The sequence below is a fragment of the Bufo gargarizans genome, chromosome 3 (assembly GCF_014858855.1).
Source record: "Bufo gargarizans isolate SCDJY-AF-19 chromosome 3, ASM1485885v1, whole genome shotgun sequence".
Taxonomy (NCBI): Eukaryota; Metazoa; Chordata; class Amphibia; order Anura; family Bufonidae; genus Bufo; species Bufo gargarizans.
The window spans coordinates 161,829,465-161,898,258 of record NC_058082.1 but is presented as its reverse complement, the minus strand read 5'-3'; the positions used below and the strand labels follow the sequence as shown (position 1 = coordinate 161,898,258).

Sequence of the window (68,794 nt, the reverse complement as noted above, 5' to 3'; positions counted from 1 at the left end):
ATTCTCTTCTTTCTGCAGGACTTGCGATGACGTCACCGCAGGTCCTTCTATCTTCAGTCAGCAGGACCTGTGGTGACATCACCACGCTCACCACGTGGTGAGCGCGGTGACATCATTGCAGGTCCTGCAGAAAGAAGAAAGAGGATGATGCTGTGCGATCAAGTGAATAAGGTGAGTTTTTTATTTATTATTTTTAACCCCTCAATGTCCATTTTATTTAGCATTCTGTCTTAAGAACTTCAGTGAAAAGTCCAGGTTTCAGGTCCGGGTACCTGAACTCGCAAAGTTCGGTACGAACCCAAACTTTGCAGTTCGGGTTCGCTCAACCCTACTGATGACCTATCCAAATGATAGTTCATCAATAAAAAAAGTCTCGGAAAACCCCTTTAAGTACACTGTGATTAATGTGTTCCTTACTCGTGTATTGACCAAAACACTATTAGTGTACGTTCAGCCAGATGAAGCGCACTTAGCGCGAAACAGCCGCCGCTGATCATTGCGTGCTGTGAATCGTCTACCCCCTGCCTGATGTTATTGTGGATTAAAATAAAGCTGCAAATCCTTTTTGACCACACTGGTGAGTGCCGCTACTTCCTTCTGTTCTACATTACCTTTCACTATTAGTGTACTACCTACTCAGCCAATCACTGGCTGGAGGCTGGTCAACGCTGCAGCCAGTGATTGGCTGAGCAAGATGTCCAAGCAATTTGCTATGGGTTGAGCCCAGGAGAAGAAAGTATGGAGCAGCAGGAACCTAAGCAGTGTCAGAAGAGCAGCAACTGGGGATCGGCGAGTGGAGTGATGATTCTTTTTTTTTTTTTTTTTTTCAATAAAATTATTCCTCTGAAAAAACCCTTTCAAAAGTTACCAACAAAGCTAGACAAAAGAAAATAAACAACTCTGTGTCTTGCTTCCAGTGGTTTAATTCTTGTCTTTTTTTAAACACATACAGCTTACATTCCAAAATGTACGAACAAAAAGAGCATAACCAGCTGAAACCATACGTTCCACTATACACCACACAGACCAGAGGTAAAAGAGTAGAGATAGAATATAGTTGAAAAAGTCTACGGCAACAGCATCAACTAAGTTATGAGGAGAAAGGAAACCTGATTACAACCAAACAATATCAATAAATATCAAATCAACCATCACTGGAGAAAACAAAATGGTCCCTCATGTAAAAAGTGCACTACTACAACTCAGATTTATTGATCTCGATTCTTCCCAACACAGATATATAGTCAAAAGCAACTAAAATTCTTAACGGTAGTCTGCCACTAGGCAATGTTAAACCAGACACAATGGGGGAGATTTTATTAAACTGGTTGTTAAGTAGAACTGGCTTAGTTGCCCATAGCAACCAATAAACTTTCATCATTCATTTTTCACAGCTCCTGAAATGAAAGGTGGATTATGATTAGTTGCTATGGGTAACTGAGCCAGTTCTACATTAAACCAGTTTGCTAAAGCTCCCCCAATGTCTTGTAGATGTATCCCAGCTGCATGTAATGATACCTTTCAACATTGTGGCAAAAAAAAAATCACTTTTAATGAACATGCCAATAGGCAGTTAAGTGCACCAAGGGCGGACCCAAGATACACTGTGCACTCTTGTTTCTCCTGCTCCCTCTGCCAGGCCTGCCCTCTTCTTCTTGATTGACAGGGCCAGGTTCATGCAAAGTCATCTTGCCTGGACTGTGAATCAAGGAGATGGAGGCAGAGGAAGTAGGAAGGGCAAGGGAGCACAGATTGGCTAGGGCCTTCCTGAGGGCATATAGATTACAAGTACCTTTTCTTCAGAATGAAGAGACAGATCGCTAAGTGAAAGGTATCATTACATTTAGCAGAGCTAGCCCTGCAAGGCGGTGTGTGTGGTTAAGGCTCCATTCACACGTCCGCAAATGGGTCCGCATCCGTTCTGCAATTTTGCGGAATGGGTGCGGACCTATTCATTCTCTATGGGGCCGGAAGAGATGTGGAGAGCACACTATGTGCTCTCCGCATCCGCATTTCCGGAGCACCCCCCCGATCTTCCGGTCCGCAGCTCCGCAAGAAAATCGAGCATGTCCTATTCTTGTACGGAATTGCAGACAAGAATAGGCATTTCTATGGGGGTTCCGGCCGGGTATATTGTGGATCCGCAATGCACTACGGACGTGTGAATAGACGCTTAACAGTGAATTTCCTGGTAACAGATTCCCATTAAGTACCAGCAGCAACTTAGAGTAATTGATTCATCTTCAGATACAGTCAACAATGGTACTCTCTAAATTCATCTGGATTTTCCTTTTTCATTGCAGCACTTAAAGGGGATAGTCAGCTTCCTATATTGATGACTTATCCTCAGGATAGGTCATAAATATCATATCGGCAGGGGTCAGACATCCGGCACCCCAAATGATCCGCTATTTGAAGAGAACACTCCGTCTGCTCTGTCACATTGAAGTGAATGGGGAGGGAGGAGCTGCAGTTACGCGCTGCATTCTCTTCAAACAGCTGATTGGTGGGGGTGCTGGGAGCAGGACCACCGCCGATCTATTGATGACCTATCCCAGTGATGGCTAGCCTCTGGCACTCCAGCTGTGCTGAAACTATGACTCCCAGCATGCTCCAGTCATTTCTATGGAGTTCTGAGAACAGCCAAGCAAGGGGGCAGCTTGGAAGTCGTAGTTTTACCACTGCTGGAGTTCTGGAGGTTAGCCATCACAGACCTATCCTAAGGATAGGTCAACAATATAGGAAACTGGCCAACCCCTTTAAGGGTTAAAGTAAACAGCACTTGTACAATAAAGCAAAACCTATACAACTACATCTCTTTAATTCAGCAATATGCTTTCTCTCCTTGATGAGTCCACATATCTTTCAGGATCTGCTGTCTCATATTCAAACCATCAGGGTAGAGGTTATTTCACTAAAGCTAAATCACAGTAAATGACTTTAGAATTTCATTTATAATGAAATCCTACCTGTATATGTGGTAGATATGCTGAAATGTAGTCTTTGCCTTTATCTAAAGGACTGTAGAGCATTGTACCACCCATAACATCCACATTAAAGGCAATAGGGCGGCAGCACAGGCCATTCCTTTTTACTGGTCATCTTTGGCTCTACAACATGTCATGCTTTTTATTCATTTCAAAATGAAGAAATAACATAGAAATAAAAAGAAATATCCTTTTATACTGGAGGGTGTGGCTCTTTTACTCTTCTCGTGAAATAATTTCCTGGGGAGCTTGTCATCCTCATCCTGAATACTGAAGCATGGTGTTGTCCCGATCATCTTTGGGACATGCAAACAGCAACCAGTTATTGTCACTCTTTATAATGAAATTGTAAACACTATACAATGGATAGGCACAACTCTATGGAGCGCTTGGTGGTCAATCCGACCAACTGGTGGGGGTGCTGCTCTTCAAAGCCTTGTGGTAGGTATAGGAAACCCTCCAGATCTACAGAAAACCTTGAAGAAATTGATCCAATGAGCACAAAAACAACTTTTAGTGGAGCTGCTCTGGTGTCTCAAAACAAAAGGTCTGCCAGATACCAAGATACGTCAAATTTGGGGATTTTATTTATTTTTTGGATGTATCTTATCACCTGTCACAGTATACCCAAAGAAAATCAATATTATATGCATTTTATTACCGTTTATGTTTTTTTTTCTTCTAAGCCAATGGGAGGTCATCTCCCCTAGACCACTTCTCTTTGTTTTACAGCTACCATTTGTACCTGATGAAGACTCAATCACAGGGCCAAAATGTATTACACAGTGTGGATAATAAAGATATTCAGCACCTTCATCTGGGTATCTGAACACCGTCTAGAAGTTTTTATTTTTCTCTTAGGAATAAGATCTCTACCTAGAAATGGTTCTGACAGAAGTCCTGCTAAGTTCACCACAGCACTATTAGGGGTTTTCCGAGTCTTTTATACTGATGACCTTATACTCTGGATAGGGCATCAGTATCTGATTGGTGGGGTATGACACCCAGGACCCTCTCTGATCAGCAGTTTGAGAAGGCACCAGCGCTCCTGTGAGCACCGCTGCCTTCTCACAGCTCGTGTTCGGGACTGCCCACTACTACGTCCTCCGTCTTCTGTATATAGAAGATAGGAAATGGAGGACACCTAGCAACGCTCTTTTAGCCGCACCACTGAAATGCCTAGGGGAGGAAAGAACACGCTGCAATTACTAGGTAATTCAATACCTATACAAAAGTATTAACTAGGGAACTAAGGTAAACTTAGTCAGACCAATCCAATTACATAAAAATTATAATAATGACAGTTACCCTTTAACCCCTTAAGGACACAGCCCTATTTCACCTTAAGGACCAGGCCATTTTTTGCAAATCTGACCAGAGTCACTTTAAGTGCTGATAACTTTAAAACGCTTTGACTTATCCAGGCCATTCTGAGATTGTTTTTTCGTCACATATTGTACTTCATGACACTGGTAAAATGAAGTCAAAAAAATTATTTTTTTTGCACCAAAAAATACCAAATTTAACAAAAATTTGGAAAAATTAGCAAATTTCAAAGTTCCAGTTTCTCTACTTCTGTAATACATAGTAATACCCCCAAAAATTTGGATGACTTTACATTCCCCATATGTCTACTTCATGTTTGAATTATTTTGGGAATGATATTTTATTTTTTGGGGATGTTATAAGGCTTAGAAGTTTAGAAGCAAATCTTGAAATTTTTCAGAAATTTACAGAAACTCAATTTTTAGGGACCAGTTCAGGTCTCAAGTCACTTTGCGAGGCTTACATAATAGAAACCACCCAAAAATGACCCCATCTAAGAAACTACACCCCTCAAGGTATTCAAAACTGATTTTGAATACGTTGTTAACCCTTTAGGTGTTGCACAAGAGTTATTGGCAAATGGGGAGGAAATTTGAGAATTTTATTTTTTTGTCTAATTTTTCATTTTAACCCATTTTTTCCACTAACAAAGCAAGGGTTAACAGCCAAACAAGACGGTATCTTTATTGCCCTGACTCTGCCGTTTACAGAAACACCCAATATGTGGCCGTAAACTACTGTACGGCCACACAGCGGGGCGTAGAGTGAAAGGTGCGCCGTTTGGTTTTTGGAAGGCTGATTTTTATGGACTGGTTTATTTACACCATGTCCCATTTGAAGCCCCCTGATGCACCCCTAGAGTAGAAACTCCATAAAAGTGACCCCATCTAAGAAACTACACCCCTCAAGGTATTCAAAACTGATTTTACATACGTCGTTAACCCTTTAGGTGTTGCACAAGAGTTATTGGCAAATGGCGATGAAATTTGAGAATTTCATTTTTTTGCCTAATTTTCCATTTTAACCCATTTTTTCCACTAACAAAGCAAGGGTTAACAGCCAAACAAGACTGTATCTTTATTGCCCTGACTCTGCTGTTTACAGAAACACCCCATATGTGGCCGTAAACTACTGTACGGCCACACAGCGGGGCGTAGAGGGAAAGGTGCGCCGTTTGTTTTTTGGAGGGCTGATTTTTATGGACCGGTTTTTTGACACCAAGTCCCATTTGAAGCCCCCCTGATGCACCCCCAGATTATAAACTCCATAAAAGTGACCCCATCTAAGAAACTACACCCATCAAGGTATTCAAAACGGATTTTACAAACTTTGTTAACCCTTTAGGTGTTGCACAAGATTTAATGGAAAATAGAGATACAATTTCAAAATTTCACTTTTTTGGCAGATTTTCCATTTTAATTTTTTTTTTCCAGTTACAAAGCAAGGGTTAACAGCCAAACAAAACTCATTATTTATGGCCCTGATTCTGTAGTTTACAGAAACACCCCATATGTGGTCGTAAACCGCTGTACGGGCACACGGCAGGGCGCAGAAGGAAAGTAATGCCATACGGTTTTTGGAAGGCAGGTTTTGCTGGACTGTTTTTTTTTACACCATGTCCCATTTGAAGCCCCCCTGATGCACCCCTAGAGTAGAAACTCCAAAAAAGTGACCCCATTTTAGAAACTACGGGATAGGGTGGCAGTTTTGTTGGTACTAGTTTAGGGTACATATGATTTTTGGTTGCTCTATATTACACTTTTTGTGCGGCAAGGTAACAAGAAATAGCTTTTTTGGCAGCGTTTTTTATTTTTTTATTTACAACATTCATCTGACAGGTTAGATCATGTGGTAATTTTATAGAGCAGGTTGTCACGGACGCGGCGATACCTAATATGTATACAATTTTTTTTATTTATGTACGTTTTACACAATGATTTCATTTTTAAAACAGAAAAAATGTTTTAGTGTCTCCATAGTCTAAGAGCCATTGTTTTTTCAGTTTTTGGGTGATTATCTTAAGTAGGGTCTCATTTTTTGCGAGATGAGATGACGGTTTGATTGGCACTATTTTGGGGTGCATATGACTTTTTGATCGCTTGCTATTACACTTTTTGTGACGTAAGATGACAAAAAATGGCTTTTTTTACACCGTTTTTATTTTTATTTTTTTACGGTGGTCACCTGAGGGGTTAGGTCATGTGATATTTTTATAGAGCCGGTCGATACGGACGCGGCGATACCTAATATGTATACTTTTTTTTATTTATGTAAGTTTTACACAATGATTTCATTTTTGAAACAAAAAAAATGATGTTTTAGTGTTTCCATAGTCTAAGAGCCATAGTTTTTTCAGTTTTTGGGCGATTATCTTAAGTAGGGTCTCATTTTTTGCGGGATGAGATGACGGTTTGATTGGCACTATTTTGGGGTGCATATGACTTTTTGATCGCTTGCTATTACACTTTTTGTGACGTAAGATGACAAAAAATGGCTTTTTTTACACCGTTTTTATTTTTATTTTTTTACGGTGGTCACCTGAGGGGTTAGGTCATGTGATATTTTTATAGAGCCGGTCGATACGGACGTGGCGATACCAAATATGTATACTTTTTTTTTTATTTATGTAAGTTTTACACAATGATTTCATTTTTGAAACAAAAAAAAAGATGTTTTAGGGTTTCCATAGTCTAAGAGCCATAGTTTTTTCAGTTTTTGGGCGATTATCTTAAGTAGGGTCTCATTTTTTGCGGGATGAGATGACGGTTTGATTGTTACAATTTTGGCGTACATGGGACTTTTTTGATCACTTTTATTACCTTTTTTTGGGAAGTAAGGTGGACAAAATTTCAATTTCATCATAGTTTTTTATTTTTTATTTTTATGGCGTTCACCGTTCGGGTAAAGTAACATGACCGTTTTATAGATCAGGTCGTTACGGACGCGGCGATACCAAACATGTGTAGGGAATTTTATTTTTTTAATTTTTAATCAGTGATAAATGTGTTTTTTGATTTTTACCTTTTTTTCACTTTTTTTTTGACCCAGACCCACTTGGTTCTTGAAGATCCAGTGGGTCTGATGTCTGTATAATACAGTACAGTACAATATATATTGCACTGTACTATATTTTACTTACACTGAACAGATCTATGCTTTCAGCACAGATCTGTTCAGCACCATGGACAGCAGGACGCCTGAGAGGCGTCCTGTTGCCATGGGAACCTTCCCCGTCTGCTCAGTTATGGTCAGAACTGCGCAGACGGGGAAGGGTAAGGACGGGGCTCTGGGGGGGCTGTCTGGGGGCTCTCTCCCTCTCCATTGAGGGGCTGCAAAGGCACTGCAGCCCCCCGATCGGAGAGGGAGGGAGCTCCCTCTTACTGTTAACTTTTTCCATACAGCGGTCCGTACGGACCGCTGTATGGAAAGGGTTAAACGGCTGACATCGCATCACCGATGTCAGCCGTTTATACCAGGGTGCCAGCAATGTGCTGGCACCCTGGTATACCCACTGTACACCAACGATTACGCAATAGGAGGCGGGCGGGGGATCGCGATCCCGCCTGCCGCACCGCCCGCCTCCCGCACCGCCCCCACCGCCCGCAACACCCCCCCTGCACCTCCCACCGGGCTAAAATCATTCAGAGGTGCAGGGGGGGTAATAAATATATATTTTCGCCACACTAAAGTTTATGATCGCCGCGGTCAGGGACCGCAGCGATCAGAAACTGCAGAAAGCGCAACAAACCGCAGGTCTGAATTGACCTGCGGTTTGTTGCGATCGCGGACATGGGGGGGTCACGGGACCCCCCCGCGCATTTAGCCGAGGTGCCTGCTCAATGATTTGAGCAGGCACCTTGTTCCGATCACAGCCGGCCGCACGGCAGTGATCGGAACAACACATGACGTACCGGTACGTCATGTGTCCTTAAGGACTCGGGAAACATGCCGTACCGATACGTCATGTGTCCTTAAGGGGTTAAATGAAATAATCAAGAGGCATGTGTGATGGCCATAGTACAATATTATTAGCTTTACAATTCATTAGCACTTTAGCAAAGAGGGTAATTTTACCAAAATTGACCACAATGTGATAGCTTCATGTTAATTTCCCCAAATCCTGCAGTAGCAGATGTTCTCTCAGAGAAGACATGGGATAGGAACACATGAAATATTTTCCCCAAGAAAAAGAAAAGAACAGCAGCGAGGGAAGACAACAGTCTCCGAATTCCATCTCCCATGATGCTTTCCTAACTGCCAAGGGCTAAAAGTGACCCATTCTGAGTCCACACAAGCCCAATCTCTCTAAATCTCTAATTTCTGCAGGAACAGGAAAATAAAAAAAGATATCAGGAGTGATTTTGGTATCTGACACTCCTGTCATTTCAATCATGGAGATTCTTCCATCTGAAAACATATTGCAGACAGAAAAAGGTCACTTGGAAAATCAGTTTTAAATCTATGACGTAAAGATGAATCACCTTAACACTAAATCCCTGTCATGCTGTTTGCTGAACACGTATTCAGCCTAAATCCAGGAGTGCTGCGGTCCGTTTTCTTTTATTTAGCAGAGTTATCATGATAAAATATATTAAAACCACAGACAAAATGAAATATTTAGCAACGACTAAAAGTTGTAGTAGGAGTTGTCAGTGTCGGTTATAGAAAAATCTAGGTTTTATTGAAACCTCTCAATGCAAATCCGAAGCTATTGGAACTTCATCAGCTGGCCGGCCTCCCAGTGATGTAACTGACAGCAGGAGTGTAGATGGCCACAATGACTTCACTGGGAGCTGCTCCAGTCATTATAAATAAGGGTGGTGAGACGAGAGCACAATGTGCTCAAATAACCTCTTATTTCATTACAGCAGGTGTCTAGAAATTAAAAGCACAACCCACATGCACGGCTCATAGACGCGAAACTTTCCCACTGGCTTAATACAGTTGCAACGGAAATAATACTATGGCTTTTGCGGTCAGTTTTTTACCACCAGAGGACACAGGAGTCATTTTTGCTAGCAACCATTGAATCTTCATTGCACAACACTTCAAACACAGTAAAGAACCAGCTCTTGTGTGTATCGGATATGAATGAAGCATAAGAGCGGAGGAGTCTGATTTCAGCAGCACCCCGTAAGCTCTATGCTGATATATACCACAGTATACGATACTGAATGAGATCCTTATTGAATACAGAATATATATACGACTTGGGAATATATGAAATGTTAATAAATAACAAAAGTAATACGAATCAATCATTTAAAAAGGACCCAAACATGACGTACCCTTCCTCTGAAAAAAACTAAAAGTTCACTCGGTCGGTGTACCAATTTTTCTTGTATGAAGCACTGGAGACAACCTGCCTTAATAACAAACACAAGAAGCCAAATACATCTCTCAATCTTCAGCAGAGGGAGCTTCCACAGAACATACAGACACAAAACAGCACAGCTCCCAAATCCTTTCTTTACCAACCCTGTCTACAGGGGGTAGATTGCTATGGCATATTCTGCCAAATCTCACAAGTCCTCCCCCACCCAAAATCTCCAAAAAGGACAAATAAAGAGCAAGTAACAGCAGCTGGATGAGTCAGAAGAAACACGGCACCCGATAAAAACACCCCAAACCAAAACGGCAAAGTAAGCGAGTGTGGAGCCAGGAGAAGCAGGTGGGGTAGGGTGGTCTGTGTCGGTCGCCAACCCCAAACTGCCCTGGCTAAAGAGGGAATTTTGGATGGAGGGGATGGGGAGGAAGAGTCAGGCGCACGCTGGGGAGGCTGAGGAAGGGCCGGGAATCGTTACTTCTTGTTCTTTAGTTGGTTGGCTAGCCAGTCCAGGCCCTCGTAGAGACCATCTCCACTGGTGGCACAGGTGGACTGGATGTACCAGTTGCGATGACGAAGAGAATGAAGGCCCAGTTTGTCTGTGATTTCTGCAGCGTTCATAGCGTTGGGAAGGTCCTGGAAAGAGATTATTTCGAAAGTGATTTGATTAGGGAAATAAAATGGACACGACAGACTCCACATATAGAGAACAGCACATCAACCAACCTGTTTATTTGCAAAAACAAGCAGTACAGCATCCCGAAGCTCATCTTCTGCTAGCATCCTCATTAACTCTTCCCGTGCCTCATTAACTCGTTCTCTGTCATTACTGTCAACCACAAATATTAACCCTGAAAAAATAGAATGGAAACACATGTATCATGTTCAATTGTCCTAATATAAGTCAGACATTAATTCTTTAATAACCTGGAAATTTTCCATTATTTCGTTTTTTTGTTTTTTACTCCCAGCTCTCCCAAAGCCATAACCTTTTTTTTTTTTTTTTTCATTCACATAGCTATATGGTGCTTGTTTTTTGCAGGACAAGATGCACTTTCTAATGGCCCCATATACGGTTGCATAAAATGTGGTGGGAAGTGAGAAAAAATTCCAAAAGTGGCAGAATTATAAAAAAAAAACACAACAAGCACCATTCCACCAGAAATTTATGTGATGAAACTGACCTGTTACCTTTATTTTTCAGGTCAGTACGATTACAGCTATACCACATATGTATAGTTTTTCTTGCATTTTAATACTGAAGAAAAAAAAAACTTTGAAAAAAAATAACTTTTTTTTTCATCGCCATATTCTGACCCCTGTAACTTTTTTGTAGTTATGTGTACGGAGCTGTGTGAGGGCTCATTTTTTTTGCAGGACGAGCAGTACTTTTCAATGATACAATTTTGTGTAAGACTTTTTGATGAAGCGACCAATAGCAGCAAATTGGGCATCTTGACTGTTTTTCCGCTTTGGAAAAATATTTTAATATTTTGATAGTATGGACGTTTTCACAGGTGGCGATGCCCATTATTTGTACTTTTTATTGTTTACATATTTTTATTTACATTTTGGGGAAAGGGTGTAATTAGAATTTTTTTATTTTAACATTTTTAGCGCCATAGAAGCTAATATGCAGCAGCCTCCTCTTACAGGAGGACAGGGGCTGCCGCATACACGCTCTGGCTCCCCCGATCCCTGCCAGGGGAGCCGGAGTACACATGGAAGGGCGAACTTCTGGGTTTTAGGGCATCCACATGCAGTGGTCACCTTTGACCAAGGCATCTGAAGGGTTAAAAGTCCATTAGTGCCGGGTGTTTGCTGTATGATCAAAAAGTCATACGTGCCCCAAAATGGTATCAATTAAAACTACAGATCTCCCCACATAGAAATACACAAGAGTTATGGGCGTGAGAATAGGGTGATGCACAGAAGTTTTTTTGAAAAGTATTAAAACATACATTTTTGAATTGCTGTAATTGCACTGACCCATAGAAAAAGCTATTGTGTCATTTTACCACGCAGTAAACGCCATATATACGAAACTCGTAAAACAATGGCAGGATTGCATTTTTTTTTCCAATTTGAAAACTTTTAATTGTGTAAAAGAAAACCCCCTAATGCTACAGATTTTCTAAATTAAAGTCATTCCCCAACAATGATCATCGCTTACACCTCGTGAAGTCATGAAAAACTGGACACTATGTATACAGAATATAACAGCTCACCCTGAGTATTCTGGAAATAATGTCTCCACAGTGGCCGGATCTTGTCTTGGCCACCGACGTCCCACACTGTGAAGCTGATATTCTTGTATTCTACCGTTTCTACATTGAAGCCTGTGAAGAAGAAAATATTACAAGTGTTTGAGATTGATGGTGTAAAGGCAAGTATAAACATTAGAAAACATAAAAGCAATATCACATAAGCAAGAACATAACTTAAAGGTGACCACATTCTAAGCTCCAGAATAAAGTTTAGCTCCTAAGAAACGGAACATCTAAATATACATCCTGCCTGGTTCTACCTGGAATGGTTGTGGACATGTGTGATACAGATCTACAATATGGCCTTATTACGGTTCATATTGTATCAGTGTTGCATCTGTTTTATGGATCTCTGATATGAATGGACTGGCTTCTAAGGAGAAACAGGAAACACATAAGATGGGCCCCTTTCACATACGGGTGGGGGCAGTATGTATGATATGTCATTTAAACTCCTTCCATACACTTCAATTGATGTTTTGCATCTGCAAAACGGATAAGAATAGAACATGCTATGTATTTCAAATTGTATATGTTAGAAGACCGTGTGAATAGTTCCATAGACCAACATTGCATTTTATTCACATAAAAATTGTAATTAATAAAAAAGAATACTGAAGTAAACAATATTTAAATGGTATGTACAGTTTTAGTCATAGTTTGACATGTTATTGAGGCACTAGCCATAGTTCTTGAGCTGGGATCGCCTCCTGATTGCTAAAATAAAGGAGCCTCTGCCTGTTCAGCTTAAAATTTCAGGTAGCGCTGTCAGCCTAACCCATGGAAATGTCAGATAAGTTGTTATGGTGCTTAGTAGAGCTCATCCACCTGGATTAAAGGGGTTATCCGATATCTAAAATATCCCTTCCAATGCCCAGGCCCCTTGTATGGATTATACTTACCTGCTCCCCTGCACAGCCGCCGCTGCATCTCCCCATCACTTGGATCAAAACATCCGGCGATGGGGGGGAGCAACCAATAGCAGGCCGCGATGGGGGGGGGGGAGCCCCCTTATGGGTGTTTTGATCCGAGAAACGCGGAGATGCAGCGGCAACCGTGAAGGAATCCGGAGCGACGCGGGTGCCGGGGAGCAGGCAAGTATAATCCATACAAGGGGCCCAGGCATCTGGGGGATATTTTAGATATCGGACAACCCCTTTAAAGTCTAGAGACATTTTGGAGACTTTGTTATTGCATGTATTTTATGAAATAAAATATAATTGCAACTGGTTTTATTATTAAAAAGTTTTGAACCGTTTGTCTTCTACAGTTTGCATGTTCTTTAATACAATACAAGCTGCTGGATTTGCTCTCTGGCAGTTTTTTCTGTAGCTCCTCTATGTAGTCTCCTGAATGCTCATAATGCAGACATACGTTTGTATTTAAAGAAGTTCTCCGGGATTTACAGGCTGATGGCCTAACAGGATAGGTAATCAATATGAGATTGGCAGGAGTCCGACTGCACTGTAGAAAGAGGCCGTAGCACTCTGTGAGACTCTTCCTAGGCCATGTGAAATCACGTTCATCAGTCAAATGGCCAAGGCGCAGCTCAATGAAATGAATGGGGCTGAGCTGCAATACCAAGCACGAACAAGAGGTCGCAGAGCTCATGGGAGCTCCTGAGGATAGGTGGTGAATAGGTAAATCCTGGAGAATCCTTTTAACCTGCTAAGGACCGCCGTACGCAGGAATGCGTCTTTGCGGCGGTCCTGTTTCTCTGGGTGGACGCGCCGGTGCGTCCTCTCGCGAGACGCGAGATTTCGGGCAAAGCCGGCCCGCGCATGCGCATCTTGGGCCGGCAAAATTTAAAAGACAATGATCGTGGCTGGCAGGTTGATGATTTTCAAAAAAACAAATCAGAAGCCAGCTAACACATCATATTTAGTAAATATGATGTGTTAAATGGCTGCTGTGCTCCTCTGCTCCTTCTTTTGGTCGGTTGGTTCCAGCAGAGGAGCACACATCACTGTGAGTACCCACCAACACTACACTTAGCCCCCAGATCACCCCCCCAGCACCCCAATTAACCCCTTGATCACCCCTTCTTGCCCCCTGTCAAACACTAGTGAAAAGGAAAAAAGTGGTCAGTGTAAACTGTCACTTTTTTTTTTTCACTGGTATTGACTGATAGGTTTTAGGATAGTTTAGGTCCCTTGGTTAGGTAGTTTAGCGATCGGTTAGCGCCCAGCCCACCGCACCGCAGTCACTTATTCGCTGATTAGCGTATCGCTAATCAGCATTTGTACTTTTATAGTATCTGTAAGCGATCAGAACTGATTACAGTCAGATCTATAATAGTATCAGGCCTGATCGGTCGCCCACACGTGCGTTCGCCCACGCCCGCCCCGCCGCAGTGACAAAAAAATATATATTTTTTTGATCACTGCACATTCACTTTACACGCGCTGCGGCGATAAAAAAATCAGTTTTGATATTTTTTATCAACCGCAGCGGCCTCCGGTACTTCGCTAGCCTCCCATTTGTAAGACAGGCTTGCTTTTTTTCTTGGGTAGTCTCAGGGAATACCCCTAAATTTAGTTGCCCAAATGTCAAACAGGGGGTATTCTTCTGAAGAGGCCTACAGGCTTCTGACCCAGTCGGATGAGGAATAGGAACCCTCATCTGATAAATCTAGCGGGTCAGAATATGAACCTGTAGAAAGCAGTGGCAGTCTGACCCAAAGTTCGGTCGAGGAGGTTGAGATCCCTGATAGCACCAGGCGTACCCGGCCCCGTGTCGCTAGACCACAGGTTGCGCAGGATCCGTTTCAACGGCAGCAGAGTGGGGCTGGCGCTGTCGGATTACGTGGTGAGGCATACACCAGCAGCGCAGCCCATCCTGGACCTAGTACCAGCACTGCCATACAACATGGTGAAGTGGCGAGCACCAGAAGGGCAGTTGAAGCTGGTACGGTGGCACGTGCATTAGTTACCCCGTCGCAGCCACAGCACAGACGGGCCCGTAGAGCCCCTAGAATCCCTGAGGTGCTGGCAAATCCTGATTGGCAGTCCCCAACTTCAGCCGCACCTGTAGTTCCCCCTTTCACCGCCCAGTCTGGAGTTCGGGTTGAGACAGCTCAGATCGGTTCGGCCCTGGGATTTTTTGAGCTGTTCTTGACTGCAGAGCTCTTGGACTTAGTCGTGGCAGAAACAAATCAGTATGCCACTCAATTTATATCCGCCAACCCGGGAAGCTCTTATGCCCAGTCTTTCCGGTGGAAACCAGTCCAAGTTTCCGAATTTAAAATTTTTCTGGGCCTTCTCCTGAACATGGGTCTAACCAAAAAGCATGAATTGCGGTCATATTGGTCCACGAACCCAATTCATCACATGCCCATGTTCTCTGCTGCTATGTCCAGGACACGATTTGAGACCATCCTGCGTTTCCTGCACTTTAGTGACAATAGCACCTCTCGTCCCAGAGGCCACCCAGCTTTTGACCGGCTCCACAAAATTCGGCCCCTCATAGACCACTTCAACCAGAAATTTGCAGATTTGTATACCCCTGAGCAAAACATCTGCATAGACGAGTCCCTTATACATTTTACCGGGCGCCTTGGCTTCAAACAATACATCCCAAGCAAGCGCGCCCGGTATGGGGTCAAATTGTATAAGCTCTGTGAAAGGGCCACAGGCTATACCCACAAATTTCGGATCTATGAGGGAAAAGATCAGACCCTGGAGCCGGTCGGTTGCCCTGACTACCTGGGGAGCAGTGGGAAGACAGTCTGGGACTTGGTGTCACCCTTATTTGTCAAGGGGTACCATCTTTATGTGGACAATTTCTACACAAGTGTGGCCCTCTTCAGGCATTTTTTCTAGAACAGATTGGCTGCTGTGGCACCGCGCGAACTAGTCGCGCAGGCTTCCCCCAACTGCTCGTTACCACCTGTTTTGCAAGGGGGGAGAGGGCCGCACTGTGTAACGAAGAACTGCTTGCGGTGAAATGGAGAGACTAGCGTGACGTTTACATGCTCTCCTCCATTCACGCAGACACGACAATCCAAATTGAACGGGCAACCCGCGTCATTGAAAAGCCCCTCTCAGTCCACGACTATAACCTTCACATGGAAGGGGTGGACTTCAATGACTAGATGTTGGCTCCATATTTAGTGTCCCGCCGCACCAGACGCTGGTATAAAAAGGTGTCTGTATACCTACCGTATTTTTCGCCGTATAAGACGCACTTTTTCTTCCCCCAAAATGGGGGGAAAATGCCCCTGCGTCTTATACGGCGAATGCAGTCAGTTTTACATCGCTGGCAGCGATGTAAAGCGAGCGGGGACTCGGGGAGGGACTGGGAGGAGGAGCTGGGGCCGGCAATAGCGGCGGGGCGGTGCAGTCACTGTACTAAAGGCCCGCCCCGCCGCTCCGGTGTACTAATAAAATATGTCATATTCAATTAATGGTTATTAAATATGCCCCTTTATGCCTAATAGTACCTTAAATCCTAAGCGCATCCGTACAATGCAGGCCGGGCGGGCGGCAGCGTAACTCCCTGATGTCACGTGCCTGCGCCGCCTACTTTATGAATGAAGCAGGCGGCGCAGGCAAGTGACGTCAGTGAGTGACGCGCCGCGCCGGCTGCCCGGACTGCCGGCATTGTACTGAAGCTCTTAGGATTTAAGGTACTATTAGGAATAAAGAGGCATATTTAATAACTATTAATTGAATAAGTCATATTATATTAGTATACTGGAGTGGCGGGGGATCTGTGGATGGCACAGTTATGGGCTGGGAGGGTCTGTGGATGACACATGTATAACAGTGCCATCCACAGATCCCCCCCCCTGTAACAGTGCCAGCCACAGATCCCCCCATAACAGTGTCTGTCATCCACAGTTCCCCCATAACAGTGTCCGTCATCCACAGTTCCCCCCATAACAGTGTCCGTCATCCACAGATCCCCCCATAACAGTGTCCGTCATCCACAGATCCCCCCATAACAGTGTCCGTCATCCACAGATCCCCCCATAACAGTGTCCGTCATCCACAGATCCCCCCATAACAGTGTCCGTCATCCACAGATCCCCAGTAATAGTGCCATCCACAGACCACCTAGTTCCAAACCCACAGCACACCTTTTGGTTAAAAATATTTTTTTTCTTATTTTCCTCCCCAAAAACCTAGGTGCGTCTTATACGGCGAAAAATACGGTAATTCAATTGGCTCTGTATAATAGTTTTGTTCTCTACAGTAAGGCTGGGAGAACTGGATCCTTCCTCAAATTTCAGGAAGAGATCACCGCGAACCTCCTGTACCCAGGAGGTTCCGTGGCCCCATCCACCAGTGTAGTTAGCCGTCTACACGAGCGACATTTCCCCAGTGTCGTTGCTGGTACCTCAAACCGACCGCCACCCCGAAAAAAATGTTGTGTCTGTAGCAGGAGTGGAATAAGGCGTGACACCTGCTATTTCTGTCCTGACTGCCCTGACCACCCTGCCCTATGCTTTGGAGAGTGTTTCCGGAAGTACCACACACAGGTACACTTAGCATAGGGATTGCATCTCACAGGACAGGCACACAGGGCTATTAGGGCCCTTTCACTCACAGCTGCTGCAAACCTCTCCTTTCACCTGGGATAAAGTGCATAATGTACTTTGCCACATCTTTGGGCGATTTGCGCTTTGCACATTGTCCCATGGGGAAGGAGAGGTTTGTCCTATAAACGTTAAAAAAAAAAAAAAAAAAAAAACAGTAAGCAAAAAAGCTAAAGTTCAGTTTCAAAAGTTAAATAAAGTTTATATGTTCTTTTCTAAAGTTATTATAAAGTTAATAAAATTTATTGCGTTGCGGCCTGGTTTTTTCTTTTTTGTTTTGTTTTTTTTACCTTCCAGGTGGACCAACCGATCGACTAGCTGCAGCACTGATGTGCATTCTGACAGAAGCATTGCGCTGCTGTCAGATTACACACAAGTCGGTGTATGCGGCGCTGCAAGACGAGATTTCTCCTCTGCAGTAAAAGATACGTTTGCCGAGGCATATGAGCTGAGGAGGTGGCAGTGTTTATATGCTTTGGCAAACACTTTGTATATAAAAAAAAAATATATCCCGGCAATGATTTATTCATCCACATCGATTGTTGTAAATGGAGAAATCTGGTTTGCCAGGGCATATGAGCTAAGTGGGTATGGATGTTGGGCGGAGCTCCTATGTCCTGGCAGACGCCTTTCCCCTCCTTTTTTTTTTTTTTGGGCAGAGATTTTTTCATCCACATTGATCGATGTGAATGAAGAAATCTGTGCCGTTCATTTTTTTCTTTCAGCCCAGAGGCTGAACGGAAAAAAAAAATCTCATTACCTGTATGCTCAATATAAGGAGAATAGCAGAAACTCCTAATGCTGGCCATACATGTAATGATTGCGGAGACCCTCAAATGCCAGGGCAGTACAAACACCCCACAACTGACCCCATTTTGGAAAGAAGACACCCCAAGGCATTCGCTGAGGGGCATATTGAGTCCATGAAAGATTGAAATTTTTGTCCCAAGTTAGCGGAAAGGGAGACTTTGTGAGAAAAAAAAAATCAATTTCCGCTAACTTATGCCAAAATAAAAAATTTCTATGAACTCGCCAGGCCCGTCATTGAATACCTTGGGGTGTCTTCTTTCCAAAGTGGGGTCACATGTGGGGTATTTATACTGCCCTGGCTTTTTAGGGGCCCTAAAGCGTGAGAAGAAGTCTGGGATCCAAATGTCTAAAAATGCCCTCCTAAAAGGAATTTTGGCACCTTTGCGCATCTAGGCTGCAAAAAAGTGTCACACATGTGGTATCGCCGTACTCAGGAGAAGTTGGGGAATGTGTTTTGGGGTGTCATTTTACATATACCCATGCTGGGTGAGATAAATATCTTGGTCAAATGCCAACTTTGTATAAAAAAATGGGAAAAGTTGTCTTTTGCCAAGATATTTCTCTCACCCAGCATGGGTATATGTAAAATGACACCCCAAAACACATTCCCCAATTTCTCCCGAGTACGGCGATACCAGATGTGTGACACTTTATTGCAGCCTAGGTGGGCAAAGGGGCACACATTCCAAAGAGCACCTTTCGGATTTCACCGGTCATTTTTTACAGATTTTGATTGCAAACTACTTCTCACGCATATGGGCCCCTAAAATGCCAGGGCAGTATAACTACCCCACAAGTGACCCCATTTTGGAAAGAAGACACCCCAAGGTATTCCGTGAGGGGCATGGCGAGTTCCTAGAATTTTTTATTTTTTGTCGCAAGTTAGTGGAATATGAGACTTTGTAAGGAAAAAATAAAAATAAAAAATCATCATTTTCCGCTAACTTGTGACAAAAAATAAAAAATTCTAGGAACTCGCCACGCCCCTCACGGAATACCTTGGGGTGTCTTCTTTCCAAAATGTGGTCACTTGTGGTGTAGTTATACTGCCCTGGCAATTTATGTGTGAGAAGTAGTTTGCAATCAAAACGTGTAAAAAATGGCCTGCGAAATCCGAAAGGTGCACTTTGGAATGTGTGCCCCTTTGCCCACCTTGGCTGCAAAAAAGTGTCACACATGTGGTATCGCCGTACTCAGGAGAAGTTGGGGAATGTGTTTTGGGGTGTCATTTTACATATACCCATGCTGGGTGAGAGAAATATCTTGGTCAAATGCCAACTTTGTATAAAAAAAATTGAAAAGTTGTGACAGATGTGTGACACTTTTTTGCAGCCTAGGTGGGCAAAGGGACCCACATTCCAAAGTGCACCTTTTGGATTTCATTTTTTACAGATTTTGATGGGCAAATGGGCCCCTAAAATGCCAACGCAGTATAACTACTAGGGATCGACCGATATTGATTTTTTAGGGCCGATACCGATACCGATAATTTGTGAACTTTCAGGCCGATAGCCGATAATTTATACCGATATTCTGGGAATTTTCATTTTTGAAAAAAAAATAAAAAATTCCCACAAATCTGCTGAAAACTAATGTTTATTGTTAATGTGTATTTTTTTTTGTAAATCTTTCTTTTTCATTTATATTTAATATTTTGGTGTTTTTATTATTTTTTTTGTAACTTTTTTTTTTTAACTAACTTTTAGCCCCCTTAGGGACTAGAACCCTTGTCCTATTCACCCTGATAGAGATCTATCAGGGTGAATAGGAGCTCACACTGTCCCTGCTGCTGTGTGCTTTGTGCACACAGCAGCATGGAGCTTATCATGGCAGCCAGGGCTTCAATAGCGCCCTGGCTGCCATGGTAACCGATCGGAGCCCCAGCATTACACTGCTGGGGCTCCGATCGGAGGAGCAAGGGAGAGGGAATCCTGTGGGGGGGCGCACTGCGACTGGGGTGGGGGGGCCCTATGCGCCACCGCTGGGGGGGGGGCTTGGGGGGGGGCGCACTGCGCCACCAATGTCTGATACTGGGGGGCTTGGGGGGGCGCACTGCGCCACCAATGAAGCTTAATCCCACATTTATTCATATACAGGAGGCGGGAGCTGGCTGCAGGATCACATAGCCGGCTCCCGACCTCTATGAGCAGTAGCTGCGATCCGCGGCACCTGAGGAGTTAACTACCGCAGATCGCAGCTACAGCTCATAGAGGCCGGGAGCCGGCAATAATATCCTGCAGCTCCCGCCTCCTGTATATGAATGAATGATAGATTAATCTTCATTGGTGGAGCAGTGGCCATAGCTCCTCCCCTCCTCCTGTCCCCTGTCCTTACATTGGTGGCAGCGGCAGGAGCAGCACAGGGGGAGGAGACACTGCTCCTTCTCCCCTGTGCTGCTAAGGGGAACACGGAGAGCGCTGTCAGCAGCGCGATCTGTGTTCCCCATACACTATCGGAATATCGGCAAAATAGATGCCGATACCGATAGTGTTCAAAATCCTGAATATCGGCCGATAATATCGGTAAATCCGATAATCGGTCGATCCCTAATAACTACCCCACAAGTGACCCCATTTTGGAAAGAAGACACCCCAAGGTATTTTGTGATGGGCATAGTGAGTTCATGGAAGTTTTTATTTTTTGTCACAAGTTAGTGGAATATGAGACTTTGTAAGAAAAAATAAATAAAAAAATCATCATTTCCCACTAACTTGTGACAAAAAATAAAAAGTTCTATGAACTCACTATGCCCATCAGCGAATACCTTAGGGTGTCTACTTTCCGAAATGGGGTCATTTGTGGGGGTTTTCTACTGTCTGGGCATTTTAGAACCTCAGGAAACATGACAGGTGCTCAGAAAGTCAGAGCTGCTTCAAAAAGCAGAAATTCACATTTTTTGTACCATAGTTTGTAAACGCTATAACTTTTACCCAAACCATTTTTTTTTTTTTGCCCAAACATTTTTTTTTATCAAAGACATGTAGAACAATAAATTTAGTGAAAAATTAATATATGGATGTAGTTTTTTTTGCAAAATTTTACAGCTGAAAGTGAAAAATGTCATTTTTTTTGCAAAAAAATCGTTAAATTTCGATTAATAACAAAAAAGTAAAAATGTCAGCAGCAATGAAATACCACCAAATGAAAGCTCTATTAGTGAGAAGAAAAGGAGGTAAAATTCATTTGGGTGGTACGTTGCATGACCGAGCAATAAACGGTGAAAGTAGTGTAGTGCAGAAGTGTAAAAAGTGGCCTGGTCATTAAGGATTTCAGCTAGCGGGGTTGAAGTGGTTAAGTTAACGTTATTTAACTGCAAAGAGGTCAGCTTAGATTTGTGTTCAGGAGACCACAGTGGCTACAGAGTGAGCCGTGAAAGAGCCTTAGGCCCCTTTCACACGGGCGAGTTTTCCGTGCGGGTGCGATCCGTGCGGCGAACGTATGGCACCCGCACTAAATCCTGACCCATTCATTTCTATGGGGCTGTGCACATGAGCGATGTTTTTAACGCATCACTTGTGCGTTCAGTTGAAATCGCAGCATGCTCTATATTTTCCGATTTTGACGTGACGCAAGCCCCATAGAAGTGAATGGGGTGTGTGAAAATCGGATGGCATCCGCAAGCAAGTACGGATGCCGTGCGATTTGCACGCATGGTTGCTAGGAGACCATCGGGATGGAGACCCGATCATTATTATTTTCCCTTATAACATGGTTATAAGGGAAAATAATAGCATTCTGAATACAGAATGCATAGTAAACCAGCGCTAGAGGGGTTAAAAAAAAAATTAAAAAAAATTTAACTCACCTTAGTCCACTTGCTCGCGAAGCTGGCATCTCCTTGTGTCTCCGCTGCTGATGAACAGGACCTGGGGTGAGCTGCTCCATTAAATAGAGCTTAAGGACCTTCGATGACGTCACTCCGGTCATCACATGGTCTTTTACCATGGTGAATCACCATGGTAAAAGATCATGTGACGTACCATGTGATGACCGGAGTGACGTCATCGAAGGTCCTTAACCTGTATTTAATGGAGCAGCTCACCCCAGGTCCTGTTCATCAGCAGCGGAGACACAAGGAGATGCCGGGCTTCGCGAGCAAGTGGACTAAGGTGAGTTAAATTTTTTTTTATTTTTTTTAACCCCTCTAGCGCTGGTTTACTATGCATTCTGTATTCAGAATGCTATTATTTTCCCTTATAACCATGTTATAAGGGAAAATAATACAATCTTCAGAACATCAATCCCAAGCCCGAACTTCTATGAAGAAGTTCGGGTTTGGGTACCAAACATGCGCGATTTTTCTCACGCGAGTGCAACGCATGACAATGTTTTGCACCTGCGCAGAAAAAAATCGCGCATTTTCCCGCAACGCACCCGGCTCTTATCCGGGCAAAAAAACTCACGCCCGTGTGAAAGAGGCCTAACAGAGAAAATGAGCACAAACATGCAAGCTGCAGAACACAAACGGTTCAAAATGTTTGCTCAAAGCCAACTGCAAATATGTTTTTGTTTTATACAATGCGTACAATTAAACAATGTCTGCAAGCGTGTCTGTTTCCTTTACTGTAATTATCTGTTATACAATAACATACATATTATATCTACACAGTAATTACATAGTTGTTAAGGTTGTCAAAAGACAAAGTCCATCAAGTCCAACCTGTAATCCTGCCATCTTGATCCACAGAACAAATCCCTGGTTCAATGTCCATTATATAGAATATTATTATATATCATTAGAATATATTCTAAATGGTGTATTCAATTGAGGCCAACGCTAGTCCACCGTGCAGCCGGAAGTCTGGAGGTCCGCCCGCAGCACGGCAAACATGCCAAGAGGCGGCCGGAATAAAACTACAGGATGCTGCGGCTTTGTCCAGCCGCCTCTCAGCTTGTTTGCCGTGCTGTGGCCGGACTTATGGCCCGCCTCTATTATAGTGAATGGGGCCGGAGCGGACTTTCGGCGGCATGGTGGGCTAGCGTTAGCACAGATCTAGCAGGTGTAGCCTGAATAAGGCCTCTAAGTCTGGAGTTGTAGCGATGGTTTTGACATGGTCATTTGATGGGCCAATCGACTGTCAGCTTATAGAACAAGCTAAAATATATATGTATTTTTTTTGGGTGGAGGGGGTAAATGTATTATTTGTCATGTAGAAAAGTTTCAAATTTTGGCACAAGTCCTGTTTTACATAAAAATGTGTAACTTTTCTCCCGTTTTAATGACTTCCACAAAAAGTGAGAGGATTATGGGAAAGCTCCATGTGGGAACTCGGAAGCCTGGTATATTCAACAATACACGCACCACAAAACTGATGCACATTACACCTGAAAACCACACCAGCTACTTGCTGGTATAGAGTTCACTTTCTGGCGCACCAACCTCCTGAGGATGCACCACAGTTACTAAGAGGCATGCCTCTTAATAATTTAGGCACATTATACACCAGTGAGATTTCATATTAAGACTGCTATCAAAAACGCTAGCCCTAATAAACCCCCCCCCCATGTTTTTTAAATTAGTAGAAGCTAGGGGTGCACCGAAATGAAAATTCTGGTCCGAAACCGAAAATTCAGGATGCCCTTGACCGAAAACCGAAACCGAAACTGCCTTTTTGCCCAAATACTTTTAAAATACTTTTTTTAAGTAAAAAAAAAAGGAAAGTGAATTAAAATAAATAGTTAAACAGATACATAGATATTATACACACACAATGCCACCCAAAGTGGTTATTTTAAAAAAAAAATGTCACTTTTCCCCCCCTCCCTCTCTTGTCACTCTCCCCCTCCCTCCTTTGTCACTCTCTTCCCCCCCTCCCTCCCTTGTCACTCTCATTTCCCCCCCTCCCTTGTCACTCTTATTCTACCCCCCCTCCCTTGTCACTCTTATTCTACCCCCCCTCCCTTGTCACTCTCATTCTACCCCCCCTTGTCACTCTCATTCTACTCCCCCCCTCCCTTGTCACTCTCATTCTACCCCCCCTCCCTTGTCACTCTCATTTTACACCCCCACCCTTGTCACTCTCATTTTACACACCCCCTTGTCACTCTCATTTTACACACCCCCTTGTCACTCTCATTTTACACACCCCCTTGTCACTCTCATTTTACACACCCCCTCCCCCTCCCTTGTCACCTCTAGTGTAGCCTGTGTAGCGTGGCCGAGCTCTGTTCGGTCCGCGGTACAGGAGCATTTGTTTCTTGTACCTGGCCGGACTGAAAGGAAGTGCACACTAAGTGAGCACTTCCTGTCAGTCCGGCCGGGTACAGGAAACAAAAGCTCCTGTACCGCGGAACGAACAGAGCTCGGCCACGCTACACTAACAACAGCAGTAGCACAGAGCAGACACAGCAGGCTGCGCAGCACTGAGCTGGAAATTTTGGTGCACCCCTAGTAGAAGCCCTTCATGATCTTTGTGATCAGCCAATTTTATTAGGAAGCACACAAGTCAGGATCAGTATGGTTATATGAAGACAAAAAGCTTTTCATAGCGCAGAATAGATTTATTACCTCATACTGATTTGTGCAAAACCAAAGAAATATTATGTTGACCTTCAGGACCCTGCCATTTTTCAGCTTAAGGACCAGGCCATTTTTTGCAAATCTGACATGTGTCACTTTATGTGGTGATAACTTTAAATCGCTTTTACTTATCCAAGCCATTCTGAGATTGTTTTCTCATCACATATTATACTTCATGACAGTGGTAAATTTGAGTCAAAATCTTTCATTTTTATTTATTAAAAAAATATCAAATTTACCAAAAATGTTGAAAAATTTGCAATTTTCTAAATTTCTATTTCTCTGCTTTTAAAACAGATAGTGATACCTCTTAAAATAGTTATTACTTTACATTTCCCATATGTCTACTTCATGTTTGGATCATTTGTAAATTACATTTTCTTTTCTTGGGACGTTAGAAGGCTTAGAAGTTTAGAAACAAATCTTAAAATTTTTAAGAAAATTTCCAAAACCCAATTTTTAAAGACTAGTTCAGATCTGAAGTCACTTTGTGAGGCTTACATAATAGAAACCACCCATAAATAAAATGGCCCCATTTTATAAACTACACCCCTCAAGGTATTCAAAACTGATTTTATTAAGGCCTCTTTCACACTACAGTATGTTGAATTCAGTGTTTTGCGTTCCGTTTTTCACGGATCCGTTGTTCCGTTTTTTTCTTCCGTTGTGGTTCCGTTTCCGTTCCGTTGTTCCGTTCCGTTTTTCCGTATGGCATATACAGTATACAGTAATTACATAGAAAAAATTGGGCTGGGCATAACATTTTCAATAGATGGTTCCGCAAAAAACGGAACGGATACGGAAGACATACGGATGCATTTCCGTATGTGTTCCGTTTTTTTTGCGGACCCATTGACTTGAATGGAGCCACGGACCGTGATTTGCGGCCAAATATAGGACATGTTCTATCTTTTCAACGGAACGGAAAAACGGAAATACGGAAACGGAATGCATACGGAACACATTCCGTTTTTTTGCGGAACCATTGAAATGAATGGTTCCGTATACGGACCGTATACGGAACGCAAAAAACGGACCGCAAAACGGAAAAAAAAAAACGGTAGTGTGAAAGAGGCCTAACTTTGTTAACCCTTTAGGTGTTCCACAAGAATTAAAGGGAAATGGAGATAAAATTTCAGAATTTCACTTTTTGGCAGATTTTCCATTTTAATCCATTTTTTCCAGTAACAAAGCAAGGGTTAACAGCCAAACAAAACTCATTATTTATTACCCTGATTCTGTAGTTTACAGAAACACCCCATATGTGGTTGTAAACTGCAGTACGGGCGATCGGCAGGGCGCAGAAGGAAAGGAACGCCATATGGTTTTTGGAAGGCAGATTTCAATGGGATAATTTTCATGTTCAAAAATAACCCCGCTTTGGAAACTACGGGATAAGGTGGCAGTTTTGTTGTTACTATTTTAGGGTACATATGATTTTTGGTTGCTCTATATTACACTTTTTGTGAGGCAAGGTAACAAAAAAATAGCTGTTTTGGCACCGTTTTTATTTTGTTACTTACAATGTTCATCTGACAGGTTGATACTGACGCAACAATACCAAATATGACTACTTTTTAGGGTTGTTTGTTTCAGTTTTACATAATAAAGCATTTTTGTGTCTCCATATTCTGAAAGCCATATTTTTTTTTATTTTTTGGGGCGACTGTCTTATGTAGGGGCTCATTTATTTTTTTCTGTATGAGATGACGGTTTGATTGGTGCATATGACTTTTTGATCGCTTGGTATAACACTTTTGTGATGTAAGGTGACAAAAAAATGGCATTTTTGACACAGTTTTTATTTTTTTACAGTGTTTACCTGCGGGGTTAGTTCATGTGATATTTTTATATAGCAGGTTTTTACAGATGTGGCGATACCTAAAATGTATTCTGTTTTCATTTATTTAGTTTTACACAATAACAGCATTTTTTTAACTTCATATTCTGAGAGACATATTTAATTTATTTTTTTGGCCGATTGTTTTATGTAGGGGTTCATTTTTGCGGGATGAGGTGATGGTTTTATTGGTACTATTTTAGGGGGGGCATAGGCCTTTTTGATCGCTTGGTGTTGCACTTTTTGTGATGTAAGGTGATTGTTTTAGCACAGTTTTTATTTTTTCTACGGCGTTCAGGTGAGGGGGTGGATCATGTGATATTTTTGTACAGCTGGTTGTTACAGACGCGGCAATACCCAATATGTCTGTTTTGTTTTTTGCTATTTTTATTTACAATTTTATGTGTTTTATTTTGGGAATTTTTTTGTTTGTTTTTTTTCTTGAAACTTAATTTTTTCTATTATGAGAAACACTTTATTTTTTTTGTTTTACTGTGGGACTTCAACTTCTGGGGTCTGTTCCTCTCTGCAATGCATTACAATACAACCTGTATTGTAATACATTGCATGTCAGCTTTTATGCTGACAGCCTGCCTGTGAGACACAGCCTAAGGGCTGGATCTCACAGGCTTCCGTAGAAGGCAAACTCCGATGCCTATGGAAGGCATTGGGTTGCTTTCTCTGCCATCGGGTCCCCACCACTGCAGCGCGAGGAACCGATGGGGAAGCGGAGGGCACCCGTACCCTCCTCAAACCCTCTGTATGCTGCGGCATACAAGGGGTTAACTCTGCCGGGTCCGTGCCGCTGATCGGGCGGGCGCAGCTCCTGCACCCGCCCGATCAGCCTGCCGTACATGTACGTCACTGGTCCTTAAGTGACGTCCAGCTGTGACGTACATGTACGGCAAGGGTCCTTAAGGGGTTAAAGGGATTCTGTCACCTCCCCTAAGCCAAAAAACGATTTTAAAGCAGCCATGCAGCACAGCTTACCTGGATTAGGCTGTGCTCTTTTATCTTGAAATCCGTCCAGCAGTTTCTGCAAAAAACGACTTTGATTGATATGTAAATGTGTCCTGAAGGTGCCCAGAGGGGCGTTTTTTTCTTCTTAGAGAGACCAGTACCGCCCCTTTTACAGTGTCCAGCCCGCCTTCCTTGCACTGTCTAACCGCCGCCCCCAGCCTCTCCTCCCTCTCCTCCCCCTCCCTCACGCCGAACGAACTCTCGCACAGGCGCAGTACCCACTGAGGGCTGCGCCTGTGCGATCAGCAGGAGACTGAGGGCAGCAGCTTCATCTTCGTCACTGGGCATGCGCCGAGCCCAGTGACGTCCGATGCTCGCTCTTCCCTCAGTCAGCAGGGAAGAGCGAGCATCGGACGTCACTGGGCTCGGCGCATGCCCAGTGACGAGGATGAAGCTCCTGCCCTCAGTCTCCTGCTGATCGCACAGGCGCAGCCCTCAGTGGGTACTGCGCCTGTGCGAGAGTTCGTTCGGCGTGAGGGAGGGGGAGGAGAGGCTGTGGCAGGCTGGGGGCGGCGGTTAGACAGTACAAGGAAGGCGGGCTGGGCACTGAAAGAGGGGCGGTACTGGGCTCTCTAAGAAGAAAAAAACGCCCCTCTGGGCACCTTCAGGACACATTTACATATCAATCAAAGTCGTTTTTTGCAGTAACTGCTGGACGGATTTCAAGATAAAAGAGCACAGCCTAATCCAGGTAAGCTGTGCTTCATGGCTGCTTTAAAATCGTTTTTTGGCTTAGGGGAGGTGACAGAATCCCTTTAAAGGGAATCTGCCACCAGGAAATTCACTGTTAAACCAGACACAATGCCTTGTAGGGTCAGCTCAGCTGAATGTACAGGTGCATCTCAGTAAATTAGAATATCATCGAAAAGTTAATTTATTTCAGTAATTCAATTGAAAATGTGAAATTCATATATTCTATAGATTCAGTACACACAGAGTAATCTACTTCAAGTGTTAATTTCTTTTAATGTTGATGATTATGGCTAACATCTAATAAAAACCTAAAAGTTTGTATCTCTAGTATCTCAGAAAATTACAATACTGTGAAAAAGTTCAGTCTCGTACACTCATGGTGTCACACTCTAATCAGCTGTAATCAATACAAAACACTTGCAGAGGTTTCCTAAGCCTTTAGATGGTCTCTCAGTCTGGTTCAGTATGCTACACAATAATGAGGAAGACTGCTGACTTGACAGTTGTCCAGAAGACAGTCATTGACACCCTCAACAAAGGAGGGTAAGCCACAAAAAGTGATTGCTAAAGAAGCTGGCTGTTCACAGAGTGCAGTGTCCAAGTATATTAATGGAAAGTTGAGTGAAATGAAAAAGTGTGGTAGAAAAAGGTGCACAAGCAACAGGGATAACTGCAGCCTTGTAAGAATTGTCAAGAAAAGGTCATTCAAGAATTTGGGGGAGATTCACAAGGAGTGGACTGCAGCTAGAGTCAGTGGTTCAAGAGCCACCACACACATACCCAAGAAATGGACTACAACAGTCGCATTTCCATTCAATAGAGAATCTATGGGGTATTGTCAAGATGAGAGACACCAGACCCAACAATACAGACGTGCTGAAGGCAACTATCAAAGCAACCTGGGCTTCCATACCACCTCAGCAGTGCCACAGGCTGATCACCGCCATGCCAGGTTCCTGCATAGTCAATTTGCCTGGACCTGTCAGTCTAGAAGGAAAGGGAGGGTATGGCAAAAGAAGTGGGAGGAGCAAAAGTGCACAGAATTGTTTGGGCCTGCCCTCAGTGCACTTAACTGCTCATTTGCATACGAAAGCACTTGTTCTTCAGAACGGATCATTAAGGGTACTTTCACACTAGCGTCTTTGTTTTCCGGTATTGAGGTCTGTCCTAGGGGCTCAGTAATGGAAAAAACTGATCAGTTTTATCCTAATGCATTCTGAATGGAGAGCAATCCGTTCAGGATCATTTTTTTTTTTTTTTTTTGGCATGCTGCAGTTTTCTCTCCGGCCACAAATCCTGAACACTTGCCGGAATGCCGGATCCGGCATTCATTTCCATTAAAAATACATTAATGCCGGATCCGGCCCCAAGTGTTCCGGCAAAATGGATCCGTTCTTTCCGTCCACGCATGCGCAGACCATTAAATCTGTGAAAAAAATAAATACCGGATCCGTTTTTCAGTCTCACAAATGCATCCGTGTGAGTCCAGAAACTGGAACTGCCTGCCAGAATCCTCTGCCGCAAGTGTGAAAGTAGCCTAAGTGAAAGATATCATTGCATTCAGCTGAGATAGACCTACAAGGCAGTGTGACTGGTTTATCAGTGAATTTCCTGGTGACACTTCCTTAAGGGTACATTCACACGACGGCATTTACAGGTCTGTTCTGCAAAACCCAGATCTACTTATTTTAGTGGAGCCACAAAAGATGCGGAAAGCACACAGTGTGCTTCCTTTCCACAGACCCGCAAAAAAAAGATACAGCATGTCCTATTGTTGTGCACAATTGTGGACAAGAATAGGCATTTCTATAATAGGGCTGGCAGTGTGCATTCCGAAAATGCAGAAGGCCCTTGGCCGGTATCTGTGTTTTGTGGATCCACAATTTGCGGACTGCAAGACACATACGGTCGTGTGAATGTACCCTAAAGACACATATGTTAAAGGGAATCTGTCAGCACATGCACATACATTCAGTATTAAATAAAGAGTACTGCCAGATTCCTTCTGTTCTGCGGATTCAAACGTTTCTGACCCCATCCAAATATGTGGTTCCATTGCAGACGAATCACATCTATTCTGATATGCAAATGTTGTTACCTGTCAAGCACCAGGGTTGTACTGCGCGTGCGTCAATTCCTGAAGCGACAGGACATGAGCAGAAACACAGGGCCGGGTGGGATTACTTTGCACCGCCCACGGCTGGGCGGTGCTACCCACGATACCGGGCAGAGCTTTTGGTGTGACGAGGAGCAAGACTGCTGCCCTCGTTGCACTAAAGAGCTCATTTGCATATCAGAATTGACACGATTTCTCAGCAACACGGCCACAGATCTGTACGTTTCTATCAACAGAATAGAAGGAATCTGACAGCGCTCTTGGATTAATACTGAGGTCTGTGCTGCCAGATTCACCATACAGACACTACATATTTATTGTCATTTTGCCAACAGTTTTGATTTGAGACAAGGCTTCATTGCAAAGACAATGATTTTTCTACTTCGGATTACGCAGCCAATGAAGTGCACTTTATATCGAAACACAAAGATTTAGCGTCCAATGTGCTGTACCTATAGTTGGGATTGTGGTCACGATCTCTCCAAGCTTCAGTTTGTATAATATAGTGGTCTTTCCAGCAGCATCAAGTCCCACCATGAGTATTCGCATTTCCTTCTTTCCAATAAGGCTTTTCAGCAGATTTCCAAAGATGTTTCCCATGGCTCTGTTCTCAGGATGGTATTATCAGGTAATGGCTTGTGCTCTTCCCCTGAAATAACATAAAGCACATGAAACAAGAAGAGCAGAATACAAGAAATGGACTGCTGCAGAAATGTCAGGACTAGGGGCAGATTCACATGGTGTGGTCGAAGTTTTTGGGCACAAAACCAATTCACAAAAGTGTGATTACACAGCAAATGGTGAAAACGCCCAATGGCACCCTACAGAACGATGAGGGAAAGGGGCATTCACACAATTGTATCCGTTTTGCGGTGTGCATCCCCCACTTTTCGTGGGTCCAATTGAAAAGAATGCCTATTCTGGTCTGCAAAACAGAGAAGAATAGGACATGTTCTATAATTTGCGGTTCAGCTACACGGATGACATCTGTGTGCGTCTGCATTTTTTGCGACCCAAATTAATGGGTCCTTATGCGATCCGCAAAAAATGCAAATCAGAAGCGGAAGGAAAATAGGGTTTGCTACATCTGCATTAGCACACACATTACTCAAAAAGCTAATTGGGGGTTTACTGTAAAGGACCCTCATTCACAGGAAGTGGCTCCATGACGAACTGGCCATAGACCTTTCAGGGAAATTTCCTGGTGGGCCAAAGCCCAGGGATACCAGAGCTCTCCTCATGGAGAGCTGCCCTCATGAATTTAACTGTATCACCATCCTCAGGATAGCGATACAGTTCAATAGTGCAAAGCAGGTGACAGTATTTTGTGCTGTATTGCACTATAGTATTGCAGGTTCTGCCTACTTCTGTTGGCCCTGCCTTCTGTCAATCTAGATCGCCCTACAACATGGGGTCACTTTTAGGTTTTTTTTCCAGGGCGGATTTAAGTTCCCAGTCCGTCCCTGAAAGTGTCTCAGACTACAAAGAAACTGGCACATCCATGCATTATTCAAAAGCGACTAGGTAATGCTTAATTTTCACTGCAGTGCAGCACTGGATAGGTGTTATGTGTGTCTGATCATGGGGGTCTGATCACAAGAACGGGAGTCCCATTATCTGCTTAACTGGTTGCCAACCACCAGTTGACTAGATATGTTTGGGCAGTCAGCACATATCTCATGGACATTGGCTAATCATGCAGCTGGGCTCCCTACAGAGAAGTCAGGGATGGGTTTTCACCATCTCTATCTTCCCCATTACACTAGATAAAGTGTTCAACAAGAGCTGTGCATAGCAATCAAAAAGTGGCAATGGTGCTTTCTGCTTTCGTTCCACTGGTCATGTGATCACCGGGGGCCAGGTATCTACATGAGCTGCTGTGTCTTAGCAGACCCAGACCAGCTCTGCAGTGAAGTTGTACAGTGCTGTACAACCTCTCTGGAGACTGTATTCCCTGGGACTACCATGTCATCCCCAGTTCCAGGAGAAATTCAGCAATAAAGAAAAATATCCCCCAAAGGTCTTGTGTGACCCCCTGGGGAAGGGGGGGGGGGGGGGGAGTGCAAAGTGTCAAATACAAAACAATAAATAAAGACACAATAAAAATAAATGTAAAAAAAGCCACGTCACACTGCAGTTTCTAGCCCCGCCCCAGGCGACCATAACCTATACATCCGCTTGACTATTATTGAAAGGGAACGTAATTTTAAAAAATAGTTTAGTTTGTGCATGCACAACCAGCTGTTCCATCACAATGTGGGAAGGGGACACCCATTCTCATGATTGGCGGAGGTCCCAGCGGTCCGACCACAACAATCAGCTAGTTATCCCCTAACCTGTGAATAGGGTATAGCTTATAGACCCGGCACAACTCCTTTAAGGCCTCTTTCACATGGCCGTCATGTGTGAGGGCCGGATAGGATGCGGGTGCGTCGCGGGAAAATCGTGCGAGTAGGTACGCAATTGCAGTCAGTTTTGAATTCCAATGTTCAGTTTTTATCGCGCGGGTGCAATGCGTTTTGCACGCGCGTGATAAAAATACCGACTGTGGTACCCAAACCCGAACCCGGACTTCTTCACTGAAGCTCGGGTTTGGGATCGGTGTTCTGTATATTTTTTTTTTTTCCATTATAACATGGTCATAATGGAAAATAATAGCATTCTTTAATTCAGGATGCTAAGTAAAAGGTCCATTGTTGGGTTAAAAAAAAAAAATAAATTAACTCACCTTATCCACTTGATCGCGCAGCCGGGCTCGTTTTCTTTCTTCTTCTTGCAGGACCTGGCTGGAAAAGGACCTTCGATGACATCAGCGCAGGTCCTGCTGAATGAAGATACAAATCTTCTATCTTCATTCAGCAGGACCTGCGCTTATGTCACCGCGCTCACCAAGTGGTGAACGCGATTACGTCACCAAAGGTCCTTTCGCAGGTCCTGAAAGAAGGAGCAAGAAGAGGATGCCGGCTACACTATCAATTGGAACAGGTAAGTTAATTTTTTTATTTTTTAACACCTCAATCTACAATTTACTAAGCATTCTGTATTACGAATGCTATTATTTTCCCTTATAAGCGTGTTATAAGGGAAAATAATACAGGGAATACACGTTAATGGGGTCCGGGGTTGCTTTCATCCCTATCAATTCCTAGCAACCATGCGTGAAAACCGCACCACATACCCATTCATTTCTATGAGGCCTGCGTTGTGTGAAAAACGCAGAATATAGAACCTTCTGCGATTTTCACGCAACACACAAATAATGCGTGAAAATCACCTCTCATGTGCACAGCCCCATTGAAGTGAATGGGTCCGGATTCAGTGAGGGTGGAATGCGTTCACCTCACGCATTGCACCCGTGTGAAAGGGGCCTAAATGTTTCTGAAAGCCCTACCAGCCCTCTGCTTAAGTTAACGGGGTTATCCTGGAAAAGATAATGATGACCTATCCTCAGGATAGGTCATCATTATCACATCAATGGTGTTTGGGTCCGAGGACCTCCGCCGATCAGCTGTTTTGGGTAGCCAGTGCTCAGCGGAGCTCTGTTGGGTGATGCATGCTACCAGCAGCTTACCAAGCACAGTGCTGTACAGTGTATAGTGGTATTGCAACTCAGCCCCATTGCAGTGAATGTAACTAGGCCACGTGACCGATGTACAGTGACATCACTGGCCTCTTTTAACAACTGATCTGCACGGATTTGATGTTGATGACCTATCCTGAGGATAGGTCAATATCTTTTTCTGAGTAACCCATTTTAAAAGCAAAAAGCAGCTGACAGACTCCCTTTCTAGATTTTTGTTTCTTCAGTTCTGCGCGTAGATAGTTTTCGGAGGTGTTGTGTGCATCAGACTCTGCTTGGGTCAGAATTTATCTGTTCCATATATCAGGACAGCCTATATAAACATTTATTGTAGAAGGAGCCAGTGGTGTTACAATGTGGTATCAGCGGAGTGTGCAGACTACTTCTAGTAATAACTGTACTCAGTCCTGGTAAGATGTATGGGATGTGATGGGAGGAGAATGGCGCTTATACAGAACAAGTCCATCTACACATGGCACATGACAACTGGATCCCACACAGTTCTACAGGTGATCTCTTCGTCTGGCTCAGAAGAACCACTGCTCGCCCGGCTGCTGTGGTGTTATGTCTAATACTTATCAGAAAATATATTATAATATTGGCTTTATTTCTCACTGTTATGGCTCATGCACACGACCGTGTGCTGGCTGTTGTCGTATTGTGGCCCGCATACGGCGTATCCGCAATACACGGGCACCGACCGTGTGCGTCCCGCATCACGGACCCATTTACTTGAATGGGTCCGCAATCCGGGAGATGCGGAACGGAGGCACGGATCAGAAGCACTACAGAGTGCTCCCTTGAGTTTACTGTACGGAGACGGATCGCGGACCCCATTCAAGTGAATGGGTTCGCGATCCACACGCAGCTGCCCCACGGTCGGTGCCCGTGCATTTTTCAAGGACAGGTTACCTTTCAGTAACTTCAGTGATAAGTAATTCTTGTTTCCGCTGCTGGATTAACCCCTTAACAACCCATGACTGATATATCCGCTTGTTCCCCCACCATGATGGATAGTGTGGGCACTGCCTAATTTCCTGTTTGGAAAACAAACAAATGCGAGGCGGCACTGCTGGTATGTCCAGCACTATCAGGTACAAAACGTAAAACTGTGTGACCCAGTCAGGTGGTTGCAATTATCAGTGGTGCTCTGCTATCAGGAAAGTCCACAGTGTAGCATACGACAATCCATATAGTAGATAGAATAACGATAGCGGCACTCTCAGAGATGTTTCAAAAATGTCTTTATTCGTACACTTCAGATAAAAGTAGACAGGGGGCACTGCCTAATTTCCTCACTAAACTGTGGTGGAAGCTGAGCTGTAATACACAGCCAGCTTCCCGCTGCAACTGCCAGGATTGGAGCAAGTGCTGACCTAGGCAGTTTAACCTCTTAGATGTCACGGTCAATAGCAACCAGTGCATCTAAAGTATATGACAGCAAGATCCCTCTGTCTGGCCATCAGTACCCTAGAAAAGTAAAAATACTCTAAAGGAGTACTTTTAGCCTAGTGAGGAATACAAAATAAGAACCTGGGTGTCTGTGGGCCAAGAGTTAAAGGGTACCTGAACCTATGGTGAAAATGCGATCATGCAGCCACGCTTCTCAGAAAGTTTCACCTATTCGGCGTTCCCAGCATGCAGATTACGGATCCACGGAAGGTATACAGGATCTTTACTGAGAAGCCGAACAAAGCAGCTGAAACCAGACAATATAGGGCAGTGATGTTGAACCTTTTAGAGGCTGAGTGCCCAAACTGCAACCCAAAACCCACTTATTTATTGTAAAGTGCCAACACGGCAATTTAACCTGAATACTATAGTTCAATATAGTATATATTCCATGTACTTTATCATTTAGCTATTAAAGCCTGCCTACATTTCATGTGCTGCCTGTGCTGTTCATAGTGCGCCCTGCGCTGATGAATGGCAGGAAAAGTCTAAGGCATATTGGTACACCATAGACTTTTTTCACAGTGCGGGTGCCTACAGATAGGGCTCTGAGTGCCGCCTCTGGCACCCGTGCCATAGGTTCGCCATCACTGATATAGGGCATCGGATAAGCACTGCTGCACAATTGTGGTTTCACCAAAGGTTTAGGTCGCCCTTACTTAGATCCTGGAAGGGGTAAATGTACACAGCACAGCAGCCAGGTTTAGCCAAGCGATATCAGACTTATACAGGATTATCCACAGTCCAACGTGGTGTATCTGACTTACTATTACCTGGCTGCTGTGCATTTAACCATCCCAGGGTCTTATTAACCTCAGGCCCCCTGCCCAACATCCACTACTGTCCAACTCTTAGGGCTCATGCACACGAACATATGGGTTCCGTTTCCGTATTGCGGACCACATATGCGGATCCGCAATAAACGGACACGGTTCTGTGTGCATTCTGCATCACCGATGCGGACCCATTCACTTGAATGGGTCCGCAAATCCGGAGCGGTGTGGAACGGAACCCCATGGAGGAACAAGCCCTTACTCTGATCACCTTGTTAGTGACTGTGACCAAGAGGCAGATTTACAAGAGGCTGACAGCCCCAGCAGCCGAGCAGTTAAAGGGGTTTTCCTGGATTTTCTTTTAGTGATGACCTATCCTCTGGATAGGTCATCAGTATCTTATCGGTGGGGGTCCGACACCCAGGACCCCTGACAATCAGTTGGTTGAGAAGGCAGCGGCGCTCCTGTAGCCACATGTTGCTCGTTCTTTGGGGTCATGACATGTACTTTTCATTGATACCATTTTGGGGTACATGGGACTTATTAACATTTTTTTATTTATTTTTTAGGTTGAATAGAAAAAAAACATTCTGTTGTTGCTTTGCGTTCCAATTTTTTTTTTACATTGTTCACAGGATGGTTTATGACACGTTATCTTTATTAGCCTCCTGCACACAAATGTGTGCGCCCGAGGTCGTACTGCGGCCCGCAATGCACGAACACCGTCCGTGGGGCAGCAGTAGCGGATCGTGGACCCATTCACTATAATGGGTCCGCGATCCGGCCGTTCCGCAAAAAGATAGGACATGGTCTATCTTTTTGTGGAACGGAAGTACGGGACGAAACCCCACAGAAGCACTCCGTAGTGTATTGCGGATCCGCAATACGGCCACGGAGCGCACACCTTTGTGTGCAGGAGGCCTTATATGGGCTGCGATGAACATGGCAACACCATATATATGGGTATGTGGGGGGTTTTACCACTTTAACAAAATATAAACACTTTTTAAGGAAAAAATTATCTTTTTTTTTTTACAAACTCTATTAAACTTTCATTATTTTTAGTCCCGCTAGGGGACATTACTCTTATAACACCTTGTAAACCCATGCATTACAGCCTATCACTACAATGGTGGACAGGCTATTATGATATGTTCACACAACAGATTTTGAAAATGCACTGATTTTCTGTGCGGTTTTGGTGGGGGTGGGGGTGTTTCATTCACTTCAATAGGAGAAAAAGCGCGGATTCCACTCCAAGACAGAGCACGCTGCTTCTTTTTCTATGCTGTTATTTTCAGTGTGGAAATAAAGGCAACTTCTACCACACATTCAAATGAATGGGAGGCTTTTAGAGCTGTTTTTTGGTGCAGAAAACGCATCAAAAACTGTTGTGTGAGCCCTAGGGCTGATTCTGTGGCACGGTCTAATAGGTATCAGGGTGGATTTGATTTAAATCACTAGTCAGTAAGGCTTGATTTAAATCATAGTTTTCTACATAAAGACTAATTCTTGCTGGTATAACTTATAATATGAAAGTAGATGAAGATTTTTAGAATAACAACTTTTCATATTAGTTTGATTAGGTTGATTCTGTATTCATAGGTTTGTAGAAGTTAGGATTAAGGTCTTTTTCTCAACTCTGTTCATGTTATAACATTTTTGCTGTGAAGAAGAGGCATGTGATCTCTGCTGAGTCAAATTCAGTTTTGAGAACTGCAAAAGTAAACCGAGCATCTGTGATAATATCTTGTAGGCAGAGAAACTGCCCAATAATCTTACAGAAACCTCTGGAAGAGCATGACATTGTGAGTGGATTAATGGAATTTATTTACCAAAAAAATTAAACATATACAGCCTTATTCTACATAATAAAAAAACTAATCTTTATTTCATGATGGAATAACCTTTGGATGATAATATATTTTCCTCAAAAAGCATATATATATATATATATATATATATATTTTTTTTTAACAAATCATTGATTTTTATCCACCCTGATAGGTATACAATCATGGCAGACCTGAGGCATTTGTTAGGCCATGGCAATGCACTGGCACCCTGCAATTCCGTTACTGACTGTGGCATCAAGGCAGTTAAACAGCTAGGAGCAGAGTCATCTGTGATCGAGGCCATTACAGTGAGAGCTTGCCTTCAATCACTGCCAGGCTCCCGCACTGATCTGGAGCGGTGTAACAGTGCAGCCTGGGTTAACGAGATATTTCCATATGGGACGCTGATGGCATATCGCTACTGGGACCCACTCCTATCTCCAGAACAGAGAGCAGCTGTGCGTTTTTTTAAATTGTTCACCGTGGAAAATAAACGTATTGGGTAATAACGCATTCACAACTAAGGCTTCTTTCACACTCGCGTTTGGTGCGGATCAGTCATGGATCTGCACAGATGGATCCGTTCAGGTAATACAACCACATGCATCTGTTCAGAACAGATCAGTTTGTATTATCTGTAACATAGCCAAAACGGATCCGTCTTAAACACTATTGAAAGTCAATGGAGGACAGATCCGTTTTCTATTGTGCCAGATTGTGTCATAGAAAACGGAATCCGTCCCCATTGATTTAGGCTACATACACACGACCGCATGTGTTTTGCGGTCCGCAAAAAAGCAAACAACTAATGACATCCATATTCCATCCGTTTTTTTTTTTTTTTTTTGCGGATCCATTGTATCAATGCCTAAAACGGACAAGAATAGGACATGTTATATTTTTTGGGCGGGGCTATGGAACGGATATACGGATAGCACACGGTGTTATTGAAATGAATAGGTCGGCATTCTATCCGCAAAAAAAACTGAATGGATACGGAAACAAAATACATTCGTGTGCATGAGGCCTTAGATTGTGTGTCAGGACGGATCCATTTGGCTCACTTTCATCAGACGGACACCAAAACACTGCTTGCATGGCGGAATGGTGACTGAACGGAGGAAAACTGATGCATTCTGAGCGGATCCTTTTCCATTTAGGGCATAGCTGATCGGTTTTGGACCGCTTGTGAGAGCCCTGAACGGATCTCACAAACGGAAAGCCAAAACGCCAGTGTGAAAGTAGCCTAACAAAACTGGGATGGTCAGCCGGACTGTTAAGGGGTTAAAGTGTGTAGTGTAATAGTACTGATAAATATGGGACAATAGGTGCAGCGCTGATATATCTATTTACTCATCTTTTATGGTATACTACTGGCTTCAGTGAGCAGCAGACTGAGCTGTAAAATATACATCCTGGTCAGGATCTAAATTATGCATCTAAGATCTGGCACAGATGGTGTGAATGGTGCCCGATCCAGCAAGATGCAGGCAGGTAGTCAATTATTTATAGACCTGCATGTAGCGAGAGCATTATGTTCAAATGCTGAATTAATTTAACAATGCCAGACGTGGTGTTATGTGGCCATCGGCATCTGGCAGAATTAAGCAGAATTCCTGAAAATATCCAGGTACGGGATACGGCAGGAGGCTGTGATGGGACCTCACACTTGCTTTTCATGCATATACAAGGGGGAAAAAAGAGAGAGATCAGCTGACAGATCCTATCTATTTCTATGGGACTCAAGCTGATGCCAAAGGCCCCCATATCCATTACTGTACGGCTGGCCAAATCCACTGAGCGCGGGATGCCAGCAGGGCTACACAGTGGATGGAGCGGCCTGCTTCCGGCTCAGTCCATTGTTATGGTGGTTGCCACAAATGGCTTATCTTCGGGGGTGGCAGGTGTTGGACCCCCCCCCCCCCCCCTTCAAAAGGGTATTCCAAGATTGACTTATTTTTTAGATTCCCCCCTGAAGCGCAGTGAAGACGGACAGAAAATCACGGAGCAGGAACCAAGCAGAGGGGAGCAGGTCAGCATTCTTCCCTTCAAAGGTTCAACGGGAATAAAAAAAAAATATATATATATATATATATATATATATATATATATATATATATATATATTATAATAAGTCAATCCTGTTAAACCCCTTTGAGGATAAATTCACACATAGCAAATTTGTTGCAGAAATCCAGGGACAAGCATCCACATTCAGATGGATGGGACTCATTTTTAGTAACAGACATTTCTATAACAAATCTGCCATGTGCGAAAACAGCCTCAGGCCTCATGCACACGCTGCATATTACCTGCAGATTTGCTATGGGTAGGTATATAAAGAATTCAACAGGCAAGTGGATGAGAGTCTCAAAAATCTCACCTACACGTTGAGGAAATATTTCACGCTTAAACTGACTCACGGAGCAGATTCCAGAACTCAGAGTGTCAATACTTTCTGCAGATTGTCTTTGTGGATTTCATCTTTTGCAATGGACTGGATGAAATTCAGGGCAAATCCAATACAATTTGCATGCAAAACATGCACATTTTGGATTTGTGAGACGCAGCAAAATCTGTGAGCAAATTCAAGTGAAAAATCCACATCAAGTAAATTCAGGTGTGCACAGTCTTAAAGGGGTTCTCCAGTGACATAATTAATTTTTTTTAACTGCCCAGAGCACCCCAAACAATGGATTTTTGCCCCATATGCTTGTTTCTCATGTCCCTTGTTCTAGGCATCACTGCATCCTGGCCGGATGTTCACATGGCTTACTTTTCCTTCCCCTATTCTTGGCATCACTGCATCCTGGCCGGATGTTTACATGGAGAACTTCCTGTTTTCATCAGCTTCCTGTTGGAGTTTCTTACCAAACCCAGCATCCTTTGCTTGTAAAGTTTCTCAGGGCTTGTTTCACCTGCCACAAGGTTCATCTCCCCTCTCCATGTTAGCTAGGTGTAGCAAGTCCTGAGAAACATTACAGATTAAAGCATGCTGGGATTGTTAACAAGATCCAACAGGAAGCTGATGAAAACAGGAAGTTCTGCATGTAAACATCTGGCCAGGATGCAGTGATGCTAAGAACAGGGACAGGAAAATGCAGACATGAATAAGGTATGCGGGCAAGGATATGGAGGGTTGGGGACCTCTGGGCATATAAAAATTTTATTATAGGAATGGCAAACCCCTTTTTGTAGAGCTCCAAATAATTAATCACTACTGTTTAATGAAAAGCTATAGAACTTTCCAACTTTGTGTCAATTTCTCACCTTCTAGCAGTTCAGTTTATGGGTTTACATCTGTTCACAGCTGAGGATGTGCTACAATGCATAAGGCCCCTTGCAGACGAGCATGTCCGGATTAGGTTTTGCACGCATGTGATAAAAAACTGAATGTGGTACCCAGACCCGAACTTCTTCACTGAAGTTCAGGTTTGGGTTCGGTGTTGTGTAGATGTAATTATTTTCCTTTATAACGTGGTTATAAGGAAAAATAATAGCATTCTTTAATACAGAATGCAAAGTACAAGGTCAATTGTGGGTTAAAAAAAATAAAAATTAACTCACCTCCTCCAATTGATCGCGTAGCTGCCGGTCTCCTGTTCTTTCTTCAGGACCTGTCAAAAGACCTGTGGTGACATCACTGAGCTCATCACATGGTCCATCACCACGGTATCGCAGATCTGCAAATGCGGTCCGCAATACGGCCACGGAGCGCACACCTTCGTGTGCAGGAGGCCTTATATGGGCTGCGATGAACATGCCAACACCATATATATGGGTATGTGGGGGGTTTTACCACTTTAACAAAATATAAACACTTTTTAAGGAAAAAAATTATCTTTTTTTTTATAAACTCTATTAAACTTTCATTATTTTTAGTCCCACTAGGGGACATTACTCTTATAACACACTGATATACCTTGTAAACCCATGCATTACAGCCTATCACTACAATGGTGACAGGCTATTAGGATATGTTCACACGACAGATTTTGAAAATGCACTGATTTTCTGCGCGGTTTTGGTGGGGGTGGGGGGGGTTCATTCACTTCAATAGGAGAAAAAGCGCGGATTCCACTCCAAGACAGAGCACGCTGCTTCTTTTTCTATGCTGTTATTTTCAGTGTGGAAATGAAAGCAACTTCTGCCACACATTCAAATGAATGGGAGGCTTTTAGAGCTGTTTTTTGGTGCAGAAAACGCATCAAAAACTGTTGTGTGTGGGCCCTAGGGCTGATTCTGTGGCACGGTCTAATAGGTATCAGGGTGGATTTGATTTAAATCACTAGTCAGTAAGGCTTGATTTAAATCATAGTTTTCTACATAAAGACTAATTCTTGCTGGTATAACTTATAATATGCAAGTAGATGAAGATTTTTAGAATAACTTTTCATATTAGTTTGATTAGGTTTATTCTGTATTCATAGGTTTGTAGAAGTTAGGATTAAGGTCTTTTTCTCACCTCTGTTCATGTTATAAAAATTTTGCTGTGAAGAAGAGGCATGTGATCTCTGCTGAGTCAAATTCAGTTTTGAGAATCTGCAAAAGTAAACCGAGCATTTGTGATAATATCTTGTAGGCAGAGAAACTGCCCAATAATCTTACAAAACCTATGGCAGAGCATGACATTGTGAATGGACCATGTGATGTGACGTCACCACAGGTCCTTTAGGCTACTTTCACACTTGCGCTTGATCGGATCCGTTCTGAACGGATCCGATCATATTAATGCAGACGGAGGCTCCGTTCAGTACGGATCCGTCTGCATTAATAACTTAGAAAAATTTCTAAGTCTGAAAATAGCCTCGGACGGATCCGTTCAGGCTTTCAATGTAAAGTCAATGGGGGACGGATCCGCTTGAAGATTGAGCCATATTGTGGCATCTTCAAACGGATCCGTCCCCATTGACTTACATTGTAAGTCTGAACGGATCCGCTCGCCTCCGCACGGCCAGGCGGACAGCCTGAACGCTGCAAGCAGCGTTCAGCTGTCCGCCTGGCCGTGCGGAGGCGAGCGGAGCGGAGGCTGAACGCCGCCAGACTGATGCAGTCTGAGCGGATCCGCTCCATTCAGACTGCATCAGGGCTGGACGGAGGCGTTCGGGTCCGCTCGTGAGCTCCTTTAAACGGAGCTCACGAACGGACCCATGAACGCTAGTGTGAAAGTAGCCTTAGCCGGCAGCTCATGATTAAAGAAGTAAGAAGAGACCGGCTGCTACGCGATCAACAGGAGGAGGTGAGTTAATTTTTATTTATTTTTTAACCCTCAATTGACCTTCTACTAAGAATTCTGTATTAAAGAATGCTATTATTTTCCCTTATAACCTTGTTGTAAGGGAAAATAATACAGTGAATAGACGGTCATCTTAGCAACCTTGCGTGAAAATCGCACCGCATCAGCACTTGCTTGCGATTTTTACGCAGCCCCATTTACTTCTATGGGGCCTGCGTTGCGTGGAAAACGCACAATATAGAGCATGCTGCGATTTTCACGCAACGCACAAGTGATGCGTAAAAGTCACCGCTCATGTGCACAGCCCCATAGAAATGAATGGGTCCGGATTCCGTGCAGGTGCAATGCGTACACCTCACCCCCACACCTCGCCCGTGTGAAAGGGGCCTAAGACTCGCAAATCCTTGGTGATACATTTCAGATTTTAGGGACAGGAGAGATATTTGTTTAACCCATAGGAGACATAGTTTCTTCATGATGTAATATGGCAAAATGGAGGAACGCTAACTTTACAGTTTCAGCAAAAAACTGTTATCTGTCCCCTCATGAAACATTATACAATCTTACAATGCATCTCTGCTTGTAGTCCTTCAGTAAGAACCTACCCCCGGTGGTCATGTGGTGGACACCCAGGTGCCTGGCTCGTAACACTTCCACTACAGTTATCACAGCTGAAAGAACACAATGATGGTTTCTATTCAATGATTTGATCGCTGCGAGGGACTGATATGAGATGAAACTATATTAGGCTACTTTCACACGTGCGGCAGAGGATTCCGGCAGGCAGTTCCGTCGCCAGAACTGCCTGCCGGATCCGTCAAAACGTATGCCAACTGATGGCATTTGTAAGACTGATCAGGATCCTGATCCGTCTTACAAATGCATTGATATGCTGGATCTGTCTTTCCAGTGTCATCCGGAAAAACTGATCAAGCATTTATTTTTTTTAACCTTTTTTTGGTCTGCGCATGGAAGGACAGATGCGGCACTCCGGTATTTTGAATGCCGGATCCGTCACTAATACATTCCTATGCATTCAGGCAAGTGTTCCGTTTTTTTAGCCGGAGATAAAACCGTAGCATATGCGGTATTATCTCTGTCCTGATCAGTCAAAACGACTGAACTGAAGACATCCTGAACAGGTTGCTCTCCATTCAGAATGCATGGGGATAAAACTAATCAGTTCTTTTCGGGTATAGAGTCCCTAGGACGGAACTCTATGCCGGAAAAGAAAACCGCTAGTGTCAAAGTACCCTTAGAAAATTGTCAAATTTTTAAGAATAAGACTTTCATTTGCTGAAACAGTATGGAAGGTCTGCATACTGACGACAAGGAAATATAGGGTAGCCCAAGCTGCGCTGCTTGGCACAATGGGGCAGGTTTATCAACCAACCTGCGCCAAAATTACATGTAAATTAGAATGGTATGTGGTAAGTTTGGCACAACGTCAGTGTTAACTCCAAAAAGAAGGATTCACATTAAAACAGTAACCTGCCACAAAGAGTGGACGTGGTTAATAAAGCGGCATTATGACCGTCACATTTATGAACGTGTCATCAGAAAAGGCTCAAATACAGGCGATGTCGTAAGCATACCCCAGACAGGCGAAACTCGTGAAAAGTCGAATGCTGTAAGTGAAATTGCAATTTTTAGTTAACAAGTCGCTTCCTGCTATTCTCCCTCCAGCTGGTGTAAAAACGCCGCAACTGATGGAAAATGTCACAGCTGTCGTCAAAATGTCACATATGCGCACTACGTCTTATTTATTATGCTCTGTACGACATCTGACAAATTCCATCTCCAGCTATGTTATGGCGCAAATTACACCCACATTAATAAATCTCCCCCTACAGTAGGTTTCCAGAGATGGACTACTACTCCCTATCACAAATCGTGTGCAGACTACTTCTCCATCCTTCCAGTCAGGTGATCAGCTTTCCTTTTGCACACGTCCGTTCCATTATATTAAACTGGAAGTTTAGCGTAGAAGCTGCTCTACCAGTGTAACTGTTTTTTTTCCTTCGGACCCGGACGGCTCAGGCACAGGTTCATCAACTGTTCTGGTGTTCTTACTATAATATAATAAATATCATATCTTTACACAGAACATTCAAGACACTAAAGCAGCACCAGGAGCATATACAACTAATGATGGTAAAGTGCTGATTACTGATAGGACCAGGTCCAGGGCCTCCAGGCGACGTGGACGGCACAGCCCGCGAGCAGGCGACGTGGACGGCACAGCCCGCGAGCAGGCGACGTGGACGGCACAGCCCGCGAGCAGGCGACGTGGACGGCACAGCCCGCGAGCAGGCGACGTGGACGGCACAGCCCGCGAGCAGGCGACGTGGACGGCACAGCCCGCGAGCAGGCGACGTGGACGGCACAGCCAGGGAGCAGGCGACGTGGAGGGCACAGCCCGGGAGCAGGCGACGTGGAGGGCACAGCCCGGGAGCAGGCGACGTGGACGGCACAGCCCGGGAGCAGGCGACGTGGACGGCACAGCCCGGGAGCAGGCGACGTGGACGGCACAGCCCGGGAGCAGGCGACGTGGACGGCACAGCCCGGGCGCAGGCGACAAGGAGGGCACAGCCCGGGCGCAGGCGACAAGGAGGGCACAGCCCGGGCGCAGGCGACAAGGAGGGCACAGCCCGGGCGCAGGTGACAGGAGGGCACAGCCCGGGCACAGGTGACAGGAGGGCACAGCCCGGGCACAGGTGACAGGAGGGCACAGCCCGGGCACAGGTGACAGGAGGGCACAGGTGACAGGAGGGCACAGCCCGGGCACAGGTGACAGGAGGGCACAGCCTGGGCACAGGTGACAGGAGGGCACAGCCTGGGCACAGGTGACAGGAGGGCACAGCCTGGGCACAGGTGACAGGAGAGCACAGCCTGGGCACAGGTGACAGGAGGGAACAGCCTGGGCACAGGTGACAGGAGGGAACAGCCTGGGCACAGGTGACAGGAGGGCACAGGTGACAGGAGGGCACAGCCTGGGCACAGGTGACAGTGCCTAAGTGATGTGGCATCTGCACTAGTCACTGGCAGGCACACCGTCACCCATGAGGCAGGCTGTGCCCTCGGTATTCCTTCTCCTGACAAGGTTACGGATGCATTACGTGTGCGGGATACGGTACGTGTGCGGGATACGGGCTCCTGTCATTGTGGTGTTCGCGTCTTACAGCAGACCCTGAAGAATGGTACTAGGTGCTCATAAGATGGAGGCTACAGCCTGTGCCCCATGCGTGGGCGACACACACATCCATCCCTACTCTGAATCCATGGAAGAAACAGACGCTGAACGCTGCCATATCGATGACTCGTCCCCATGTCTGTCAATTCTAGCACCTACCTTCACCTCTCCTTCTTCTCCCTCACCTACCGCAGCGACTCTTCTATCCTCTCCGACCGGAAGCACCCTGCCCAAGTATCGCGAGACTTCTCTTTAGCCTCTCCAGGTTTCTCTATCGGCGCTGCGGGAAACACTCGCGAGAATTCGCCTGGTCTCCACGGCAACAGATGCAGCAGCGCTCTCCTCCATTCTGCTGCAGGAATGAGTGGGCAGGAGGCCTGGTCCTCACATGAAGCCCTGATGTCTAAAAGAAATCACCCACACATCCCTTAGAGCTGTAACACAGAACACCAGCCAAGATATATAGGTTTTCTGCTTCATGTAGCATTGTATGAAGTCATTGGTGACCATGTGGTCCCCTGTATAACGCCTTCACTTCATGGCTAATAATTAGATTCATCTCAAACAACCATCATTTCATCCTAAAAACGAGTCTTGTTGAGGAGACCTATCACCTTCCGTAAACTTTTCTCCATTTACCCCTTCAACATTATTCCTCAGAACCTGATCCCTTCATCCAACCAGGGGCAGATCTGGCACTTCTGTTGCCCCAAGCAAAGTTATATTGCACAGCTAATCTCCACCCCATCACACCGCTAATATGTGTCCACCTACACAATATTATGTCCCCCTGACACAATGATACCCCTTTATGTGCCTCCAACACAATGCAGTGTCCCTTTATCTGGCCCGAACACAATGTGGTGCCCCTTTATCTGCTGTCAACATAATATGGTACCCCTTTTCTGCCACCAACACAATATGATGCCCCTTTATGTGCTTCCAACACAATGCGGTGCCCCCAACACAATACAGTGCCCCTTTATCTGCCCCCAACACAATATGGTTCCCCTTTATGTGGCCCCAGCACAAAAAAGTGCCCCTTTATCTGCCCCTAACACAACATGGTGCCTCTTTATCTGGCCCCAACACAATATGGTTCCCCTTTATTTGCCCCTCAACACAATATGGTGCCCCTTTATGTTCCCTCAACACAATATAGTGACCCGTTATCTGTCGCCAACACAATATGATGCCCTTTGATGTGCCTCCAACACAATGCAGTGCCCCCAACACAATACAGTGCCCCTTTATCTGCCCCCAACAAAATATGGTTTCCCTTTATGTGGCCCCAACACAAAATAGTGCCCCTTTATCTGCCCCTGTCACGGCGGACAAACACTCAGACACACAGAAAAACCAACAACCAGGCTCTGAGCGAGAAGCAGGGGAAGGGTCACCTCCTAGCTAATCCCTGACCTCTCTCCCTGTACTGCTCAGCCCACAGGCAGACCTTGGTGGTAGGAATGCTGTCGCCTCGTGCCTAGGATAATACACCCTAACTTCCCTGAGATGGTGAAAAGGGGAAATAGGAGCAGCCTGCTCACACAGAACCTAAATGGGAGAGAAGATATCAACACAACAAAAACAGCAAACAACAAGAACAGAAACCACACTTATCTTAACAGAGCTGGGACAGAAAACCTCCCTTGCTTGCTTCCTAGGCCAGACTGATTTCTATAACCCGCTCAGAGCACTGGAAATGAGAGCCATTTAAACTAATGACCCCACCCAGTGCACCTGAAGGGAGGCGGATCCAGTACGACTCCAAAACAAACACTAAAGACGTGCTGCTATTCTGGCCGACCTCCGCACATAGTCAGAGCCGGGCATGACAGTACCTCCCTTCTACCGGTGACCTCCGGACACCCCGGACCAACCTTATCCGGATGGGATCTATGAAAAGCCCTCACCAGTCGGCTGGCACTGACATCCCGTGCAGGAACCCACATCCTCTCCTCAGGGCCGTATCCCCTCCAGTGTAACAGATACTGAAGGGAACCCCGAAGAACTCTAGAGTCGAGAACCCTGGAGATCTCGAACTCCAAATTTCCATGGACCAGAACAGGAGGAGGAGGCAATGCCGATGGTTCCACCGGTTTCACGTATTTTTTCAGTAAAGACCTGTGGAACACGTCATGAATCCTCCAAGTTTGCGGAAGATCCAGCCGAAACGCTACTGGGTTGATCACTGCAGATATTTTGTACAAACCAATAATTCTTGGACCCAGTTTCCAAGATGGCACTCTCAACTTAATATTTTTAGTGGACAACCATACCAGATCACCCACACACAGGTCCGGACCAGTCACACGTCTCTTGTCAGCCATTTGCTTATACCTCTCACCCATCTTCTCCAAATTCCCTTGGATCTTCCGCCAGATGGAAGACAAGGCAGAAGAAAATCTCTCCTCCTCTGGCATCCCAGAGGAACTAGTCCCAGAAAAGGTACCAAACTGAGGATGAAAGCCGTATGCGCCGAAAAACGGCGACTTACCCGTGGACTCCTGCCTACGGTTATTTAAAGCAAATTCTGCTAGAGACAAGAATGAGGACTGGTCCTCCTGATTCTCAGCCAGAAAGCACCTCAAGTAGGTCTCCAGGTTTTGGTTAGTACGTCTGTCCATTCGACTGCGGATGAAAAGCCGAAGAGAATTAAAGTTGAATGCCAAGCCGAGAGCAGAACGCCCTCCAAAACCTGGAGACAAACTGCGTGCCCCTATCGGAGACCACATCCGAAGGTATACCATGCAATTTCACAATATTATCCACAAAAATCTGCGCAAGGGTCTTGGCGTTAGGCAGACTAGATAAAGATATAAAGTGAGTCATTTTACTGAAACGGTCCACTACCAGCAAAATTACTGTTCTCCCGGAGGAACTCGGTAGATCCGTAATAAAGTCCATAGACAAGTGTGTCCAGGGACGAGACGGAATAGACAATGGAAGAAGTGAACCAGCCGGTCGAGTATGAGCAACATTTGACCGAGCACAGGTTTCACAAGCTGCCACGTAATCCTCAATGCTCTTACGTAACCCGGGCCACCAGAACCTCCGGGAAACACGATCAAAGGTGGACTTACCACCAGGATGCCCAGTAAGGACAGTATCGTGATGTTCCTTAAATACCTTGTATCGCAGGCCCTCAGGAACAAACAACCTCCCTGGGGGACAAGAACCAGGAGCCCCCTCCTGGGCTCCCAACACCTCCATATCCAATTCGGGGTACAGAGCGGAGAAACCACCCCATCCGCCAAAATAGGAGCAGGATCCACTGAATCACCTTCCCCAGGAAAGCTGCGAGACAAGGCATCTGCCTTGACGTTCTTAACCCCTGGGCGAAAGGTAACCACAAAATTGAACCTGGTAAAAAACAGTGACCATCTGGCCTGTCTAGGGTTCAGACGCTTGGCAGACTGCAAGTAAGCCAAATTCTTATGGTCTGTATATACCGTAACGGGGTGAGACGCCCCCTCCAACCAGTGACACCATTCCTCAAAGGCCAACTTGATAGCCAGCAACTCTCTATCTCCAACATCATAATTCCTCTCGGCGACCGAGAGCTTCTTGGAAAAGAAAGCACACGGGACCCATTTGCCAGGAGATGAACCCTGCGACAGTACCGCTCCAACCCCCACTTCAGATGCATCAACCTCCACGATGAATGGCTGAGACACATCGGGCTGCACCAGAATGGGAGCAGACGCAAAACGCTCCTTAATAGCCGAAAAGGCCTGCAATGCCTCATCCGACCAGACAGAGACGTCAGCGCCCTTTCTTAGTCATATCCGTGAGAAGTTTTACAATGGTGGAATAGTTTGAAATAAATTTCCTATAATAATTAGTAATCCCAAGAACCGCATCAAAGCTTTCTGATTCTCTGGTCGGTCCCATTCCAGAACCGCCCGGACCTTTTCGGGGTCCATACGAAAACCAGAGTCATAAAGCAGATATCCCAAGAACGGAAGCTCCTGCACCGAAAATAAACATTTCTCCAATTTAGCATATAATTTATTCTCCCAAAGGATCGTCAAAACCTGTCTCACATGATCCTGATGGGTCTTCAGATCAGGAGAATAAATTAAAATGTCATCCAAATAAACCACCACGAACCTCCCCACTAGGTGATGAAAAATGTCATTGACGAATCGCTGAAATACTGCTGGCGCATTCGTCAACCCAAAAGGCATAACCAGATTCTCAAAATGACCCTCGTGTGTATTGAAGGCCGTTTTCCACTCATCCCCCTCCTTGATCCTGATCAGGTTGTAGGCCCCCTCAAATCCAACTTGGAGAACACCTTGGCTCCCACAATCTGATCAAAAAGGTCAGAAATCAAAGGCAAGGGATATGGATCCCGGACAGTAATACGGTTCAATTCCTGGAAATCCAAACACGGTCTCAGCGATCCATCCTTTAATTCCTGAGCCCCACCCTCCGAAAAGACATCCGCTAAATCTGAGAGATACTGAGGGAAAATCGTAGTGGACACCCCAGAGATAGATGTGCCAAGACAATTATCCGAACAAAACTCACTCCAACCAATGATTTGTCTCGCTTGCCAATCTATAATTGGGTTATGTTTAATCAACCATGGCAACCCCAAAACTATAGGAGCTGGCAAATCCTTCATGACAAAACAAGAAATAATTTCAACATGTGCATCACCCACCCTTAAGTGAATACCATGAACAATGTGAGTAAGACTCCTTTGAGAAAGAGGAGAAGAATCAATTGCAAAAACTCGAATCTCATTCTCTAAAGTGCAAGTACTTAGTCCTAGATTTTGAAGAAAAAGAGAGTCAATTAGGTTTACCCCAGCACCACAATCAAGGAATACTTCAACAAAAAAAAATTATTGACTCTAGCGCCACCACAGCTGGAAGGAGAAAATGGGAACTGCAGGGAGCTTGCATACCTGCCTGCTCCACCACACCATTCACACTACCAAGTGACAGGGAAGTTTTTATTTTATTTATTTTTCACTTCCACCTGTGGTTTAACTTAAGAACAAGCAAAAATAAAATGACCACTCTTTCCACAATAGTAACACAGTTTGTGCAATTTCCTAAAGTCTCTACTATTAGAATGGCAAGAAACCTGACCCAGCTGCATGGGTTCCTCCGCTATCCCAGAGTTACCTGTAACATCACCCGGGGAGGTAGTAGTGACGAAACCACTCACAGAAGGGATCCCTCGCGCGGAGGGAGCCCTACACCTTTCTCTGATACGTCTATCTAACCGTACTGCTAAAGACATGGCATTCTCCAAAGAGTCTGGGTATTCATGAAAAGCAAGGGCATCCTTCAATCTCTCAGATAATGTCACGGACGGTGTACAGGAAACAAGACAAAGCAACATGCATATATGACTCACTGGATCCAAAGCTAAGGAACCAAAAGGGAGACCCCTGCACAAGACCTGAGACTTTCCCTGGCTGCTCAGCCTATGCAAAGATCCTAGAGGTGGATGGTTGCATATCCACGTACCTCGACTATATAACCCCTGAACACCCTACAATAGTGAGGGGACACGACCACCGGCTCCCTACACCAGACACGGAGGGAGTCAGGGTCACCTGGGATCCAGCAAACAGAAAATAACAGATAAATGTTCAGCACTTAACTTTGTAGCAGACTGGAAAACAGGATCAGCATGCACACACACTCCAGGAAGTAGTATAAGCCGCCCAGTAATGCATTATGGGGAGGAATTTATAGGGAAGCAATCAGTCCAACTACATGACAGCTGAGAGAGGCTAACGAGATGAGGAACTGAACATCACAACAAAGAAAACTCAAGGAGGAGGTTCTGAAAGGCTTCTGTCAGAGCTTCTCAGCTGTCTGGTTGTGACAGTACCCCTCCCTCTACGAGTAGACTCCGGACACTCAGAGCCCACCTTCTCAGGATGGGACCTATGGAAAGCCCTGATGAGACGAGAGGCCTTAATGTCCGTCACTGGGACCCACATCCTCTCCTCAGGACCATAACCCTCCCAATGAACAAGGTACTGAAGAGAACCGCGGACAAGACGAGAATCCACAATCCTAGAGACCTGAAATTCAAGATTCCCATCAACCATAATCGGAGGAGGAGGCAAAGGCGAGGGTACAATGGGTTGAACATAAGGTTTCAATAAGGAGTTATGAAAAACATTATGGATCTTCCAAGTCTGAGGAAGATCAAGACGGTAGGCAACAGGATTGATGACAGACAGGATTTTGTAAGGCCCAATAAACTTAGGACCCAACTTCCAGGAGGGAACCTTCAATTTGATATTCTTGGTAGACAACCACACCAGTTCACCAACATTCAGGTCCGGACCAGGCACACGTCTCTTATCTGCCACACGCTTATATCTCTCACTCATGCTCTTTAGATTATCCTGAATCTTTTGCCAAATAGATGACAAAGACGAGGAGAATCTGTCCTCATCAGGTAAACCAGAAGACCCCTCTCCCGAGAAAGTCCCAAACTGCGGATGAAACCCATATGCACCAAAAAATGGTGACTTATCAGAGGACTCCTGACGACGGTTATTTAAAGCAAACTCAGCAAGGGACAAAAAAAGAACACCAATCCCCCTGATTCTCCGCCACAAAACAGCGCAGATATGTCTCCAGACTCTGATTGACGCGCTCTGTCTGGCCATTCGACTGCGGGTGGAAAGCAGAAGAGAATGACAACCGAACCCCCAAGCGAGAACAGAAAGCCTTCCAGAATCTGGAAACAAACTGCGTGCCCCTATCAGAGACTATGTCCGAAGGAATACCGTGCAATTTGACAATGTGATCAATAAATGCCTGCGCCAGCCTCTTAGCATTGGGCAAACCAGGAAAAGGGATGAAATGCACCATTTTGCTAAAACGGTCCACCACCACCAGAATCACAGTCTTCCCCGAGGAACGAGGCAGGTCCGTTATAAACTCCATAGACAGATGTGTCCAAGGACGGGAAGGAATGGGTAAGGGAAGGAGAGGACCTGATGGCCGTGAATGAGGGACTTTGGCACGAGCGCAAGTCTCGCAGGCTGCCACAAAACCCTCAACCGACTTACGAAGCGCAGGCCACCAGAATCTCCGAGCGATTAGATCCAGTGTGGCTCTTGCCCCCGGGTGCCCAGCAAGGACCGTATCGTGGTGTTCCTTAAAAATCTTGTGTCTTAAAGCGAGAGGCACAAACAACCTCCCAGGAGGACAAAGATCAGGAGCCTCTGACTGGGCTGCCTGCACCTCTGCCTCCAATTCAGAAAAAAGAGCAGAGACCACCACACCTTCAGCCAAAATGGGACCCGGGTCTTCAAAATTCCCGCCTCCCGGAAAACAACAAGGCATCTGCCTTCACATTCTTAACTCCAGGGCGGAACGTAACAACAAAATTAAACCTAGAAAAGAACAAAGACCATCTGGCCTGTCTCGGGTTCAGACGCTTGGCTGACTCCAAGTAGGCCAGATTTTTATGGTCAGTAAATACGGTAATAGGGTGTCTGGCTCCCTCTAGCCAATGGCGCCATTCCTCAAAAGCCAACTTGATGGCCAACAATTCCCTATCTCCCACATCGTAATTTCTCTCTGCGGAGGAGAGTTTTTTCGAGAAAAAGGCACACGGTCGCCATTTGGCAGGAGAGGAACCCTGAGACAAGACCAACCCCACACCCACCTTAGAAGCATCAACCTCAACTATGAAGGGTAAAGAAATATCAGGTTGCACCAAGATGGGAGCGGAAGCAAAACTCTCCTTGATATTAGAAAAAGCCTTACGCGCCTCTACTGACCAAGAAGAAAAATCTACCCCCTTTCTGGTCATATCAGTGAGTGGTTTAACAATAGAGGAATAATTCAAAATAAACTTCCTGTAATAATTGGCAAAGCCCAAAAAACGCATCAGCGCCTTCTGATTCTCAGGAAGCTCCCACTCAAGCACAGCGCGGACCTTCTCGGGGTCCATGCGAAAACCAGAAGTGGAGAGAAGAAACCCCAGAAATTGAATTTCTGGAACCGCAAACACACATTTTTCCAGTTTCGCATATAATTTATTCTCCCGCAGGATGAGCAAGACCTGACGTAAATGTTCCTTATGAGTTTTGAAATCAGGAGAAAAAAATCAAAATGTCATCCAAATACACTAATACAAATTTTCCCATCAAATGATAAAAAATGCTGTTCACGAAATGCTGAAAAACGGCTGGGGCATTCATCAAACCAAAAGGCATAACCAAATTCTCAAAATGGCCCTCAGGGGTATTGAAGGCCGTCTTCCATTCGTCTCCTTCTCTGACCCTGACCAGGTTGTATGCCCCTCTTAGATCTAATTTGGAAAAGACTTTAGCCCCAACAACCTGGTTAAACAGGTCCGGGATCAGAGGAAGCGGATAAGGGTCACGAATAGTGATACTGTTCAGCTCCCTGAAATCCAGACAAGGTCTTAAAGAACCATCTTTTTTCTTAACAAAGAAAAAACCAGCGGCAACAGGTGACTTCGAGGGTCGTATGTGTCCTTTTCTCAGACTCTCAGAGATATAAGCACGCATAGCGATCCTCTCAGGTTGGGAAAGATTGTATAAACGAGATTTAGGCAGTTTGGCGCCTGGGATGAGATTAATAGGGCAATCGTACTCCCTGTGCGGGGGCAAATCCTGAACTCCACTCTCAGAGGAGACATCCGAAAATTCAGAGAGAAAAGATGGTACAGTCTTAGTAGCAACCTCAGAAACAGATGTCGTGAGGCAATTCTCTCTGCAAAGGTCACTCCAACCATTTATTTGCCTCGCTTGCCAATCAATGGTGGGGTTATGTTTAGTGAGCCAGGGTAGCCCCAACACTAGAGGAGTAGGCAAACCGCTAAGGACGAAACATGACACATCCTCAACATGAGCATCACTCACAATTAAACGGATATTGTGAACTATGCACTTTAATGATTTCTGAGAAAGTGGAGCGGAATCAATAGCAAAAACAGGAATATCCTTTCCCAAAGTGCGCACCTGGAAACCATGAGTTATTGCAAATTGATTATCAATGAGATTGACAGCTGCTCCACTATCCACAAAAATCTCGCAAAAAATGTTCTTGCTCTCTAGCGCCACCCTAGCCAGCAGGACAAAACGGGAACTACAAGCAAACGGAAAACCTTCAATTTCCGCCTCAACCCTGCCAATAGTAACAGACGGAACACTTTTAAAAGATTTTTTCCTGTTTGTTTCTTTATTACTCCCAGAAAACTGCCTGAATCTCCTTGAGGGACAAACATTTGCCAAATGATTTATACCTCCACAACAAAAACAAACCCTCCCATGCGAGCTGAATCTTCTATTGTCAGAAGCAATCAACCCCAGCTGCATGGGCTCCTGCTCAGCAGGGGCTGACAGCGACCGAGACCCCTGCGCACAGAATGAGACCGCTGCACTGTCCTGGGACTGAGTATGACAGGAAGGGGACATCTCTCCTCTCTCTCTAAGACGCCTGTCAATACGAACGGCCTGAGACATAGCAGAGTCCAAAGAAATAGGCCTCTCATGAAAGGCAAATGCATCTTTCAATCCCTCTGAAAGACCATGGCAAAATTGACTTCGGAGTGCAGCATCATTCCAACCAGTATCAGCTGCCCATCTCCGAAATTCTGAGCAGTATATTTCTGCGGATTGTTTACCCTGGCATAATAGACGTAGTCTAGACTCAGCCAGAGCAATACGATCCGGATCATCATATATCTGACCCAGGGCTAAAAAGAATTCATCCACTGAACGGAGAGGCCGTGCCCCCTCCGGCAGCGAAAAGGCCCAAGACTGAGTGTTACCCCTGAGCAGCGATATAATGATCCCCACCCTCCGTTCCTCATCACCAGAGGAATGGGGAAGAAGGCGAAAATGGAGTTTGCAAGCCTCTCTAAAACGCACAAAATTCTCACTACCCCCGGAAAACGTATCCGGGAGCGAGATCCTAGGCTCAGAACAAACTCAATGAACGCCAGCTGAACCGGTCACTTGAAGCTGAGAAAAAGTCTTACGGAGATCAGCTACCTCCAATGAAAGACCCTGGAAGCGTTCAGCCAAAAGTGAAACCGGATCCATGCTTGAGACGGTTTTGGCGGCTTATAATGTCACGGACGGTGTACAGGAAACAAGACAAAGCAACATGCATATATGACTCACTGGATCCAAAGCTAAGGAACCAAAAGGGAGACCCCTGCACAAGACCTGAGACTTTCCCTGGCTGCTCAGCCTATGCAAAGATCCCAGAGGTGGATGGTTGCATATCCACGTACCTCGACTATATAACCCCTGAACACCCTACAATAGTGAGGGGACACGACCACCGGCTCCCTACACCAGACACGGAGGGAGTCAGGGTCACCTGGGATCCAGCAAACAGAAAATAACAGATAAATGTTCAGCACTTAACTTTGTAGCAGACTGGAAAACAGGATCAGCATGCACACACACTCCAGGAAGTAGTATAAGCCGCCCAGTAATGCATTATGGGGAGGAATTTAAAGGGAAGCAATCAGTCCAACTACATGACAGCTGAGAGAGGCTAACGAGATGAGGAACTGAACATCACAACAAAGAAAACTCAAGGAGGAGGTTCTGAAAGGCTTCTGTCAGAGCTTCTCAGCTGTCTGGTTGTGACAGATAACCCTTGACAAAACTGACTACGTAACGCAGGATCATTCCACTCTGATTCCGTAGCCCATCTCCTAAACTCAACACAGTAAGCCTCTGCAGTATGTTCACCCTGAAATAAATCACGTAACCTCGATTCTGCCATCAAGACCCGATCTGGGTCATCGTAGATTAATCCCAGAGCCTTAAAAAATTCCTCCACCGACCGGAGGGCCCGAGAACCGGGTGGCAGAGAAAAGGCCCAGGATTGTGCGTCCCCTTTAAGCAGAGAAATGATTATTCCTATCCTCTGGCTCTCATCACCTGACGACGATGGACGCAGCCGAAAATACAATTTGCAGGATTCTCTAAAACGGATAAAGTCATCTGTACCCCCTGAAAATCGATCAGGAAGAGCCACTTTAGGCTCCACACAAATTTGACCTGCACCTGATGCCAGAACCACGTAGCTCCGCAACCTCTAGGGATAGCCCCTGCATGCGGTCAACTAACGCTTCAATTGATGCCATCACAAAACCACTGAGTAATGACAGTCCAAGTTTGGCGGGTTATAATGTCACGGCGGACAAGCACTCAGACACACAGAAAAACCAACAACCAGGCTCTGAGCGAGAAGCAGGGGATGGGTCACCTCCTAGCTAATCCTTGACCTCTTTCCCTGCACTGCTCAGCCCACAGGCAGACCTTGGTGGTAGGAATGCTGTGTCCTCGTGCCTAGGCTAATACACCCTAACTTCCCTGAGATGGTGAAAAGGGGAAATAGGAGCAGCCTGCTCGCAAGGAACCTGAATGGGAGAGAAGATATCAACACAACAAAAACAGCAAACAACAAGAACAGAAACCACACTTATCTTAACAGAGCTGGGACAGAAAACCTTCCTTGCTTGCTTCCTAGGCCACACTGATTTCTATAACCCGCTCAGAGCACTGGAAATGAGAGCCATTTAAACTAATGACCCCACCCAGTGCACCTGATGGGAGGCGGATCCAGCACGACTCCAAAACAAACACTAAAGACATGCTGCTATTCTGGCCGACCTCCGCACATAGCCAGAGCCGGGCATGACAGCCCCTAACACAACATGGTGCCCCTTTATCTGCCCCAACACAATATAGTTCCCCTTTATGTGGCCCCAGCACAAAATAGTGCCCCTTTATCTGCCCCTAACACAACATGGTGCCTCTTTATCTGCTTCCAACACAATATGGTTCCCATTATCTACCCCAAACACATCATGGTGCCCATTTATCTGCCCTCAACACAATATAGTGTCCCTTTATCTGCCCCAGCACAGTATGGTGCCTCTTTAGCATCCAAAATGAATACATATGTAGCCCACAGACCCATGACGAAGGGCGCAGATCTGCTTCAGTCTGTCTACTGGCTAGGTGCAGCAAGCACAATAATGTCACTTAATTGCGCCTACCAGTGGCAAACCATAGGTGGCAAGTTGAATGGTGCAGGAGGGAGCTGACATCTCCCTGCTTCATCATAGTATTCAACTGTATCTATGTCCTGAGTTGAAAGCAGCCTCCCACCACCACCACCACCATCAATGGGGCTCCACGTGGCCTGCATGGTGGCCAAATCTGCTCCTGTATTCAACAGTATCCATCGCACCCATGCATTCAAAAGCACTACATACGCTGTCTGGTGGCTGGCTACTGCAGATTGATGTGTTCAACCTTAGCTGTACCACTGTACAAAATAAGCACTTCTTACCTTTTGTGTCACCCCTATTTACCCATACAGGGAGTGCAGAATTATTAGGCAAATGAGTATTTTGACCACAGCATCCTCTTTATGCATGTTGTCTTACTCCAGGCTGTATAGGCTTGAAAGCCTACTACCAATTAAGCATATTAGGTGATGTGCATCTCTGTAATGAGAAGGGGTGTGGTCTAATGACATCAACACCCTATATCAGGTGTGCATAATTATCAGGCAACTTCCTTTCCTTTGGCAAAATGGGTCAAAAGAAGGACTTGACAGGCTCAGAAAAGTCAAAAATAGTGAGATATCTTGCAGAGGGATGCAGCACTCTTAAAATTGCAAAGCTTCTGAAGCGTGATCATCGAACAATCAAGCATTTCATTCAAAATAGTCAACAGGGTCGCAAGAAGCGTGTGGAAAAACCAAGGCGCAAAATAACTGCCCATGAACTGAGAAAAGTCAAGCGTGCAGCTGCCAAGATGCCACTTGCCACCAGTTTGGCCATATTTCAGAGCTGCAACATCACTGGAGTGCCCAAAAGCACAAGGTGTGCAATACTCAGAGACATGGCCAAGGTAAGAAAGGCTGAAAGACGACCACCACTGAACAAGCTGAAACGTCAAGAATGGGCCAAGAAATATCTCAAGACTGATTTTTCTAAGGTTTTATGGACTGATGAAATGAGAGTGAGTCTTGATGGGCCAGATGGATGGGCCCGTGGCTGGATTGGTAAAGGGCAGAGAACTCCAGTCCTACTCAGATGCCAGCAAGGTGGAGGTGGAGTAATGGTTTGGGCTGGTATCATCAAAGATGAGCTGGTGGGGCCTTTTCGGGTTGAGGATGGAGTCAAGCTCAACTCCCAGTCCTACTGCCAGTTTCTGGAAGACACCTTCTTCAAGCAGTGGTACAGGAAGAAGTCTGCATCCTTCAAGAAAAACATGATTTTCATGCAGGACAATGCTCCATCACACGCATCCAAGTACTCCACAGCGTGGCTGGCAAGGAAGGGTATAAAAGAAGAAAATCTAATGACATGGCCTCCTTGTTCACCTCATCTGAACCCCATTGAGAACCTGTGGTCCATCATCAAATGTGAGATTTACAAGGAGGGTAACAGTACACCTCTCTGAACAGTGTCTGGGAGGCTGTGGTTGCTGCTGCACGCAATGTTGATGGTGAACAGATCAAAACACTGACAGAATCCATGGATGGCAGGCTTTTGAGTGTCCTTGCAAAGAAAGGTGGCTATATTGGTCACTGATTTGTTTTTGTTTTGTTTTTGAATGTCAGAAATGTATATTTGTGAATGTTGAGATGTTATATTGGTTTCACTGGTAAAAATAAATAATTGAAATGGGTATATATTTGTTTTTTGTTAAGTTGCCTAATAATTATGCACAGTAATAGTCACCTGCACACACAGATATCCCCCTAAAATAGCTAAAACTAAAAACAAACTAAAAACTACTTCCAAAAATATTCAGCTTTGATATTAATGAGTTTTTTGGGTTCATTGAGAACATGGTTGTTGTTCAATAATAAAATTAATCCTCAAAAATACAACTTGCCTAATAATTCTGCACTCCCTGTAGATTGGATGTAGGACTTTAACTCCTATTGTCTGAATTGTTGATTAGTTTGTTATTTGTAATTTCTTTGTGTTTACATGCACTTTTATTTGGTCCCAGGGGCGTTGCTAGGGTCTCAAAAGATCCAGGGCCAAAGCCCCAATCATTATGGCCCACTTCTCTAAGTCTCCCCACACACACACACACACACACACACACTGCATTTTGCTGTACTTGCTTTACAGCAGCACATACCTGTCACATCCAGGGCCTCCCAGGTGACGTCTCCTCCGATGTAGATCTTTTCTGTCATCATCTTCTCCATCTGGTCCGTACAACTTCTTTCAGCGCGTCTCGTCTCTGCAGAGTGTGACACACAGACATCTTAGCGTCCTCACATTTCTATCATCATCCCCCAACCTGGAGTCCCCACAGTGTTACCCTTCTGCTAGCTGTGCCCCCCAGTACCCGAAATACTATCCTGAAGAAATAATAGTGCCCAGTAGTAATAGGGATCCTCATAGTCCTACCACTAGTAATTCCCTTCGAGAATGTCCTCATTAGTAATACTGCCCCCTACTGGACCCAACAGTGATAATGCTCCCCAAGAGTGCCCCCATTAGTAGAAGAGCCCTCCAGTATTAATAATACCCTCACAGAGCCCCCAGTAGAACTAAGGCCCCCTATTGTCCCCCCCAGTGGTAATACAGCTCTCTACAGACCCTTTAGTAGTAAGTAGGACCCCCATAGTGCTCTTAGTAGAAATTAGGCAGATCAATAAGTCCCTCCTGTAGAGCCCCCAGGTATAATACCCCTAGTTCCCCCAGAATTTATACTGCCCCCTACTGTTATAATGCTCACCCTAAAGTGCCCCCAGTATTTATAATGCCCCCTGCAGTGCCCCCTGTAGTTATATTCCTCCCTCCACCATACAGTCCCATGTAAATAACATCACACCATCTCTCCTGCCCCATCCAAAATACAGTTCTATGTAAATAACATCACTCTGCTCCCTCCAGCCCCTATAATATATAGTCCCATGTAAATAACACTATTTCCCTCCCTCCGCCATAGAGTCCCATGTAAATAACATTACACCATCTTTCCAGCCCCCTCCAAAATACAGTCCTATGCAAATAGCATCACCACCTCCCCAGCCGCCTTCAACATACAGTCGCAAGTAAATAATATCACCCACTCCCCAGCCGCCTCCAATATGCAATCCCAGGAAATAACATCCCTCCCTTCAGCCCTAACATACAGTGCTAGTTAAATAACCACAACTCCCAGCATTGCTTTGCCTCTGCCTCTCACTTCACTTCCCTCTTCTCATGTAGCAGACCTCACCACAACTTCTTCCCCCAGTGCTTCTCCTTCACTGCTGTCCTCTTCTGAATTGGTAACATGATGGGGACATCATCGCAGGTCTTTCTTAACCGCTGCCTGTTTACTGGTCACATGACCTGTGATGTCATCACAGGTCCTTCAGCTCTTCCAGTGCATTAGATTTAATTGTATTGACGTCCTGAGGACGGCAATACAGTTGTATCTAGCTTGTGGGCAGGACATTCAGGGCCTGGGACAAAACATCAGGGGCCCAGGCCTCGAATGTTTTAACCTAGCAACGCCCCTGGTTGGTACTATAGAAATAAATATTATTATTATCATTATTATATGTCTTGATGGTATGATACCTTTTAATGGTTAACAAAAATAGAAGTAATGTTACATAGCAAGCTTTCAAGGCCTATCCCACAGGTGACCTTGATTAGGCAGTTCATATAGATGTGCATGCTCCTCCTCACATTGGTTGCTTGGTGCACACAGAGGTAACTAGGAGCAGCACACTATATGCGCAGGGTCTGCTCTCCTGAATATAGATGCCCAACGGCATAGGTAGGTTTAGAGTAGGACCTGCCTGACTGAGACCACCTTGGCGCGGGTAGGCGGGCACAGATGTGTTTTGATCAAAATATATTGGCTGAGAGTCTCAGATTTTATTATTAGAGTGAGGGCTTAGTCCATATATTATGTTTGCATCTACTGTTTAAGTGCATTATTCCCCGTGATTTTATAAATGTAGCCATGCACATCCGCATATTTACTATCATATCTAGAGATGAGCGAATTGAAGTTGACGAAGTGGAATTCGATCCGAATTTCTGGAAAAATTCAATTAGGACCGAATCTGAATTTCTTCACACTTCGTGGTAACGAATCACATTTTTTCCTAAAATGACTGCTGCACATGTTAGGACATGGAGCAAGGAACTCTGGGAACGAGGGATCACCCACAATGCTATGCATGCAGCCAATCAGCAGCTAGCCAGTCCTGTGATGTCACAGCCCTATAAATAGCCTCAGCCATCTTGGATTCAGTCATTTTCCAGTGTACTTAGTGCAGGGAGAGACGTCAGTAGGCGCAAGGGAGAGTGGTAGGAAAGACTTTAAAACTTTTATTTTGCTGTATAGAAGTTCAGTGAAAGGATAGGGAGGAATCATTCCACAGTATTGAAGCAAAACAGGGTTCAGTAGGGGAGGTTACAGCCTGGGTAATAGGAACAATCCTGTTACCCCTTGCTGCACTGACTGGGGATCCAAATTGCCATTATACAACTCTGTAATTGGCTGACCATTCTTGTTATTGGGGTGCAAGTGCTGTTTGATACAGCCATTAACAGCTTAATGACCCAGGACAAGAATGCTCGTCCTAAATCACCGGCACTTAGCGCTCTAGGACGAGCATTCTTGTCCTGCGGTCCTTCCTGCCCCCCCCCACCCCCCCCGCCCCCCGCGCGCGTGCGGTGCCGCAACCAGCGGCAGAGAACCGGCTGTTACTGACAGTCGGATCCCTGCTGCATCCACCAGCATCGGTGATGATGCCGATGCAGGTGGATTAACCTCTCATATGCCGCGGTCATCGCTGACCGCGACATATGGGAGGTCTGCACTCCCTCACCTCATCCATCGGTCCCCGCGCTGAGGTATGAGTACAAGATTTCTGGACAAGGGGCATTGATTCATAGATTTATTCTGATTGCCAGATTGGGAGTCGGGAATTTTTCGTCCTATTATGGGGCAATTGTTATCATGTCTTCCATTTGATCAACATGGTATAGTTAGTTATAGGTTGTTTTATATGCAGTGAGTCTGGCCTGCAAGGGAGGTAGAGAGCATGGGAGTGGTGGCTGTGGCAACGATGATGGTAGAGCAGTGGCCGAGAGTTAAGATCACTGCTAAACGGTTAATGTATTTTTCTATGTAATGCCTGTGATTCCAAAAACTGAATGTAGGTAAAACAGTTTAGTAATGTGTCCAGGTAGACATGTGTCTGTCTTTGCCAACTCTAACTCCATGAGGAGGTCACTTAGATCTTGGAGCTTGCGATAGTCTTTGTTCCCTATTTTGTTGAAATTTTGCAGTCTCTTGAACAGAGTGCTTTCTATGGCTGCAGATTCTGGACCCAGCCACCTTATGAGCAAATCAAGTTCCTTCTTACTAGTAAGGTTAAGATCAGCAATAGCAGCCTTGAAGTTTGATCTCCAGGCCCTGTAGCCCTCTGACTCTGGACAGTCGTCAAAGCTTAAGAGGCTGGTGTTAATGAGCTCACGGCGTACCATATATCTGTCAAAGTTGTTCAAGTCTGATCTCTCACTCTTTGGTGCCAAAGTAAGTTGTGGAACCCCATGTGTGTGAAAGTTCTCTGGTGATGTAGGGTGAGGTTTACCAGGGTAAAATGCTGTTGCATGAGCATTTTACTGTGGTGTAGTCTCTAAGGCTTGTGCTGGCTGTGGCTTGAGCTGCGGCTTATCACTGGAAGTCACCTTGTTGTTGGCATAAGTTGATGTGGTTTGCTTTGTAGATGTACTCATGTTGCAGACTTGAAGAGGCTTAGGCATATAGAGCTGAAAGGTCTCTGTGTTGAGAGTCAGAACAGTGTTGCTAGTAGGAGGTACAGGAGATGACTCTGTATCTTTGCAAATGTTATGCTTTAGTACATATTCACTGGTGCGTTCAACTGGATCTTCCAGTTCTGCTGGGATAAGGCAGTCTGAATTAGTACTTTGTCCCATTGCTTGTTCAAGGACTTTCAGCCTTGCTAGGAAAGCGGCTTCCTCCCCTTCCATTTATAGAATCTTTATTTGTGAATCTGCCTCTGCTTGTTGAGCAGCCATTTGTGCTTCCATCTTTGCTTGTTGAGCAGCCATTTGTGCTTCCATCTCTGCTTGTTGAGCTACCTTTTGAGCTTCCATCTCTGCTTGTTGAGCTACTCTTTGAACTTCCATCTCTGCTTGTTGAGCTACTCTTTGAGCTTCCATCTTGGCTTGGTGAGCTGTCCTTTGAGCTTCCATCTCTGCTTGTTTTGCTACCTTGCTTGCTTCTACCTCTGCTTGCTTTCTGGTAAAAGAGCTTTGCATCTATTTTGATTCGGCATCAGCGCGGGCCTCTATTAGCTTGTTGCTTAATGTAGAACTTCTGGAGCAAGAGGATCTAGAAGAAAGTGCAGCGCGCTTGGTTGAGGTGTGTGGCGAAACCAACCTCGCCACTGGGTTTTGGAGGGGCCTGGTTGCCAGCCTCTTGCCCCAGGATTATGGCCCATACTAACTTTGAAGGAGAAGACAGACCGGCCGCACAGCTTAAATCTGTGGAACTGTTTTGGGCAGGAAAGCCATGCTTGCGGCCGGCCAAATGTGACTTCCATGGAATTCGGGAGCCCCTGCTCGGATCTGGGTGATTTGGGGATATGCTGTTCACCCAGATCAGAGCTATCCATGGATGTATACATTATAGGGATATGTGTGGCTTTGAGGTGTTTTCTGTGTGTTGGGAAAAATGTCTATGAGTGATTAAGTTAGCCCATTAGGTTTGGTAATTGTATTTTGTTGATTGCGTCTCAGACAATGCCAGTGTGTTACTTAATTGCGTCTCAGACAATGCCTGTGTGTTACTTAATTACGTCTCAGACAATGCCAGTGTGTTAGTTAATTGCGTCAAAGACAATGCTCATTGTATTTTGTTGATTGCGTTACAGACAGAGGAAAGGGGGGTTTTTGTACAATTGCTGGGAAGGTTTCAATACTGTAAATGCATGTGATTGGCTAAAATATAAACTGTCACAGTCTTCTACAAGAGCCCCTGAGTGTCCCTTGCTAGGAGACCTACATAAAAGGCTGAAAAATAACCCATTAAAGAGTTCCTGTTTATAATTTAACATAGAGCCTTGTCTCATGTGTGTGGGGATTGCTATACGCTGAAGATCTGCTCCTGTGGTGGTTTTGGTGTAGAGCGGAGTGCTTGGAGTCCTCGGGAAACACTGGGAGCATCCATCAACGGAGGTACCCGGTCGGGGTGCTAGGAGATCTGTTACAAGGTGGATCTGTGAAATCTGGTCTCCTGCATCTGAGTAATGCAGAGTTCTTCCTTAAGCATAGCATTTTGCACTGCGAGATCCCTTTGTTGGTTCAGTGCATCAGTCCTGGTCAGTTCTGCTGAAGAATCCTCTATATTAGAGTCCTGCAAGAAAGCTGACTATTTTGCAGACAGACACTGGTAGCGTTCATACACAGCAAATAGGCAATTTATAGAGTCTCTTAATTCAGCTGGTTGATCATTAAAGTGTGACAAAACTGACATGCAGTGTGAGGTTCTGTACCAGAGGTCTGACAAATTACTGGAGAACTCATCTTTAGTGGTTTCATAGTTTTCTCTGAGTTTCTGTTTCAGTTTTATTGTAAGTTTGGGTCTTACACTATGTTCGGTAATATCTGCAGAGTCTGCTCCCTGTACATCTGCCGGTTCAGAGGCATGATGTATCTGTGTTGGTTTGGCTATAAAAGAGTGTTCAGTCTTGTCTACAATTTTTTTACGGTTTTGCGGAAAAAAAATGGTACTGTCTCTTTAAGAAGATGAACAGCAGCGTTAGACAGGTGAGGTAACGCAGTTCAATGTAGAGAAACAGTTTTCAACATTCACGTGAAGTGCAGTAAGCTTGCGCAACCATGTGCTTTCACAAGATGGCGGATGGCACTGAGCTTGATTGCAGATTACACATATACACAGCAGGCTGTAGGAATTCTCTGCATCTCTTGACTATTCTGACTCCGATTGTTTTGATAGCGATCTATCAGATATAATCACTGCGGACAATCTTCATCAGATAGCTGAACTTACCAATACCATGTTCATCCACAAGTTGCTTTATTCTGTACATCAGACAACAGGATACAGCATAATAAATGGATCTCAGAATTATGAGGTCAAAAGATGATACTTTCTTTAGCGTACCATGAAGAATACATGTGTCCCTGTTACATGTGGTCTGTTAGCTGCATCCATGATATAGATAGTGCTGTACTCCAGAAGAAGGGTGGAGCATTGAAAAGGAAATGAGTCATAGATCTCAGGGAAGGGAACATGAAAAACAAATGCATAACAAAGAGGCCACTAGATGGCAGCATATAACTAACCATAGAAATATCCATAGAAAATGGTATAAAAGAATAAACTATATAAATTCCCATCTACAATAATGTAAATATTAACTGTGTAATAGCATACCGATACTGTTACAGAAGTCCCACTTTATGGCGATTAATAAACTACTCACTATGTTTCTGTGGCCCAATACCAAACCCAGGATAGCTAGGGATACACTGAAATCGTCATTCGCTCGAGGGGGGTTTGGCCTTGCCTGATATGTATAGGTACTACCAAGCTGTCCAACTGACGTATGCTAGCTGATGGATCCGGGCAACTGTGTTGGAGGCGGCACTTTTTGGGTCATACGAGGCTCTGACGAACTTTCTGTATCAAGCGGGTAAATACCCACCCAGTTAGGTGTCTTACCTCCAATATAACAGCAGTAATAAATGTGTGGAAGGGAAACACTCGAGTGTGCGGAGATAAAATGACAGATGTAGGGTGGTCCCCAGTGCTACCTCTGTGGTGGAACTCGAAACTGCCTGAACTGTTCAACCTCCCGGAATTTGAGTTCTGGCTGCAGCACAATTAAATATGTCACCCAATTGTATTTGGATGGTAACTTTAAATCAGGGGCGTAACTAGAAGTGACTGGGCCCCACAGCAAATATTTGTAAGGCCCCCCCCCCCCCAGCGCGCTTCGCACCTCCCTCCTCCTGTGTAAACCCCACTCCTTTGGCACAGTGTAGCGGTATACTGTATATTGGGTGGCACAGTGTAGGCTATATGTGTATAACATAAACATATTTCACATGATCACTTACAGTTACTTGGCTTGGCCCTTGGGGATCTCGGACGCCACTTCCACACTTTGGCCGGGGGCTAGGCGGAGCTGATGTTGTGCTTTATCCTAATGAGAAAGATTTCATAATAAGGATTTGGAGAAGGGGCAGAAGGATAGCAGAGCAGGGAGAGGCTGGTGCTGCTACTAGGGGGTCATACAATGGGGGAGTAATAAAGCCCACCATAATGCCCCCCCCAGTAGAAATAATTCTCCTTATAATGTGACAGTGCTTTGTAATGCCCCCAGTTGAGCTAATGTCCCCATAGTGCCCCCATAATGTCCCAGTATAAAATACCCCTATATAGTGCCCCCAGTAAATTCCCCCATAGTGCTCCTCTCCCCCCTTCCTGCTAGTGCCCCCCATAATGTACCAGTATAAAATGCCCCATATATAGTGCCCCAGTAGATGCCCCTCAGTGTCCGGCCTCTGATAGGCTACCAGCTTAGTGTCCCCCATAATGCCCCCCAATAATGTCCCCCCATCATCAGTATCAAGTGCCAACCCCCCCCACATGCCAGTATCAAGTGCCTCTCTCTCCCCCCCCCATTTCCCAGTATCATAGTGCCATCTCCCCCCCCCCCCAGAAAAAGTGCCAGTATCAAGTGCCTCTCTCCCCCCATGTGCCAGTATCAGGTGCCAACCCCTCCCCCCCATGTGCCAGTATCAAGTGCCTCCCGCTCCCCCCATGGCAGTAACAGTCGGGTATTACTGCCATATATAGTGCCCCAGTAGATGCCCCTCAGTGTCCGGCCTCTGATACGCTGCCAGCCTAGTGTCCCCCACAATGCCCCCCAATAATGTGCCAGTAAGTGCCCCCATAGATGCCCCCCATCATGTGCCAGTATCAAGCGCCTCTCCCCCCCCATGTGCCAGTATCATAGTGCCAAACCCACCCATGTGCCAGCATCAAGTGCCAACCCCCCCCCCCCACATGCAAGTATCAAGTGCCTCTCTCCTCCCCCCCCCATGTTCCAGTATCATAGTGCCAAACCCACCCATATCCCAGTATCAAGTGCCAACCCCCCCCCCCCCCACATGCCAGTATCAAGTGCCTCTCTCTCTCCCCCCCCCCCCATTTCCCAGTATCATAGTGCCATCTCCCCCCCCCAAAAA

The 68,794-nt window shown here is 45.0% G+C and overlaps 1 protein-coding gene across 1 annotated transcript; it reads right to left on the bottom strand.

Moving 5' to 3' along the window:
* Positions 1-8,220: 8,220 nt before the first annotated feature.
* Positions 8,221-46,748, bottom strand: ARF3 (ADP ribosylation factor 3). The gene is made up of 5 exons (XM_044284584.1): positions 46,673-46,748; positions 30,897-31,093; positions 11,868-11,978; positions 10,366-10,490; positions 8,221-10,275 (listed from the first exon to the last, which is right to left on the bottom strand). The coding sequence occupies exons 2-5, from the start codon at positions 31,042-31,044 to the stop codon at positions 10,114-10,116; spliced, it is 546 nt and encodes a 181-aa protein (XP_044140519.1). The 5' UTR covers positions 31,045-31,093; positions 46,673-46,748; the 3' UTR covers positions 8,221-10,113.
* Positions 46,749-68,794: the final 22,046 nt, after the last annotated feature.

What these genes read in the sequence shown, in the direction of transcription:
- ARF3 (XM_044284584.1), bottom strand. Translation starts at nt 31,044, where the DNA reads ATGGGAAACATCTTTGGAAATCTGCTGAAAAGCCTTATTGGAAAGAAG. An exon ending in GACCACAATCCCAACTATAG is followed by an intron (nt 11,979 to 30,896) that starts GTACAGCACATT and finishes TCTTCTTCACAG; the next exon opens with GCTTCAATGTAGAAACGGTA. An exon ending in TTATTTCCAGAATACTCAGG is followed by an intron (nt 10,491 to 11,867) that starts GTGAGCTGTTAT and finishes CTATTTTTTCAG; the next exon opens with GGTTAATATTTGTGGTTGAC.